At 41.1% G+C, this 72089-nt stretch overlaps 1 protein-coding gene across 4 annotated transcripts; it reads left to right on the forward strand.

The window, feature by feature from the left end:
• Positions 1–1449: 1449 nt before the first annotated feature.
• On the forward strand, positions 1450–30116 carry VGLL3 (vestigial like family member 3). Of its 4 annotated transcripts, none has more exons than XM_075909593.1 (4): positions 1450–1929; positions 12511–12766; positions 18032–18532; positions 25622–30116. In XM_075909593.1, exons 1-4 carry the CDS (start codon positions 1798–1800, stop codon positions 25663–25665), a joined length of 933 nt encoding a protein of 310 aa, XP_075765708.1. In that variant the 5' UTR covers positions 1450–1797; the 3' UTR covers positions 25666–30116. The 4 variants fall into 4 exon arrangements, with proteins under 4 accessions (XP_075765708.1, XP_075765716.1, XP_075765723.1 ...); XM_075909601.1 differs by having other exon boundaries at positions 12514–12766; XM_075909608.1 differs by having other exon boundaries at positions 12649–12766.
• Positions 30117–72089: the final 41973 nt, after the last annotated feature.

Raw genomic sequence — 72089 nt, forward strand, 5'->3', positions numbered from 1 at the left:
CCAAACGGGAGCAGCATAGTTTTTCTGGAAAAGCACTGATGATTTTACATGAGATTGTCAGTGCTTTTGCGGAAATTCAAGCGGCCAGTGTAGACAGCTGGCAAGTTTTTCCGGAAAAGCAGATGAATTTCTGAAAAAACTTGCCAGTCTAGACACAGCCAGGGTATGTCTACACTACATGGCTCTGTCGACGGAGCCATGTAGATTTGTTTATTGGGCAAAGGGAAATGAAGCAGAGATTTAAATAATCGCCCCTTCATTTAAATTTAAATGGCTGCTGTGCTGAGCCAACAAACAGCTGATCAGCTGTTTGTCGGCTCAGTGCGCTAGTCTGGATGCTCCGCTGTCAACATCAAAGCCCTTTGTCAACCACCCCGTTATTCCTCGTTGGATTAGGTTTACTGGGTGGTCGACAAAGGGCTTTGATGTCGACAGCGGAGCGTCCAGACTAGCGCGCTGAGCCGACAAACAGCTGATCAGCTGTTTGTTGGCTCAGCGTGGCAGCGGTTTAAATTTAAATGAAGCAGCGATTATTTAAGTCTCCGCTTCATTTCCCTTTGCCTACAACCCTAATCTAGATAGGTCTGTTGATGGAGCCATGTAGCCTAGACACAGCCTAGGAAGTCAATGTTCTTGAGGAAATTCAAGCGGCCAGTGTAGACAGCAGGCATGTTTTTCCGTAAAAGCAGCTGCTTTTGCGGAAAAACTTGCCTGTCTAGTCACACCAAAGTATAACAAGTGCAATTGGAACAAAGGGTCAGGTAAGAAGCTGTAAAATAAATTATTTACAGTGAAACTGCACTAAGGGACAAATTGATCTGGCTACCTTATAGCTTCACACTACATTAAAGTGTTCTAAAGGCTGCGAGTGCAATTTAGCTTCATGTATTTAAAGATCGCCTGTTTCATTTCTACTAGGCAACCAACTTTTGATGGCCCTGAGATTTATGAGGTTTCTCTTTACATGGAGGGGGGGGGGGGATGGGATGCTCTCAACTGAACTAATTGCCAGTGGAAACTGGGGGTAATGAGTCCACTCCAGGATCGGGCCCAAACTTCTGAGGTGAGTCACGGTAAAAGTATTTTACTAAAATATCCCTGTAAGAAGCCACACTCATGCGAAAGGCCGAAAGCACCCAGCCAACCCCCCGGCTAGCGTCTCTCTCCACCGTGTGAAGCACTGCTTTCTGTCCGCTCCAGCCCTCCTCCATATGCCACTGCCACCCTCTGGTGCTGCTCCAGCGGCTGCAAAAGTGCCCAACATCTAACAGGACCACAAGCTGAAGGCGGGAGGACCGTAACGCTCCCCGACCACCCGTCCCCTTGCTGGTCCACTCAGCTTCCAGCCCAGCTGCCCCGAAGCAAACTTGGATCCAATCCGGAGGCAGCGGGGCGGAGTTTCGGGACTTTGGTTCCATCTCCCCCTCCTGCTCTGGGCGCTGGCCATTGGCAGAGCCTGGGGCTGCTCATTGTGTGTATGGTAATAAGCGGCTGCGGCGCTGTACCCCACTCCGCCTCCCCGGCGCGGCGCTGCCACCGCCGCTATGCGCCCAGCTCCGCCGCTGCCCCGCCGCCGGGCTCCTATATAAGTGTCAGAGCGGGACCCGGGGCGCCTGAAGATGAGGGCTCCGCCGCCTCAGTCCTGCCTGCACAGCTCAGCCGCGCGTGTGGCCAGCCGCCTGCCCGTCGGGGAGAGCCCAGCCCAGCGCCCAGCGGCAGGGAGCCGCGCAGGGCAGCGGCGCAGGGAGTAGCTTGCAGGGCGGGCCGGCGGCTCCCCGGCCCCCCGCGGCCGCTGCCATGAGCTGCTCGGACGTGGTGATGCACCATTCCCATTCCCATTCCCAGGCGGCGTGTGGGGCGCCTCAGTATGTGCCAAGCCCGCTGGGGGCAGCAGCCTACTGCCCCCTTCCCGCGCAGAGCCAGCAGCAGGTGAGCAGCCGGGGCTGAGCTGCGGGCGGGCGGGCGGGCGGGGGTGCAGCGGCAGGAGGAGCAGGAGCCGAGGCGCTGAGGGGACCTGGGGGGGGGGGGAAGGGGACGCGGGGCAGCGTCAGCGCCTCTCTTGCTGGGGCTGCCCCACCTGCCTGGCGGCAGCGAGGCGAAGCGGTGCGGGTGTTAAGGGCTGGCTTCGCCCCGCGCCGCGTGCGCTTCGGTCCTGGCCGGGGCTGGGGACTTGGCGCCGCGTAGCTCCCAGCCTGTCTCGGCAGCCCCGTGCGGGCGACCCCCCAAGTCACTCCACTGAGGGATTTTCCCCAGCACGGGGCCCCAGGCCGGACAGGGAGCTGGGCTGGGTGCGGAGAGCTGAGCGTGCGGGGTCTGCCATCCCCGCAGCATGCGGCGCTCGGAGCACACGGGGGCGGGCCTGGGGGGGCGCTTCCCCACACTCTGCTGTCAGTTCAGCGAGGGGAGGTTGCCAGCCTGCGATGACAGCCGGGAGAGAGGAAGCGGCAGGGAGCAGGCTGGTGTGGTGAGTTTCCCTCTGATCCCAGGGCTTAGGCTTGGATTGAGTGCGGGGGAAGTGGGGGAAGGAGTTTGGGACAGGGTTTTGCGTGGCATGTCGGTGAGACCTTGTGCCCATAAAGCCGCACGTGGGAGAAATCTGGAAAGGAAAGGGGACGAGTCCGGTTGGTGAGAGAATCTCAGCAGGTTGCCCTGCCTTTGGGGGACGGAGTGAATTAGCTGGCAGCTTTTCACCAGTCCCAAGGAATGTAGTTGGCAGCAAGAGATACCAAAGTAAAATATGCATGACAACTAAAGGGAGACATGTATAGCTCTCTCCAGAATATCTGGCGTGTCATATTATGGAGAAGGTGCAGGGCTTAATTTGTAATTTGTAATGAGTCCTGCCTGGACTCTGACTTTGTTTTAACTTTCATCACTTATACACTGATAGAGGTATAGAGGCTATGAAGTGCCAAGTGTAGAGGTGCCTGTGCAGCCCTGGCAAATCCGGACACAAATTAACCACTGGGCAAGTGTGTTTGAAAGAAACATTTCTTAGGAGTTAGTGAGGTGGTTTTTAAACCTGGAAAGTTATGTCTCATTTTAAGGATGGAAGGAAGCCAACTCCTCTCTTCCCCCTTTTCTTTCCCAGGTACACGTTGATAACCTACACACTATTGCCTAATGCTTTAAATAAAAGTATTTTATGCATTATTGTTAATGGTTACTTGCATTTGGTAGTTATCAAATCTACACTGTGACCAAAAATCACATATATTATCTATACTCAGGCACATAAGTGCAAATACATAGCTGAAGATATCATAAGGATAGGACAGACTATTTCATAATAAACATCTTGTTTACTTGCAACTGGGGTAGCTGTTAAAGTCTATAAAATGTTAGAGGAGGTAAGAGTTCTTTTTGAACAAAACCTTGCTCTTTTGAAATATCAGCTAAAGCAATTTTGTACTTGAACTTGGTGATCTGAATCAGGAAATTCTTATCAGGCTGACAGCATTTTTAGACTATGCAGTGCGTGGGTGAAGTGGGACTAATATTGACTTGGCCCTAATGTAGTCATCTGAGAATACATTTTTTGGTTGTTGCTGCATTCCATAAGGTTTTATCATTATAATCCATGAAAATTGTTTTCTCCGTACATGGGAAGTGACTCCTAATATCAACTTGCCTGGGAGACACAAATATGGGCAAAAACATTAAAATTCCTACTGAATGTTATTGTTTACTTTTTATTTATTGCCATGCGTATGTATGAAAGAGAGTTTTTGCAGAAATTATATGAATCATGTTCACTGTCAATAGGAAAGTTTGGTGTTTTTATCCATTGCTACATGCTTTCAAATTGATTTTTCAAATCTATGTCTGAGCTTACCAAATGGAAGACTCTAACTTGCCTTGTAATTTTAGCTTTTACATTATTTCTGGTTTCTGTATTTATTAAGTCTAAAAATATACATGGAAAATAAAAATACTCCTTTTGACTGGAAGAACTAAAAGTATAAAATTAGGGTTGAAAATGGTGGTGCCTGATTTGGGTGTATTCTTCTTAGAGTTTTTTGGTGTAATGTACACAGTACTTTTATAAATAAATACATTACACTGTCATTATCTTTAAGTAAACTATAGTTTGATGTAACTATTCCTGCTATTTTATTCTTTAGATTGTGATTGTCTTCAAATGATGGAGAGAAAAATGGTTTTGCATTCTGCATGTAAAGATAGATAATCAGAGGTTTTAAACATCAGTGGTTTGCTCATCCATTAGAAGTTCCGCTAACTATAAAATGTCCTAGAAACACCACAGTGAAAGTTTAGTTCTAATATCATGTTTCATTGATAAAGAGAATTGTTGTGCCAAGTTATTTTAATGCTTTAACAGTAAAAAGGATGGTATTAAATACACAAGAAGAGTGAACATAGTTGAACCAATACAATTTATGGGTTACTGCAAATACAAAACATGCTCTTTCTAGGATAGTTACATCAATGATTTGTTTTGAATCTGTTCATCTCACTTGCACTAGCTTTCCATAAATAGTTTACACTACTTCTATTGGAATAAGAGGGTTCCTAATGAACTGTTGAAATTCAAGCAGTAGGACTAGAAAGTAGAACAGTTCTATAGCTAACCAAACTAGGAATTTTGGACATTCTAACAGCTGTGAAGTTTGGAGCAGCTTATACATTTACTTTGTTGTGTCCTAAGATCCAGTGCCTAAAAATAAAACATAAAAATTATATAATAGGCTTCTCTTCCATCTATACAATCACAGAGAAGTAAATTGTTGTTCAGATGGTATTAACACTGCAGAAAACACCCAGATTCTTTCAAAATCATATTCCCAGGGATATTCTCCCAATCAAGCAGTTTGACCGCTTAACACTCCTTAATGCTTTTTAAATGTATAATTATTGTTGGATTTTTATTCCTCCTTTTTCGTTTATTATTTAATGCTCTTCTAAGTGCTTGCTAAAGATGAGAACTATTTAAAAGAGATTTCTTCTTTGCCAGAATTTTTAAATCCATTAATGGGACATCTTAAAAAACAAAATTATATATTAGAGCATCCTTGACATTTTCAAGAACTCGACCTGCCATTTCTAATGACCCAACACAACTGTTGATGTCTTTGCTATTCAATTGGGAGTAAAAATATAATTTTTTGATAAAGACTAATCTGTACTGCATTCCTTTTGGCCTTGGAGTTTCATATTGCTTACAGGGTGTTGGTGGTATGTTCCTTTTGCTGAAGTTTAGGCATCTGGAAGGATTTGGGGGAGAAATAAAATCTGTGTGGCATACAAAAGCTTCTGTGCTTGCTTTTGCTGTGAGGGTTGCATCTTTTAATAGACTTAGCCAGTTCCTCAGCTAAAGATGCTAATCTGTTTTACACAAGATGAAGATCTAGCCAATAATAATTATATGGAAAGGTAACCCTCACTTTTTTTAGTGGTACTATATAGGTGTGTTAACAAGTGTGCTTTTGGCATACCACTAACTGTTATCACATCTGTGCTGTTAAGGGATTTTGAAGATACTTTTTTTAAAAAGTGGAATAAAAACGCAATGGAATCGTCTTTTAAAGTAATCCCATGATTTAAAATGTTGGAATATCATGTATTTGTTGCATGTAAACATGGAATCTTAGATTTATTTTTTAAGTTCTTTAAGGGTAATCCCTCTGCTTTTTTATATCTGTATTTCTGTGTGCCTTAAAATCAATGTAGAATTTCTGAACTTTCATAATTATATAGCCAAAAAATCCCTTGATATTAAATTAATGTGCCATGGGATTTTTAAAACTGCTTATGGGGATTAGAACCCAACACCCATTAACATTCAATGGAGTTTGGGTCTTAACATCCTTGGGTTATGGGGTTGTTGTTTTTTTTCATTTCACCTAGATCCAGGGCATCTGTCCAAGAAAATGGATGGGATTCACATATATGCATGTATACACATGCTAAGTATCAGGTTGAATAAGTGAAAATGAGGTATAACCCTGAATTATGCATCTGCCTGCATATTGAGTTTTTCATTTATCCACTTGCGAAAGTACCAAAAGAAGTTGAAAATGCACTGTATATGTGTGAGACTGATATTCTAGGGATATATTGATCTTAGTATTGTGTGGCCAGAATCCGTGCTTATAGATTCCACAATATTCAAGATATTAAATATGACTTCTTGTTTTTATCAAAAGTCTTCCTCAGGATCTGATGCAAGTCCAATGGGAGCCTTTCCACTAACATCAAATTTTTGAGCAAACTCATATGGCTTATCTTTAAAAGCATCCTCCAAGCATACATTATATAGTTGGCCAACTCCTGCCACAAATTGTGTATCATGCAGTTCCATCATCATTGGTATATGGGCTGGCATGCTATATTCCTGCTTTTGTTGCTAGAATGAATTTCTTGCCAAGTCTTTTCAATATAATAAGTAATATATGGCCCCTGTTATTCTAGTCCTCTGAATTAGTAGTTTCTTACTCCTTCAGCCACTTTCCTGATCAACACAGCATAGTGATAAAGGTAGTTAATCACGTCTTGACATTTTGACTGAGATTGCCAACCAGAGTTTTGGAGCCTCTCCATTTCTCATGGGCCACCAACGTATTGTCTGGTGATACCTACTTCCATTCACTCCATCTCAAATGAGATTTGAGATAGTGGCCCAAAAACAGAGGTGCAGCATCCTCTATCAGTATTTTTCCCACCCATTGTCCCTGTAGAAAATGTATTATCCCTAAGTATATATTGCTTAATTCGGATACCTACATCCTTCCACAAGAATAGTTTATTAATTTATTGTATATGGCCACTACTGCAACATATTTTTTAACAAAGGGTATTTTTAACTGTTTCATTCTCAGTTCTCTTTTTTTCTGCATTGTTGTTGATAATCCAAAGGTTCCGGTAAAAAAAGATTACACTAAATTTGCAATGAAGTGTTATTCTTCATATGTTCATCATCTCCTTGCTCACTCATTTGCAGTTATAATAATTAGAACTTCATATTTTGAGAATCTTTTTTTCTTGTTTTGTTAAATGCTTTCTTATTTATGTAGAGAAGACCTTTTTTTCCATAGAGTTGCACCCACGTTTTTTTGCTACAGTTCCTTTTGGTGGCTTCTGCTAGAATGATAGGCCTTTTACTTTTGAGGGGGTTATGTGCTGTTTCATCAGTCTTACTGCACAAGATATTTTCCATTTACACTAACAGAAAGTTTAGTTATTTCAGCTTACTTTCTTGATCATAGTGTGTTTATCCAAAACTCTGAATGCCCATCCAACCTGAACATTAACATTTAAGGCTCACTTGTTATTAATTATTTGCTATAGACTTTTTTTTTTAAACTAAACATAGTAAGATCTAAAAATCAAGAACCTCATTTCCTCCTCTCCATAGGAAGGGCCTGCTTGTGAATAGATGTAAAAAATAATGGAGGCTTTTGGTTTATTCAGCCTACTCTGTAAGGCTAAATTTGTCCAGAGATCCAAGGGCACATGAACATGGGTTGACCCACTACTTTAAATGTCATGTTGGATTCCTTGTCTATGACTTAATCTTAATAGCAGGTTACTGCAGAGACCAAATTTCTTTATTGACCACTCTTGTTCCTTGTGTGCTAAAGTGAACTTTAATTCAGCCTTCTGGCCCATACAGAGACATAGTTTCCAGAGATCATAAATCTCCAAAACAAATAGGAAGTCAAGGAAATGAAAAGGATGTTATGAGTGTTACATGAGCATATCAGAGACCTGGGCATAATTTGGAAGTATGTTGGGTGGGATTACTTAGAGTCAAAAGCATGACATTGCATCTAAAAGAGAAGACTACCTGTTTTAGACTTTACTAATGATTATTGTGTTATCTGCCTATACTTAAATACGTCAGAACAGATGGTATGACAAATGTGCAAGTGCAACTGAGTTAGTGCAGATTGTGAGTATCAGCAGCTTAACCAAAACAGGCAAATATATGGGCAGGCAAATTGAGCCAATGGTCAAGAATTTTGCATATGTTTGAAATACCCTCCGTGAGCACCAGTGCTATGTCTACACTTGCGCCCTCAGTCGATAGCGGGATGCAAATGAAGACATTCAAAATTGCAAATGAAGCTAGGATTTAAATATTCTGTGCTTCATTTGCATAATTGCATTATGGCACTATTTCGAAACACAAAACGCGGTATAGATGTGGTTATTTTGGGAGAATACCCTTCTTCTGAAATAACTATTAAATCTCATTTAATGAGGAATAAGGGTTATTTCGGAAGAAGGGTGTTCTCCCGAAGTAACCGCATCTACACTGCGTTTTGTATTTCGAAATAGTGCTATTTCAAAATAACGCCATAACATGATTATGCAAATGAAGCACAGGATATTTAAATCCCGGCTTCATTTGCAATTTTGAATGTCTTCATTTGCATCCCTCTATTGAAAGAGGGCGCAAGTTACCTGGAGGCACTAGTGCAAATATAAATGCTCACAAATGAGATCACTAGGAGATCACTACAGTACCAACTTCCAAAAAAGCAGCTCACCAGTTAGCTGCCATGTACAGAAGCTTGAATGAGAAGAGTACAATTTGATTTCTGTTTAAGGAAATATCCTCTAAAAAGGAAGATAATTTGTCACCATTAAGTGATCTCATTAGAGCTTCTTATTCAATACAGTGCTGTATTTAGTAAAGAAAAGATTGATCATAACTGGCATTATGATTGTCTGAAAGCTTTTCATGTGTGGTATAACATAAGCATATGATTTTTTAAAAAAACTCCAACTTGTTCAATAGTCTTTTCATAAAGGTAAATAGAATAATTAATGAATTCTTAACATTTTATATTAACATAGAACTCCTACTCTTAACTTTGCAAGACCCATCAATTGAGACTGTCAATGATTGTATGTTAATCTGTGCTCAAAAGCTTATACTTGTCAAATAATCAGCACTGCTGACTTAAAAAGATAGAGAAACACTAAAGATTCTGTGTTTTCGAAAACGAATGAAACAACTGCTTAGAATAACTTATGATCATTCCTCTTGTGGACTGGAGGGGGTTGGAGAGCGATGGGGGGGGGGGGGCGGGGATTTGAAATGGAAAATGAATCAGATTCTTAGACTGTGGAAAGTTGAACATTCCTGCACAGAGAAGCAGCTCTGGAGATAAATTTTAATTTCCTGAACTCCAGTCTCTTTATAGGAACACTGAAAGACTTCCTTCCTGAAAACTAAGTCAATCCAGGGGCTATATTAAACTGTGTGTCTACATAATTGCGTGTATCCATAGGCATTCGCACATTTGCAGTGTAAATAACCGTGATATATCCACAATATATATCACCTTCTACTGTGCTCTATAGTCACTTTATTAAGGTCTGGGGCAGGGATAGTCATTTTTTTTGTCAAGGTCCAGACTCTTGTGAAAATAAAAAAAATATTGATAAAATATTTCAGGGTCCACTCAAAAGTGTCTCGTAGTCTGGATTAGGCTTATTCATTACTCCTGGTCTGGGGTTGATATCAGCCCTATTTTATAAATATCTGTTAGACATCTATAAATCTTTCTCTGTTGGTTTAAAACAGACACAAAATAAAAATTCCTAAACTTCTAGCCTGGTTTATAATGAGAAATTAGATTAATCTGCACTTCTAGAGCATGTGTAATGGTATGTCGTTCTCACAAGTATGAAGTAGAAGATATGTATATTATATTGTAAATTCTATAACCCCATAAAAGGTAATAAGGCCTGATCATTCAGTGCTTGCTTACACAAAAATATTAACTTCCTTGAAAATCTTGCCCGAGTAGGAAAACATTTTATGAAATTTCTTGTTTAATATTTTTTAAAATATTAATGACATCTATTGCACAAACTCCACCATTTAAAAAATTGTCTGATATTATGTCATACACAGGTAGCTGTGTTTATAATTTTTAAAGTAAAGCTTTTAAAATGAAATCATTCCGAGTTGTGCTATTTTCCTCTGCACATTTCATTTGTCTTTTCTCCTCCAGTTTGTGTGTGTATGTGGACAGGGTTTGGTATAAAATGCGTTCCTCTATGTCTAAACGAACAAAATTCCAATAAGCAATCTCTTAGATTTGTCCTCTATTAATTTGAACTGAATTTCCAACAATCATTTAGTGTAACACCATCAGAATTTGATTGATTACTTCATTGATGCAGTGTTCAGTCAATTAAACCATAACCTTAATGATACAATCCAAGACTGGATTCTGCTGTATGTTGGCTCTCTTATAGGATTGTGGACTTCAAGTTTATAGATTTGTTAGTTCCATTTGCAGTATTTGGGTTATGAAGATTGTAGTGAATTGATTTACATAAGATATGTTTTCTAGCAATTGTTTGTGTTTCTACATTATTTCACAGTAATTTAATGCTGTCCTTTTAAAAATATCACAACTATAATTGCTGTTGTAGTTTGCCAGATGGAGCTTCTGTATATATAAAATATTAAATAAATCTAGCATGACTTATGATGTTAGATTTATGATGTAGAAGGAAGTTCATAAACTATCTAGGAATCAAATGTGTAGGAAAAGGTAAGAGCCATAACCTTGAGAAGATATTAATGGTGCTAAAATGTTGCCAACTAAATTATAATAGTCAAGCTCTACTTTAAAAAAGAAGCTGCTAAGAACAGATGCATGTGCACTTTAATCATGTCAGTGTTGCTGAATCTTGTCTTTGTTTAGAGTTGTTTTTTTGCTGCTACAGCGTATTGATTGTGGAAGGCTTGCTTTCTGTGAAAACTACTGTAAAGTGGAACATCTGAAAAATATGTTCCATGCAAAATGGATCTTCACACATATTTATTCTGACATTTTGGTTTCATCTGAGGGAGCAAAGAGTTGGGAATAGTTGTTCATAAGCTTTTGACTATTTTTTTGTTAAAGTTTCTGTATTTATTGTTTGGGGCTTGTTAAAGTTTCCCCCCCTCAAGTTATGTTTAATGATTTTTGACTTGACTATTGTCACTATCCCTATCTTTTATTTTAAACAAATTGTTATGTAAAAGGAAAAATGCAATAGAAGCTCAAATGGTGTGGAAAACAGGTTTTCTCTACTATCAGTGGTATCACTCTTTGCTATGAAATTTCTAAAAGGGGGAGGGGTTAGATTCTGACACTTTAACTCGTGTAGTAGTACTCATTCTATAGGTGGTCTGTGAATTAATGTCATGGGCCTGAAGAGTTATAAACCCTTTCACTGTCTAACATTAAAACAGTGGTAGGTTCAGGGTTCTCTTCCCCCCCGCACCTCTCATCCCGAGGTCCTGGTTTGCTTGGTTTCTTGGCAAACACCCAGAAGAATTGATTTTAAACATGAGAGTTTATTGATCAAACAACCCACCACAAAATAGTAAAACAAATATTTATACTGAAACTGAATTTGAGTGATCTACATGAAACAATCAAAACCTATTCAAGTCTCTCTGGTTTTGAAGGCAAAATATAAGTATCTCTCATTTTCATTAACACATTTCTTTGATGAAAGGGAAAGGTAAATTTTATTCTCAGTCCTGATGTGTGATGCTTTTAACAGTTAGACAGACACAAGGTAGAAGAGAGACAGATGGAGGAAATATAGGTTTCGTTGATATTTCTGGAACCTTGAGACGATAGTCTGTTAGGAATGGATGCTTTAGTCATTCAGGTTGGCTGGGACACCTGTTGCTTGGACTCAGGCTATCTGGTTGGGTCCTTTCTCCTCAAACAAGTCAGGGTAGAGCGGTCTCAGAGTGGTATTATATGCAGTGTAGATTAATAGGATAAAGTGGGTATGGCATGAGACCACAGCAGGACAGAAAGTAATACAATAGGCAAGGGAGAGAGAACAGGATCTTGTGTACCTCGGTAGTGCTGACAATTCAGTATCCTCAGTGATGGATTGAGGACCAGATATCATGATGATACGATGACTTTCAGGACTCAGAGGCAAAAAACAAGGTTCCCTGAACAAGAGCAAGGCCTAATCCTTCCACCTGTTCTAATTCCTCTGCCATATGGTGCAGGAAGGTTAGTTGAGTTGATTTTGGATGAGACGCTGGGAAGCTGAGTTGAGTCAAGGTGAACTGGGATGAGATGTACTGGGATGAAGGGATTTGTTTCCAACGTCTCTCCTGAACCCCAGAAAGGGAAAAAGTGGGTGGCATAATTAATCCCCTCATTATTTTGTCCAATTAGAACTGACCTCTGTCACACCAATATTGGTCCATTAATTTATGGATCCGTGTCTTCTGGTGTATTAAGTCCAACCTCAACATAATATGGAATCCTATCCATGGGGCCTTTTGTTTGTTTGGATTACTTTAGTTTCCCCATCTAGTCATCTTGCACTATTTTTATGAACATGTTCATTAAAATGTTACTATTTTTTTTACCAGCTTTACTGTTAAGACATTATGCAATGTATACATTAAAGATATGTAATGTCCCTTAAGGAAACTGGGTGTTGCACTTCTATGAACTGCCACTAGTGATACATCTTGTTTTGTTTTGTTTTTAATCCCAGAAGAAGTTAGCTGTTTACAACAAGATGCAAGAATCCCTGGAGGTGACACTTCCCAGCAAACAGGAGGAGGATGAGAAAGACCAGCCCGCTGAGATGGAATACCTTAACTCTCGCTGTGTCCTTTTCACTTACTTCCAGGGAGACATTGGGTCAGTAGTGGATGAACACTTCTCAAGAGCTTTGAGCCAAGCCAGCAGCTTCAACCCAGAAATTGCCCTTTCAAAAAGCAAGGCAGGGCTGAGTTCTCTGTGTAGAGGTAAGAAAAGCACTAGTTTTGCTATCTGATGTCTAGCTAGTTCAGTCAATCTGTTTCATTACCACATAGGCTGTTTTATGTCTGGAATCTTGCTGATTTAGTCTTGGCAGAAATATGCTTTCCCTCCAGAATATGTAGAAGTAACAAGGAATTTCATGATGGGTGAATAGACGGAAATGATAGGCAGGCAGCAAGAATCAAAGATGGGAAGGAATAACCTAGCATGAAAATACCTTGTTCATTACTGACTCTTGACCTTGAATACCCTACACAATCTGTCTCTGGCAAAGATTCTTCTGCTCTGAAAGTATTCCATGAAAGGGGGAGGGACAGAAGTGTAAGCATCCTTTCTGATCCCTTTGCACCAGTTTACCTAATGTAAAGGTGCCCTAGTGGAATGCTGAAAAGAGTATTTTTAATTCTGTAGTTTACAGTCAGAGAAATAAGTAGCATATTTGTTTTTCAAGGTAAATTAGAATGAAATGGATTTTTGTCATGCCCAAACTAATGTCTTAAGGTGCATCTACACAGCTCCTGAAACTCTAAACAAGCTATGCAATTTGTGCAAATTGTGTAGCTTATTTCAAGTCTCTTTCGAAATAACTTATTTCGTCATTTGGTGCTGTCTACGCAGTGCCAAATTCCAAAATAATGCGCTATTTCAAGCCTCATTCAAGTAGAATGAGGTTTACAGGGATGGCGAAATAGCACATCCTCTATATTTTGAAATAGTGGACATGTTCAAAAGATGTGGGGTAGCTATTTTGGGATACCTCTGGTATCCTGAAATAACTTTGCTATGTAGACAGACCCTTAGGCTACGTCTATGCTGGCAGCTTCTTGCGCAAGAACTGTTTTGTGGAAGAGTTCCTGTGCAAATCGTCTTCCACAGGAGCATGTCTACACTGGCATGTGCTTTTGCGCAAGAGATTTGCTTTTGTGCAAGAGCATGCATGGCAGTGTGGACGCTGTCTAGCGCAAGAAAGCTCTGATGGCCATTTTAACCATAGGAGCTTCTTGCACAAGAAATTCATGTTGCCTGTCTACACTGCCCTCTTGTGGAAGAGCTCTTGTGCAAGAGGGCTTATTCCTCGTGGGGAGAGGAATAACTCTTCCGGAAGAAGCCCTGTTTTACAACGCTATACTGTAAATTTGTTTGCACAAGAACGCACGTGCAGTGTAGACAGCAGGTAAGTTTTTGCGTAAGAAGCTGCCAGTGTAGACATAGCCTTAGAGTGTTAGTTTGAAAGAAGGAAAAATATTGTCACACTGATATTTCAGTCTACCATTTCATTCATTAAAGTTAATGTGCTCTAGTTCTGCTAATGTATATTCGTTTGTGTGGAGGAAGTTGATGCTTTGTTAGGCTGGATACATTAATAATAATAATCAAGGGTTGTTTGGAGTTTCATTTGATTTCTTAGTCAACAAACCTCTTAAAAGGTCAACAAATGGAATAAGCAGTGCATTTAAAAATTGCCTGGTGCAAAGATACAGAGAAGAATTTGGGAGTGGGTAGAGTGTATTGTACATGATTCCTCCTGCATTACTTCTCCTGAATCCTGAATGAGTTATAACAATTGGATTAAGTAATTCACTTTCAAGATGGGAGTGAGGTGCTAGTTGTTAAGCTTGAATTGAGTTTTGCACTTCAGGCAGGTATTCAAGCTTTTTCTTATTGATGCAAAATACTAAACATCCTCCCTGAAGCTGCAGCCCTGGTATAAGAATTTATTTTAAAAAATTATTAGTTTGAACTGTAATTAATTTAGCACTAGTGTCAAACATTTTTGTCCTTCAGAAACCTGGATAACATAGGTTCTTCAAAATCCCTGAAATTTTGGACATGGACTACATTGGAAGAAGTTTTTAGGATTAGTGGTATTTTTTCTTATTATTCTTCAAAACTGAAAATTTCTCTTGTTTAGCAGTAACTGAAGAGTAATGTTTTCAGTGCAATGCGTTGCATGATGACTATCATTAAAAAGTTAACAATTTCCATTAGTTTACCACTCTGGTATCTCAAATATTGTACTCCTCTTGTTACCTCCCGCTTCAAGTATAGAAAAGGAAATTATTGTGGTAACTGTGGTTTATCTGTTGGCAAATGGTTTGTGGGTTTTTTTTTTTTTTTTTAACGGAGGCCAATGTAAACTGAGTGGTAATTTTGTTGTTTTTTTCCCATAGGGACAGTGTCAGGTTAACAACAAGATGGTCACATTGACATCTCTCTTGGCCAAATGATTGTCTAGGATGTAGATTCTTTCATAGGTATCTGACACTGTAGTGTCTGTAAAATTAGGTTGTGCTCACTCATTCTCAAAAGTTAGGGGAAAGAACAACTTTAAACTACAATGGAAACTGACATTCCCGTGTGTGCTATTTTGGGCTGTGGCTCAATTGAAAGGCTCATAGAATGTATAATAGACATTTTTGTTGGTAGTGTCATTTGCTTACATAGTGCTCATAAAAATGCTGGCTTGATAGTCCTACTATTTATCCACTTAACAGTGAGAGCTCAGGCAGAAAGAGTGCAAACTTCTCACTGTCAGGTTTCTACCCTGAGTGGTAGAGACCATCTTGTCCACAAGAGACCTCCCTGCACCGTTCAGTTCCTGGGCCTTTAACAGAGGCTGTCAAGAAAAGCCGTGGTGTTCTTATTCAAAGGGAACTGGATTGCACAATCAAACATTTGATCTACCCTGTCCCTGTTGTAAATCAGTTATATTAACACTTTTTCTCCTATCATGTTTTCAGCCAGATTGGTAATGTAATGGTTGAAGGTCTTTATGCCATTGTTAGTAATCTGAATTATGCAAGGGATGCCTAGCAGTTAAACAGAAATATATTTGCTTGGTTGTGTGTATGTATGGTTTGTTTGTTCTATTTGTTTTTTATGGGGTGGTTCAGATTTGGATTCTAACAGCACTAATGAAAACTACAGTATTTTCAATACACACCCAAACCCAGGGATGTATTCCACAAAATACTGGCAATAAACTGAATAAAATAAGAATGTATTATCTAGTAATGAGAATGAAGGATTGGAAGTGAGTCAAGTGGGTCACAAGGGAGAATATACTGGTGGGGCAAATGTTCCCAGCTCAGTTGCAAACTCTCCAGGCAAATTATTTAAATTTTGTACCTCAGGGTGCCCATTTGTAAAATGGAGACAATACCTATGAAACAGTGGTGTTGTAGGGCTTATTACATCAGTCATATTTCAGAAGCACTTGATGTTTTTCTAATATCAAGTGGTTTAGAAGAAGATTACATTAAAAAATATTTTACTAAATAGCCCGGTAACATTCAAAGTAGTTTGGAATGAAGGTAACTTTTGCTTTGGTACATATAATGTTTGCCAAAGTAAATTACCAATGACAGAAGTTATTTCATACACAAGAAGCAAACATTATTAATACCGGCTAAGTTCAAAACCACTGAAGTCAACAGAAGTATTCTAATGGATCATGAATCAACCCATATCTATGTCTTTATGGGACAGACAGACAAAGTAATTTTACAGTTTTTATTTTTAATATTGATTTTGTTTAGAGTAAGCAGTTATTCATTCAGTTTAATGGTTTTTGAAGCAGCTATTCATTCTTCAAAAAGCCTTCACCTAAGTCTATTTGGAGATTCCTGTAAAAAATGGAGCATTTTCAATTTAATATTAGTATTGTTAGAAAATTTATGTGGAGCAAAGAAGATTCCTTGACTGTTGAAAAGTAAAACTTCACCAGTATCTTTTCCTCCATGGAGTATTTTTATGAATATGTTCCTTCGTAATAGGATGGACTCCTATATTTTGATCTGTTTCAGTCTTTGACCAAAAAAATCCCCGAGTTCAAACTGGATCTGTTCTTTTAAATAATACTTAACAACATGAATTTTCTACTAGAAAGCTATTAGATTAGACCTGTTAGTGACTGCATCAAGAACACTAACCACTCCTTAGAAAGAGGGAATTTTTAAATGTGATACAATGGTATTGAAATTCTCCTTAAGTGTAAATTGAACCCCAATTGTGAATGTATTTCAGACTTTTGAATAGATTTCCAATTAAATGGCTTGTCCTCTTAAAATTTGTTTATACCTGGAGTTCACTCAAAGGTGTGTAACAAATTAAAGTTCTTGTTGGTAACTTTACAGAGGGAGGATTCAAAACATGAACATGGATTTATTTTGCATGCAGCTTTTTGAGGGACATATCTTGTTTTTTAGTAAAATTGTAAGGTAACAACAATTGTATAAGGAAGTAACATAAGATGATTTATGCATAATCTACCCCAACAAATCAGGTAAACAATTTAACAAGATCTGTTAGCCTGCAATTTTCCATACACAGAACTAGTAGCAAATGTCTACTTTAGACTAGGGATATAATAGTATAGTCGATTAACTGATAAGCAAAAGCGTATAGATTAATGCTATAGACTACACACATTTTCCCTCCCCCCCACCCCACCCCTTGCCAGTCCATTTTTTAGCAGGCTGGCCAGCAGCCCGGCTCAGTCTTGTCTTGTGATGGGTCTAGGACCTACCCCTGCTGCAGCCCCAAACTTAGTGTATTTGGAGCTAGACAGACAGGCAGCCCGGCTCACTTCTGGCTCGTGCAGGGTCCATCTGTATCAGAGGCAGCAGCGCAGGATGGCAGCCAACCTGGTAGGGGAGCTAATTTTTAAACTGGTTCCCTTCATGGACTAGCTCCCGCCTGGCACCTCACACTGCTGCCTCTGATAGAGACGCAGCAGCGTGGGGTGTCAAGGGGCTCCTTGGGAGTGGGACCAGAGCGCACTGGCTGCCAGCCCCACTGCCGGGGACCATAGAATAGTCAACTATCCCATAAGAATTCATGAGGTTAATCGACTATTCAATTAACTGATATTTAACATCCCTACTTCAGATATCTCCTCCATTGACCTTGGTAAAAGTTTATTATATAGCAGTAGTGATGGAGTCTCACTTGGTCACATGAAGTCTCTAAATGAGGGCTGGCTTCCTTCTGAATGATTTGCTCTAGTTAGCCAGAAATAAGAAGCTTGACGCAAGAATCATTGGTTGAGATTCCATGGCTTGTGATGATCATAAAGAAGGATAGGTCAGAAAAAGTATTCAAGGAACATCATGTGGACTACTCTACAGGTCCTGACCCATTCCTGTGCAGCTCAAACTGGTGGCAAGCTACTTCACCTGCACTACTTTTGTTTGTAACTGGTAGTTCTAATCTATGAGTTATTTTCAGCATTTATATTTTTTTTCCAGAGAGCTCAACAATTTCAAGTCAACGGAGCAGTTTTCCAGCTTCATTTTGGACCAGCTCTTATCAACCTCCACCTCCGCCATGCTTGAGTGGAGTCCACCCTGACTTCCCAGTCACTGCACCAGGCACCTTCCCGACAGCAGATCCTAGCAGCTGGCCAGGACACAGCCTTCATCAGACTGCCCCACCTCCTCCCTCTACCGCATCAGAATCCTGGCATTATCCGTTAGCATCTCAGGTTAGCCCTTCATATGCGCACATGCATGATGTGTACATGCATCACCATCACCCCCATCCACATGTGCATCATCACCACCCCAGCTCTCACCTTGACCCCCGGTATGGATCCCTATTGATGCCTTCAGTACGTGCAGCCAGGATTCCTGCTCCACAGTGTGATATGACAAAGACAGACCCTACTACTGTCGCCAGTGCTACCTCAGCATGGGCTGGAGCCTTTCATGGAACAGTGGACATTGTGCCAAGCTTCGGGTTTGACACGGGTAAGATGATTTGCTCATTTCCATGGCTTGACAAATGGGAATTATTTGCAGTGACTAAATAGATTCCTTGCACTTAAATCAGAGCCTATAACCAAATCTTTCAAATACTTTTCTGGGTATGACTTCTGCCCACTAATACTGGGACTTTCAAAGGGCCACAAGGGAATTAGACATCCCATTTCCATTGATTTTCAGTAGGAATGGGACACCTAGCATATGGCCTGACCCAGCAAAATGATTTACAAGAAGCATTTTTTTGAAAAAAATCTTGCTGGAAATAATAATTGAATTCATAAGGAAGTGCCCCAAATTTTACATATTCACTGTACATAGGGGTGATTTCTGCACCTACCTTCTGTAAAACAGAACCAGTTTACAGCCCCCCTCCTCTGTAACATGTAAAGAGACCACATGTCCCAGCATGCAATGTTTTCTTTCTAAAGATCCTGATAGGCATCATGTAAATTGCAGACTGAAATCTCTGTATGAGACACAGTTTCATAATTACTGTACTGCACACTTCATTGGTGAGATGAGAGCACCTACTGGCCTCATTTAGAATAATTCAGACCCCACTTGACACACAGGCTTCTCTGTAGGGATGCCTTACTGTCGCAGAACTTCAGTTTCAGTATAGTCTAGCACTACTTGTAGCATCTTTATGTGAGCTTGTGGGCAGGGCTCTAATGAGTGATCACTATCATTGTGTCCAGGCATAGAACTTGTTTGTATTGTCCTGCTCTTCCTTCTTTGCTTGGTGTTTATCTGATCTGTTATCTACCAGCAGCAGTGCAGACAATATGTTACTTTTGGAGTCTCTTCCATGCAATTATGTCACCAAAGACATATTAGGGTCTTCCAGCTCCCTTTTCCTTGAGATGTTTGTTTGGATTTCAGCTGAGGGAGGGTTGTTCATATCTCTGGTTGACTGATCTATTTGCTGGAGTATGAGCCACTCCCTCACTTTGTCTAGTGTGTGTGAAGGGGAAAAAACAGGTGGAGAAGACATATGCCAGATGATCACTATGTCGGATCTTTTTTTCAGTAAAAATAACTTGAAACCAAAACCCAATTTTAACTAAGCTAAAAGTCATTTGCTAAAATTCTTTCTCTCAGTCTCCTATATTAACTGCTGCAATTCAGCAGACCTCTGCCAGAAACCCTCCTTTATGCAACATTTAGTCAAACTATGCTTCATCAAGACTATAACAGGGTTCAAAAAAAGAGCTAGATAAGTTCATGTAGGATAAGTCCATCAATGGCTATTAGCCAGGATGGGCAGGGATGGTATCCCTAGCCTCTGTTTGCCAGAAGCTGGGAATGGGCAACAGGAGATGGATTACTTGATGATTACCTGTTCACATCAATCCTTGGGGACACTCGGCATTGGCCACTGTCGGAGGACAGGATCCTGGGCTAGATGGATCTTTGGTCTGACTCAATATGGCTGTTCTTATCTCCTTGTTGCCTCAAGACATTAAGAAAAAGCATAAGAGGATTCTTAAAAGTATTGAACAATGTTATGTTCACTAATAACACTTGGAGCATTGCAGATGATCAAGAGTACTATAATTTTTCATGTTTGAGGTTATAAACTGATAATCTGCAAGGATTGGGAACAATAATTATGTATCCCATATTATTTGGTTTTAGGCATATAACATTAATGACAGGCGTTCACCTCCCTATGAAGCACCAGTAAATTGCCATTGCCAATGATAGACTAGTGGGCTGATCCAGTAAAATATCAATTCCAACAGTCCAAGTCTTGAAGTCAGGCAGTTGATTCTACTGCCTGAGGATGATAAAGGGAGTTATTTAAGAATTTACCAACTAATTGGTTTTTGTTTTAGGTTGGGTGAATTTTTTTTTTCATTTTAAACTGGTAGTTTTAACCTTCCAATTGCTTTCACTCTTTTCTTTTAAGACTAGATTGACAACTGTTCAAAGTTGGTCAGAGGGCTTGGCACATACTGGTTTAAGAGAACTTGAAACACACTGACTCGCACCTACATGTGCTCAGGTACAATTGGTATGAGAGGAGAATTCTGATTTGCTAGTCTTTAGATCCACTTTCCATAGGTGTGGGTGACTATACAAGATTAAAATCAGTGGAGAGAACCTCAACATTATTTCTAATCTACGTCCTGTTCCTGAAAAAGAGGGGAACCTATGAGAAAGCTGATCCATTTGTAGCAACACCAGGGTTCAAAATGACAGATGTTTTACTTACCTATTACTATTCAGAATGCCATGTGCTATAAACACAATCATGCAGACTTGCTAGAATGTCCCCAGTTTGATGTATAGCCAGGGTTTAATTTGTAATTAAAGAGGTTCTGGGGCTCAAGCAATTATTTTATTTTCATAACTGATACTCAAAGCCCAGAGGTACTGGAGCAGTGAATTCCTAAGCCTAGAGACTCATCCCTGCACAAATTAAGCATTGGGTGTAGCCTTTTATAGAGGGGGAGGGAGAAAGGAGTCAGGCAACACAGGTTGATGGCTAATGATACACAACAGTCTGACATTGTATTGCAATGTTTGCATCATCATGACTCAATATAATCATGTACTGATTCAGTGAAGGCATTGAAAAGCAATACTAGTATGTTGTATCATAATTACCTTGCTTGCTTGCTTGCTTTCTTGCTTGTTGCTGGAAAGGACATGACTTAGAACTGATTTCTTCAGCTTTGCCTGACTTGGGTGGAATGGGGGAGTGCTCTTATGACCAACATTCTGCATGAGATCAAGCAGAGCAAAAGGAGCTAGAGTCACATGTATGCACTTCCCCAGAGCCACATACAGAAACCCAAAGCAATAGAATTATGAGAGCATAGATTGACTATAATTATGTTACTTTTTATCCTGCATAGGAAGAGGAGTGGATTGCCCAGGAGCATGGTAAAGTCATATAGAGCCTTGCACTTCTAAATCAGTAGTTTCCATCTAGCTCAAGCTGGCAGCAACAAAGTTTATTCAATTGGCAACTGTTCAGGGCCCTACCTGAAAATTGATTCCTAGTGGATAAGTTCCATATGACTTTTAGCATTAATTGGCAGCCATGCTGGCAGTCTCAATAACTTCTCTCAGAAAGATAGTCCATCCAGAACAGGGCTAGAGGCATACAGGCAGGAAAACATGAACTCTACCTGTCACTGCTTGTACCTCTTTGGGGAAAAAGAAGAACATCAACCTCCATACTTGTCAAGCGTCACATTCCATGAGCTTTGAATTATTAATACAAGAAAAATCATTTGGCATACATTTTAAGTATCATTTTTACAGGCATGCACATACTTAAGCAACTCTCCTTTTACTAATAATTATTGTGGGCACACTTGTATTGTTTCTGTCACATGTGATTATAATTTTTTTTTTTTTTGCAAAATTCTTCATGCTGAATTATGTTGAATGAATGTTCTTTGATCACCAGAGGAGACCAGCCTGCAACTCTGTTGCAATTCTGCCATTCTGGGTCAGATCTCTGGTACTACAAATAGATGATACCCAAATACTTAGGTAACTAATGTCATGAAGAAGGGATTCATTTGTATATTATCAACACCCACGGAATTTGTGATTTGGAATATTGCTAGCTCCATGAGAATGGTTCAGTGAAGTACTAATTTCTGTTTTGCACATCATTTACTAGTATGGTGGGGAGGGAGTTAGCTGCCTCATGCCAATTAAAAGAAGTTTAATCCCTACATTCTGTGCTGAAAATTAACATGTCAACAAATGTCCACTTTAGAGTTGTTTTCTTTAAACACACTTTAAGCAAAATAAAAAATCTCTTAATACAGTATAAAGTGGTTGCCTGTTTGGTGAATAGTGCCCTACTGAAGTTTCAAGAGCCCAAGGGTTCGAAGTTTGGAGGAAACCAACTTGCTACTCTTATGGTATAATTATGCCCTGAATCTCTGCTCTGACCCTGTTGTAATTCCATTGTCTTCAATAAGCTTTAGATCAGGCTATAACAGAGTAGCCTTATGGCACTTACTGTACATCACTGACTATGTAAAGAGAGGCCTTTGAGTAAGCCATGACCCCAAGCAGGCATATTTGAACCTTTTGCTTGGACTAAATCCTTTTGTGCAGGTTCAGCAACTTGGCTGTGCACTTAGGTAGGATCCCAGGAGAAAGCAGAACCCTCTTCCTATCTTAAATTTGAAAACTACTCCCCAACTGTCACAACTTTGCTGTAAGGTATGACTGCCTTGCTTCCCAGTCCTGGGGAATAGCTTCTGGAATTTGTGGTCCATCAATTCCTCCCTTACAATGCACTCCTCTCCTCCTCCTCTGCATTGGGATACAGTATGTCTGTGGCAGAACAGTGCTGTACAGCACTCAGGGGAGCATAGGCATCCTTCATTTTGTTCATCCACCCACCTTTCCAGTAGGTCCATGCTTATTCTGTTGCCTCCAGAACCGTTGGTACTCCCAGAGTATGTCTAAACTACACCCCTCTGCCGACAGAGGGATGTAGATTAGGCACATTGATATTGCAATGAAGCGGGGATTTAAATATCCCGTGCTTCATTTGAATAGAAATGGCTGCTGCTTTTTTCCAACGCAGCACTTTGCTGGCAAAAAGCGGCAGTCTAGACGGGGATCAGTTGACAAAGAAAGCCTTTTCTGACCGATCTTGTAAACCTCGTTGCACGAGGCATAAGGGATCGATGGGAAAAGGCTTTCCTTGTCGACCGATCCCCATCTAGACTGCCGTTTTTTGCCAGCAAAGTGCCGCGGCGGCCATTTCTATTCAAATGAAGCATGGGATATTTAAATCCCCACTTGATTTGCAATAGTGCTGTGCCTAATCTACATCCCTCTGTCGGCAGTTTAGGCACACCCTCAGGGATTATTTATTCCTAGTGGAAATGGTGGAGCTGGTCAGTGAATTAGTCCCTTGCTAGTGAATTCTGTCAATAAACCTACATCTTCTGAAACAGATGTCTTTGTTTTTAAGGCTGTTGGAACCATATTAACTTCTTTCCCCATATTCTTTTTTACTGCCTCTTAGTAATCCTTAGTACTTGAAATATCATCTTGTAAATGAGTCCCTCAGTCTGAGGGTGAGGTTTAAAGACAGATTATTTAAATTGGGGATCCCCAAACTTTGTCTCACTGAAGGAAACTGAGAATTTGGTAGAAAATGTAAAATGGCTCAAACAACAAGCACCTTCCTCTTTAATATGGAATTGTGGCCAGCAGGGTCCACAGGTCCCAGCATGCTGTGTTCAGTCCAGATCTGGGCAGCTGGAAGTTGGCATGCTTGGGCCAGTAGTCTTCTTAATAAAGGTTGGGGGCAGACGTATGCTGCATTTGGCTCATCTGTAAGCTACATTTGTTCTATTCTTGGCCTAGTCACAGTTATGAAACCTTTCTGTGCTTCAGTTTCCTAAATTACAGCCCCCTCAAACTCCTTTGAAATCCTCAGATGGAGGGTGTACTATCTTGTTCCTCTGTTCTACTAGCAATAACTAGTAACTTTGTAGCTGGCTTCTGAGGTGCTCTATTGATCATCAGTAGTTTAGCTATGTACATTCATGGGAAAAAGAGGTGGGAGTCTGATCCAACACACATACAGTTAGGTTTAGGCAAATCAGGCCTAGGGTTTAAGAATGATGATTCTAAAAATAAGCTGTTTTTCTGACATTATTGCCATTGTGTGTTTAAAATTCTGAAAACAGCTACTCGTGGACATTCTTGGGATCATCTACCCCTCTCCCCCAAAAAGCAACAACCCAGAATCAAAACAGTATGGGACAGTATAACCCTAGGGAACCATCTCCATCCTCAGGCCTGAAATGTGAGGATGTGCAGAAGAGAGGTTCCATTTCTGTCCCATGTTAAAATTTTACAGACTAACAGCCAAAGAAAGCTTGAGCTTAAGTGAGTGTAATGCCATGAGAGACAAAAGGGAATGTGCACCTGTGTAGGCCAGTGATAAACGTGAATAGATCAGTTTGTGGCACTAAATAGGAAGACAATACTATTAATAGCTCAATACAGAGCAGAAATGCTGCTGAATATTTCTCATGGTCATAACTGTCAACTAATGGCTATAAAGGGAAACATCTTTCAATTTTCACCTTGTTTTGATCTGTGATGTTCTTCAGTACCATTCCCAGACCAGAAGAAGAGCTCTGGGAAGCTTGAAAACTTCCCTCTTTCACCAACAGCAGTTGGTCCAATCAAAAATATTACCTCACCCACTTTGTCTCTCTCACTGTACTTAAAGTAATAGGACATCCAAGTGCTCAGCTTATAGCTTTTGCTATAACTAAACTAGCAAGTAAGCTTTTTTGTATGTATTTTTCTATACTTTGTATTGTCTGTTTCTAAGTGTGAGCTCTCTGCTAGTGTAACTCTAGCAAAAAGTAAATCCCTCCAGACTAGATGAATTCCAAATTGCACCACAGATTCCATTGCTATAATGTGAAAGTCCCTGCACAGCTCATTTATTGGCTGGTCCTTGACGTTTATGAAGGGAAGTATCAGAGAAACTCATACCAAACTCAAGCTGAAAGTCATTTATTTTCCCTGTGGGAAAGCACAAGCCATTCTTGGCTAAAATATTGATATGCTGTAGATGAAATTGCTTGGTATTTTCTTCCCCGTCCCTCCCCCTCTCTCCCCACCCACTCCCACCTCTGTCACCCTATATTCTAGGTGAAAAACTGCAGATGTCTCTAGGGTCCTAAAATGTACCAGGCTTTCTAGAAAAGAAGTAAAGTTCTAGAACTAATTCTGTCAGAAAAATGGTTCTGCTCCATACAGGCCCATCTAAACTACAGATACAACACGTCAGAGGACCTAATTAGAACTACCACTGTAAGTTAAAACATGATATGCTTTTGCTCAGTGTAGACAGGACTTTACCAACATTACTGAAGAATGCAAATATGTCTACTTATTTGGGAGGTGGGCACAACAGTGGTCTCAAAAGTTCCCCCACACAGTTGTAGTGTAAATTGACTATTAATACAGGATTGCTATAAGTATATATGCCCCTGCTCACTTTCTTGGGTGCAGGGAATGTTTTATCAAGTTATAATTAGTTTTTTTCTCTAAAACTAGGTCTACAGCACCAGGATAAGAGCAAGGAATCTTCTTGGTTCTGAACATCGGATGCATCTTAGCACCAGCAAGTGTCCCCATAGCTGGGAGGATGATATTGAAACTCATGACTGTTCTGCAGGGGGGTAGAGGACACACTGCTGAGGAGAAGTTGAAGAGCCAGTCATTCTGGTTTTGCTATTGAGCCTTTCCTTTGGCAGGCCACTTCTGGATCCCAAAACATAGAAGAAAAACACTTCTTTTTCTCTTTCCTCATCTGAGCCTGCTGCAGCTGTGCAACGTAACTCCATTTTGCTTCTTTAACAGTGTTTTGTTTTGTTCATTTTTGGTGGGGTTTTATGCACAGCCTTGATTGTAGGGAAAAGACTGTGCCTTGACTACAGCGCTCGTCCTTTCAGGAACAGTGTTTTTATAGTTCTTTGTGTGTCTATTTTTGTAGAAATACAGAAAGTTTGGGTAAGGATTGGTGGGCTATTTTAGGATGACATATTTTTTTTAAAAAAATTGTAAAATTGTGAAGTTCTGTTTAAAGAACTTGCTCTCAGAGAAGCACTGGCAAAATGTATAAAATGCTTATTTTTAGATGTTTGTATTTGTGTGTTTGTTTTGTTACCTCAGTTGTCTTCATTTTTTAAAGAGCGAACCCTTTGCTAGTCCCATCCTTTGTTGCTTCTGTTTTGCAAGATTTTGCAGCTTTTTGCCTTTCATTTTAAGCTTAAACAGCTATAATTTACTCTTAACATTTCTGCTGAATATTTTTCCTCCCTGTGTCAGACTGTACAAATGACATCTGTATTTTCTTTTTCTTTTTTTGTGTGCTTCTGAAAATGGCTTTGTTTTGTGCGAACTATCAGAAAAAATGTGTAAAACCTTTAGCATGGGGGGCAAAGCCTGCCATTATTATAGGATCTCTATTTTCAGGTATATTCTCAGACCATTCTTTCAAACTGGACCAAATATTTATGTGGACTTAAAAGGAGAAAATAAGCCTGGGCCTGGCTCAGAGTCCATCAAAGTGAATGGAAAGACTCTCATTGATATCTATGGACTCTGGAACAGGCCCCCTTTCTGCAATAACCATCAATACCCAAACAGGTATCTTTTCAATTTCAAGAATTTTAGGAAGGAGGATTTCATGGAGGCCATTTGAAGAATGATATTTTTCACATGATCATTCAAAGATAAAATTCAGGTTTTACATAAAAGCTACAGGTCATGGAAACAAAGTGATTTCATAAGGTCAGATCTTGCAATATGCGGAATACGAATTACTTGAGTACCTTTAGCTTCCTATTGAAGTTTTCAAAAGTTGGCCTCTGATCTCAGGTCTCGCATTGTTTGGAGGCCCAACCTGAGACATATCAGGGTCTGAATCTGAAAAGAGCCAATTGTCTGTAGCTCCTATGGATTTCATGTTGTGTTTGAATTTTCAGTTTTGGGTTATTCATTTAAGAATCCACTCTGAGAACTTTTTGATAATTTTTGCCACAGTGGTTTACAAAAGGATTGCTGGATTAAGCCTTATCCAGAAGCCTTCCCACATATAAAAAGTCCCTTGGAAGCTAGTGTGGGTAAGGACTAATTCCGTGAATAAAGGCTGTAACATTGCACGTTTAAAAAAGAAAAATAAACAGTCCTGCAACTAGCCAGGTGTGAGTGGACTTATGCACAGAATTTTATTGACTCCAGTGAGGTTTTTATGGGGTCAGGAATCTGACTATGTAGTGCTCACTGCGGGATTAGGGCCAAAGCAGTAATTGTTTGAAGATGAGTTTTTAAAATATTTATTTAAGCTTTCTCACATTTTTCAAAATATTCCTATTATGTATTCTATTCTTGCTAATATATCCTTTCTAGCCAAAACAAGAATCTAAGTGGAATCCAGACTGAGATGGAGGCTGACTTGTTTTTAGTGCAGTGAATATTTTAAATGTGGGATTTAGAAGTGTAGAGGCCCCTCCATTCCATATGAAGTGAATGGGAGCGGTATGTGCACAACCTCCTGAAATTTAGGTCTGTGTCTTGATAAGACTACCTTCCCCTACAACCTGAGGACCTGGTACTATTCTGTGCTGAGAATAGCCTGCTCCCATAGAAGCTAATTGGAAATAGAAGCATTCAGCGTCTCTGGATTTAGCCCTTACTGCTATGTTGATTTGGGGCATTAGGCCCAGTTTTTTAAAGGTAGTTAGGCACTGCAGTGCCTAAAGATCTGGACCCCAAGTACAAGATCCTTACTCCTATCTGCCCTAATCACTAAATTTTTTCCTGATGCTGAATTTCATGTCCATTAAGTTCTCTTAGGAATGCTGCTTTCTGGGGGGAGCTGGTTTCTTGGTAGTTCCAAGGGCTGGTTAGCAATGAGAACACCTCAAGGGTAAGAAGCTAGCATAAGCCTCTAAAAGTCTTGCTACTTGTCAGAAAATTGCAAGTTAAGAAAGGCAGTAAAATCAGCCTCCCTTGTGCTAGAGTCCTGTGTTTGGCTTTGTTGGAAATGGTGAAAAACAGGTTTTTGTAGATTTGGCTAAGCCTGTAAAAGAAATGTTTTAACCAAAACTTTGGAACTAAAAATAACAAAAAGTCCTTTTTGAATATTGGAGGGTTCTTATTGTGTGTGAATTGGCTCACTTGTTCCTACTAATGGTGGCCAATTGCCCTCCACTTTGTAACAACAGAGCATGGAAGGATCTTCTCCTGTTCCCATTGGCGTCCATGGCAAAACTTCCAGTACTAAAAAGGCAGTAGAAAATTTCTGCTTGAATTTCTGCTTGAATCCCGATTAGAACTTTTTTATGGGTTAGCAGGCAAATGATATATGAAGGAGTGAAGATCCGATCATTTCCTGCTTTCACCATAATGGCTGTTTCCATTGGCTAACCTTGAGAAAGTACTCAAGTACTACTGCCACTCTGTGGGGACATGTAGACAGAGTGCCACTGGTGTAACAGTTACTGCAACCAATCAATTGACTTAAAAGTTTATTTCATTTTTCTCCCTGTTAAATTTGATTTAACTAGCAACTAAACAGACCTTTGTTAAGAAATCCTCTAAAAAAATAGAAAGAAACCAAAGCTGTAGGAATGTGCTTGCTCGTATATTCTAAAATCTGAAGGACAGGAACAAATCTTCCACATGATGAATCTTTAAAATTGAAGTCAGCTGATTTACATGCATGCACACACACGCACACGCACGCACGCACACTCGCAAATACTATAAAAAGGGGTTGTTTATGAGAAGCAGATGTTGGGTTAATATATCCATTCTTGAAGGAGCAAATACTGTACTCACAATATTTCAGAGCATTGATGGCAGTGACACTAAAAGGGAAAGGTTGAGACTGATTGCATTCAGAGGTTAAGAGAAAAGGTCTATAAAAACAGGTCTCAATCAGTCCACAAGTCTTAATATAGTGCAGAGGAGTCATCTCATTGCATATATGCTAAATTTTACTGCCCTTCCAGGAAAATGGGATATTTATTTTGTGAGGGCCTGTACTAATATAAGGTACTTTATTAGTAGTATTTCCATGGGGAGATGCAGAAATAATTTTTTGTGTCCATATAAATCAGGGGTGGGGAACCACCGGCCTGCTGGATGCACGTGGTTCATTAGAGTTAGCATTGGGTGGACTGCCAGAAGCTTTGCTTACCTGAGCGTCCACAGACATGGAGCTCCACCGTTCCCAGTGGCCACCATTTGCTGTTCTGAGCCACTGCTTCCTGCAGCTCCCATTGGCTAGGAACAATGCTCCATGGCCAGTGGGAGCTCGGGAGTCCATGCCTGTGAACGCTCAAGTAAAAAAACCATCCGGTGGATCACCAGCAGCTAACTCTCAGTCTGAATGTTCCCCATCCCTAATTAAACAGTCAAATATATATGACAAAGTACTTAACTCTGTAATGGTTTCTATCTTCTGAGTTGTCTGGGGCCTGATCCTACCTCCTATGAAGTAAACTGGACCTCTCTTGCAGATTATAAGTAGGTACAGGACATGTCAACTGGATTGAACCATTCTTGAGACTGTTTGCCCATTACTTTTTAAGCAGAACTCATCAAAATAGTTTCAATAGGCATGTTTCCAGTTTAAAAACTGATGGCACAGTATGGTCCTTAGTTACACAACATACACAGGTATTGGAGATTTTGAATACAAGAACAGACCTACTTTTCTTCTGATTCTTCAGATTTTCAGCACTAGAAATATACTTCTGCAAGGTAATGAGAGAGAGAGTTTTATAACAAGGAAATCTTGGATTTTTTCACTGCCTTTTAAAATACATTGTTTCTTCCTCAAAACATGATTTGTAAAGAATCCTATATTTTTCATATTTTTGGAGTTCATATACAAGTTTTTTTTCCTCTCCTAACTTCCTCTAGAAATTAATTGGAACTGTATGGCTAATTACCATCTGACTCTGAATAATTAGGCATTTGCATTTCATTGTTCTCTATGACCTCAGGGTTGTATGACATTTTCTTGCCTGCTGAAGGTTTTCAAATCTCTTGATAAGCCCTGATTGATTGTACCTACAAATGTGACCAAGCTGTCAACAGGTGTACATAAACAGAAGTGCAATGTATTTTCATGCAGTGGAGAAGTACATAACTGTTAACTATGGACCATTCTACTTCAGGCACAATTCTTTCTCCTTACCAATAGATCATGAATTTGTTTCTTTTAAACATGTTAGAAAATTTTTTTAAAAGATTTTTTTAAAAAAAATTCCAGCTGTTTGAAAGGTCTAAAGGGCATTGAACTAACAGAAGTTTTCTAGGGAAAAAAAAAAGTCCATGTGGCATATATGTCTTTTAAACTGAACTCCCAGGTCTGGCAAGAAAGGATTTTTTTTTCATTTATTTTTTGTTTGTTTTGTAAGGAAACATTGCCTATTAGTCCTGTGGTTACAGTCTTGCAGTTGTGACTCAGGCAAAGCTCCCATTGAAGTTAATAGGAAATGAGCAAAATCAAACTTTTTAATTGTGACTGGAATGCCAAAGGTAATTTTCTTAGAAAGCTTGATCCTATGTGCTCTTAGCTGAGAAGACTACCTCTTGCATTTCATGCAGATGATTTGACAGCCACTGTGCTATACTCTGTCCCCTTTCTACATGGACAAACGACCCAACAGAGGAAGTAGATATTCCTGAAATTTGATGTTTCTTATCCTTTAATCCACACTCTGAGGTTCTTGGCATCCCCGACTGTTCAGAGCACTGAGCTGAACAGTCTCCTGGGGGGCTGCATCTTGTAACGCTTAGCTTTCTATGATGTTCTGCGCATCCTCGGCTCCTACTGTAGTTAGTTGGAGATGAGGTGTGCTTAATATTATAGCAGTCAGCATTTTGCAGGATCTGACACCCACTGCCCATCACTATGCATGATCAAGCCCTGGAAAGAGAATTGCTAAATAAAGGCCCTCATTTTATTGTATTGACTTCAGTAGATCTACTCATGAGCAGAGATTCTAAAAAGCCATTAGTCTGAAAAACGTGGAATCTATGCTTTTACGGTGATCTTTAGTTTTTATATTTTGTGAGGAAAAATGTGTACAGTGGAATCTCCATTGTCTGATCTAACTGGTACCAAGGTCAGAATTGATAGCCAAAAATTCCGATAAGTAGTAGAATGGATGGGGCTTTGGTTGCCAGCCTCAGATGCTGGGGCTCATTCATCTGATATCTGTGTATATTGTGTGTAAGGAAAACTTAAGTTTAGTATTTCTTTTTAATCACAGGAAAACACAGATTTTTGTTTGTTATATCATACAAAACCAGAATCCCTGCTAATGAAAGACCTGATCCAGCTTTCCCTGATGTCAATAGAAAGGCTTCAGCAGTAGCTGTGTCAGCAGGATCAACCAATCTCTAACACCTGATCTTCATCCCACAGTGTTGGTGGGCACAAAATGTTGACTGTGTCTGACCCATAGCCTTCTGAAGTCAGTGGGAGACTTTTTACTGATTTCAGTGAGCTTTGGGTCAGACCATTAGTATTTATGCACCAGCAATTCTTATAGTGCCTGAAGATTACATGCTTCATTAGCAAATGTGCAGATTGTTGCGGCACTGAAAGAATCCCCTTTCCCTTCTAAGATTTGTAGCTGTTGTTTAAAACCATCAATCAAATCAGGGTGTCACTCTTCTCCTATCCACTTTCAAACCTTACTTCCTTGAAAACTCCATTTCTCTCTTCTGTGCCCCTCATCAAAATTGATGGGGGATGTGGTGTAAAGAAAAGCTTTGTGTTTGTTTTTTCATTGTTTAAAAATAATTTAATGTGAATTTTTATTGTTATATTTTTATGTAGCATTTTTTTATTTTATCTGTATTTCTTGACCATTAGCTAATGCTTTCATGTTTTATTCTTATGCGACTAAAGAATTCATAAATCTTTGTAAATTACAGAAGCTTGGGGGTTTAATTTTTTTTTCCTACAAGGTTAATTTTTAGAGCCAAGGAATGTGTTTCCGCTTGAAAAGCATGTTGTAAAACAAGGGCTGAGAATTGTAAATGAGACTCTTCCCTGAAGGTACTTACTCTTGAGTCCGTAAATTATCATCTGACTCAACTGGGATTATTTGTTTTCAATTGTTTAACTTTTGCCAACTTCATTCTTCCTTTCCAGAATGTAACTCTGTAATTAATTGGAGGGGCATCAGAAAAAAGGTTGTCATACAGTGTAATATTTTATTAAATGCTAGAGTCTATATCATAGGGGGAAGTGGTAGCACCATCTGTTGTGAAGATTGCTTGACATTCCCAATTGTAGGAGCCTCTTTTCAAATGCATATACATCTATTACCATTTCGTCTGAAATTTTGCAATCTTTTGGATTTGCCTCAGATTGAATTTTCCTAGAAAGTTTCAGTAAAAATGGTTGGACCATTTCTAAGAATGAGATTGAGGACAATGTGGGTTTGTCTATGTAAAAAATTGCTTAAAACCATTTTGATGAGAAAACCCGTGCCTCTGTTTTGGAATGTAGAGTTGACATTTGGCAGGAGGATTGTCCTGAGGGCATTATCACCTCTCTTTGAATTTTTTTACAGTTTCTGGAAATGAAAAAAGGTTGAAAACCACTGAAGAGTCTGTCTATCTTGAGTGTGCTACAGCCCAAGGCTACAAGAACTGGAAAATAATTTCCCTGAACTGTCTTCTGTGCTCTCAGTCTTTCTTCTGCTAGTGCCAGGCTGTGAAAAGGAGAAGGAGGGAGCAGCCTGACTGAAATGCAGGCAGCATGAGAGCTGGGCAGTAGATATGGGATATGGAGCCCATGAGAGAGGAATGAGAATGGGAGCCAGAATACTGAGACTGGCTGAACAAGAAGCCTGGGAATAGGAGCAGACACACTGAGAGGAGGGAGGATGGGACTGGGAGCCAATGTGCAAGGGAGCATGGCAGGAATGAGAATGGTGAAATATAATAAATATATAGGTATCAGTTGGCTAATGCATAAAAGGGGGAGGGAGATATATGACCACATCATTCATATATTTGTTGATGGTTAACACCAAAAAGCGAGGGAACTTATTCAGAGGATATATAAGCTAGGAGTAATCAGGGTCTAGTAAAATTCAGAATGAATCATAGGAAAACACTTCTCTAAAGATCTGTTAGACTGCTTAATAGTCCCTAATGGAAACCCCATTGCCCTGAGACAGCCAGAAAATATCAAAGGGAGGACTGACTGATCTCCTGCTTCTTCTTCAGATGTCTATTATTCTCTCCATAATAAAGCTTCAGTTACGATGTCCCAGGCCTCAGCACCCATACTTTAAAGAACCCATGCTGCAGGAGTCTCACGCTTGTCATATATGTGCCATTGTAACTAACAATAAAAGTAAAGTAATCTGCAGGAAATGACAGGATGTAGGTTGATTTTTTAATCCTAGTGGGCCAGATCCTCAGCTGATATCAATCCATGTAGCTCCATCGAGTGCAGTGTTATTTTGCACCACTTGAGAAGCTTAATGTATGCTCCAAATGTTTGGTTTAGACTTGTACCCATTTAAGGCTGAATTCTGAATCGTGAGGGCACAGAATTGTTCTTTTTTCCCTACAAAAAGCAAGGCAAGTTACTTTTATTATGCACAGTTTTGGGGCTGGCCACACATTCCTAAGAAAATGTTCGCACAAAGGAGCAACAACCAATACATAGTGCCAGTGTACCATGCCACAGCTCTCAGTGGCTGCCATGTTCACATTGACAGAAGATTCCCTGAGCTGTGACTTTGATGTTCATGTGCCCCTTATATCTGAAGTAGGGAATCATCTTCTTTGCGAAGCCTCTGAACTGAAAAGGTTATGTTATCTGTACGTGTCTAAAACAGACAGCATATAGGGTGGAGACTAAGCCATCTGGTGAGAATTCTTCACAGCTGAAGAATGTATGTTCTGTTGGGACACCAACTAGCACTGAAATGATTTTTTTTGGCATCCTGCAATCATTGAGTAAATTCCTATATTTTGAAACATCATTTTTGGCCTCATCAAGAGCAATTGATAACTAGTATAAAAACCTAAATCAGAGGGTCTATGTTTTGACAATAGCTCTACATCTGCAATTGGTTTATTACTCAGGGGAGAAAGAAATTGAGCAATAAAGTTTTGATGCCATAGCATGTAACAGAGGTATCTCTGGCTTTGAAAATTATTTGTCATGTCATATTTGCCTGTGGTAGAACCAAAGTTCAGAGAGCAGGGTTTTGGTTTTTTCATGCTCACCTCATTTACACTGAATGAAGGACACCAGTGGTAGCAGAGAGTTCTGCATTGGAAGCCAAATACAGCAAAAAAAAAAAGTTTCTGTATCTAGCCGTTTCCCTTTAAACATGACATGCTGTTTTTTTCATGTGTCTGGAAATAAAAGAGAAACATTCAGTCTTATGCTACGCAGCTCCTTCTGTTGGAAGTACCTAATTTCTTTCAAATGGGCAGTTTTGGATTGTATAGACTATTTTGTTGTTCATGTAAAAAGCCCACTTGAATAATTGCATATGGGATCCCCCACTCGCAAAGTATCTTTGAGCTCCAAAGCCAAGCAACTCTTTCATGTTTCTCTGGAGCGGGGAGGACAAAGGTTCATGTTATCATTGTACAGACATTTCACAGCAAGCTTGTACCACTCAGAGGAAAAAAAAAACCTGCCACTAACTAGAGACACACAGAGGCACAATGCTGCCTTTGCTTCCCCCCTTTACACCAGCTGTGTGCTATGGGAAATTACTGTACAATTTTTTGTTGAGCAGCTTACATCCTGCCTACTTCTTCATGGCCTGGTCAGCTACGTTTATAGGTTGGGAGTATGGACCAGGGCTCCTTCCAGTCCCCACTGTTTCTGTTCCTCCCTGCTCTTGTCCACTTATGCTCCTCAGGTGAGCAGTCCCTGTGCTCCTTCCCCTGGACAGAACAGCAACCTGAGCAGCGCCTCCCCCGAAAGGGTGGATAAAGGCTGTGGAAATGGAGGCCCAGTTAAAGGGCGTAAAACTAGAGTGGGACTCAGGGGTCTCTGAGTGCTATTATTAAAATACATTAGACTAGCTAAAGTCAGCAAGTTCAGTAGAAAGGTATTAGGTGAAATATGTGGCCTGGGCTATACAGGATTTCACACTGGGGAATCCAGTGGGGCCTTCTAGCCCTGTGTTTGCTGATGTGATGAAATTAAGCACACTGACAATCAGTGTACCTGCCCACCTTTTTACAAATGGGGATGACAAAATCTATCCTAACCCCGAGGGGGCTGGGGCGTTGGAGGAGGGGTAGTTAGTATGAGGGTGTATCTAGACTGCACCTTTGTGCTGACAGATAGATGTAGATTAGGCACGTAAAAATTGCTAATGAAGACGGGATTTAAATATCCTGTGTCTTATCAGCATAAACATGGCAGCCGCTTTTTTTCTAAATGGAGTTTTTTCGAAAAAAAAACCCCTGCAGTCTAGAGGTGGATCTGTCGAAAATAAAGCCTTTTTCAACTGATCCTGTAAACCTCAATCTTTGAGGAATACAGGATCTGTCAAAAAAGGCTTCATTTTTCACAGATCCGCATCTAGATTATTTTTTTTCGAAAAGACTACGTTTCCAAAAAAAGCGGCAACCATGTTTATGCTAATGAGGCACAGGATATTTAAATTCCTGCTTCATTAGCAATTTCAATGTGCTTGATTTGCATCCCTATGTCAACAGAGGGATGCAGTCTAGATGTAGCCTGAAGTTCTTTACCAATGGAAGTAAGGGGAAGCAAATTCAAAGGTCTTTCCCCTCCTGGATCTTAAGAAGCCTGCCTGCCTGCCTGCTCCATTTCCAGCTGGGAAAAGCTATTCAATTACTGGAGGGGTAATTTTGGATGATTTGATTCCACCCCACCCACACATCCATTTTGTGTGTGTGTGTGTTAGCATTTTGCTATGGAGAACAAAAATCCCTCCCTAGACTGCAGGGACTGTCCTTACTTTTTTAAACCTCTGCCTCATCTGTTTGAAGGCTGGTTGGCTGAAGGTCAATGCTGTAATATGGAAGTGGGGAAAATAAGGGGTCAGCTCCATCTCCTTTAGGAATCAGTGGGAGGTTTGTTACTGATTTTAGTGGGAGCAATGGGAGTATATTAAAAACAGTTGGAGCAAAAGTCGCCCAGTGACTATATTTCCACTGGGTCTCTTTTGCCAGACATTTCAGTGATGGATTTTAAAATAAACACAGGGATGTTTGGAAATATTTCGTATCTGTAAATATGTAAAATATGCAAAACAAAGCTAACAGCTGTGGAGTGTACTCTCTGGCCACGTGAGAAGGATTTGTGTAATGGTGGGTTTTTTCCATTGCCTCATCTTATTTTTCTTTTCATTTTTTTTAAGCTACCACAGGCTTCCCGCCCCACCCCCCCAGAGAATCACTTTACTTACCATTCCCAATGGAAAAGGTGGGCAACAGTTGGATGGACTCGTCCAATGGTGTGTGACACTCTACAGACTGCCTAAGCTTCAGTGAAGTGCCTTGTGAGTTGTAGGGACACTTCTTTCCCATGTAACGTGCATACACCTTGAAGACCAGGATCAATAAAAACCCACCTGCAAGTGGGTGGCGTGTGGTTCTAATTGAATCAGGCCTTTCAAGAGTAGTAACATAAGACAGAACATCACACAGACAATGTGTGGGGAACATGTTTTCTGCAACAAGTATACAATTCATTTTCTAAGGTGAATTCATTGCTTATGAAAGGGGATGGATTGTTGACTTTGCAGCCCGCAGACCATTATTTGTCCACACTGACATTTCCCATTGATGATGATGAATGATATGGGAGTTTTGATGTTGATTTCCATAGGTTCAGGATTTCACCCAATGTAGCCACTGGACTTGACCCAGACTAAGCACAGGCTGTCTACCACTCTTATGAGTGGTATTTCTTTAGTGAGCTTGTTCTTTTGGTATAGTGCAGCTCCAGAGCAAGAAAGGCCTTAGAAGCCCTAAGTAAGGAGCAATGTGCACCAGCCAGGAGGAGCCCAGGGAGACCTAGGAACTTGCTCAGCAAGCTCTCACCTGGTAGGGGATGTACATTACTACAATTGTGAAAAAGATGCAGCTGTCTTCCACCCCAGTTTGTTCCATAGGCCACAACATGGGTCCAGGAAGGGTAGCACAATGACTCTTCTTGTTCCCAGTTGTTTTCCAGCTCTTTCTCTCCCTACTTGTGGGCTAGGGAGAAGAGTGTTTTCCCACTTCCAGAACAGCTCTATATCTCCATTCCTCAGAGCAAGTAAAATTACCCTACTTCCACAATCTACATGTCAGGAAAAGTATTGGCCATGGTATAGAAGATTCACAGGCATTTTGCCTCCCAGGAACCAGCACAGTGAGTTCAGGGGAAATTCCTGAATTAATGACAACTCAGACTAAGTGTCTGCTGTCTCACATTGAAGGGCTTGCAACACATTATTTCCATAGTATTGCAGGATGTTGGGGTAACTCTGTTGAAGGTTATCTCCTTGGGTCCTTCCTGCAAAAAAAAAAATAAAAGTTTGTTTCATGAAGCTCTTGGAATCAGCAAAGCCTGTAATAAGTAAATATGTGATTCTTATGTCTAGGGCTCATGGCAGCCTAAAGTCTTTAAGACAGGACCTAAGTCACATAGCTGCATCATAGGGTATTCTGGCACCCTTAGGCCCAAATATTCAGGAATTTAGACATCTTATTCACATAGTAATTGGGCACCTAAATAGCCTGGATAATCTGGGTCTTAACTTCTAAGTATGGTGCTATACCATATTCTCAACATTTTAAAAAAGCAGGAGGTATAAAGTTCAACAAAGCCTAAGAATAGCCCCTCCCCCAACCTCCTTTGTCACAAATAATTCACCCTGGGGATGTCTCAGAAGGACATCTCACACCACTGCCAAATCTATGGAAGAATTTGGGCACATTTATGCCCCCATGCAGCCTGGTGAATTTTTTAAATTTATCTCTACAAGGAAAATTGTTTCTTTTTGTGTGTGAATTTAGTACTTATGAAAAGATGCATGGCCCAAGCACTAGGGCCCAGGCCTCAGTGATGTTTAGGCATTGGTATTAGGATCAATAGAAATTAGGTGCCTAAATACTTTTGAGGATTAGTCCTCGGTGACCAAGCTTCTCTATACCAGTGTTTCTCAACCTTTTTTTTAATAAAGTACCCCTTTAAAAAATTATAAGTACCCCCAGTACCTACAGTTTTCAGAAACAATTTTTTTTCTACCATTGCTACACATTTGTTAAATAACTTAATCATAGCTGGGTGGGCGATAAAATTTTTGGGTGTAAAAAGTACAAAAGTAATAAAGCCCTGTAAAACTTAAAACAAAAATTCAGTTTTCTCCAAATTTCAGTTGTGTTGACGTATCCCCCCCAGACTTCTCTGAAGTACCCCTAAGGGTATTCGTACCACTGGTTGAGAAATACTGCTCTGCACTGCTCTGCTAGTATTTTAATCTCAAACTCAATGACAAGATCAAGAAGTGAGAGGGTACTTCCATCTTCACTCCTGCCTGACCCTTGGCCTCTCCTCACAGACTGTCAGCAAAGGTGCCATTTACCTTAGGGCCAGATGCGCAAAGGAATATGAGTACCTAACTTCTCAATGTTATATGCTATGATAATCCAGGCCTTAGTGATTAGTGTTTTTGTTGAAAACTGAGATCACTGACTCTGTGGAGCTAAACCAGCCATTGATGACTTGTGGTCACTATTAACCAGTCATTTAGCTGTGATAGGCTTTCATTCTTACCAAATCCATAAGCCCTACGTGTCCTCCTGCAAACCAGCATGTGTAATATAAATGAATGATAACAAACAGGAGACATCACTAACTTTGTGAGGGATGCAACTATAGATAGGGCTAAACTGTGGGGAAAGTCTAAAGGAATGCTAATGTAGCTAATAACTAAACCCTTCCTTATGGCTGATAAATTGTTTTATTCTTATGGCTCGGGCTGTATTTCAGTGACTGTTAGAAAAGATGAAAGGAGAAGGTAGCTATAATCCATGACATTCCTACAGCAGGTCAAGACAAACACTTCTGATTACTTTGTAGATAGCTGATTGACAGATTGAAGATGGTGGAAAGGCAATATTGACAGCCCAGCCCAATGCAGTGTCAAAACCTCCAGCTCCCCCATGTTCAACTTAATCCACAATTACAAGTACTCCTCTGCAAATCACAAACCTGTCATTTTCTTTATATGAAATCAGCAATCACTATACTTTCCTCTCAGCTGGAATATCTTTTTTCATTCCTTCTCCCCTCCCCCACTTCTTTTGATGGGTCAGATTTAAACCATCTGTAGGCAGATGGAAAGGAAAAGTAGAATTATTGTTTTCACTGAAAACTTTTGCAGCTGTCAGGGTGTGTTTGAGACAGGCCTGATGGCTGAAAACAAAGACAGGACACGCTGTCCCGGCTGGGTGTAACAGGAGCAGAACTCCTTATAGCCAGCTCTTACTTGGAGAACTTGGGGCTAAATGAGGTGAACAAAATTATTACTGAGCAATTCTCCAAGGCTTTCCAAAGGGGATTCTTCACAGATCTGTTTTGTTTTTGCTAAGCCTAACTGAGAACCCTGTCATTTTGTGAGCCTTTCTAAGCATCCGATGTGAAAAAGAAGTGCATTGTTTTGTGACTTTCACCTCACATAGCAAGAAGTCCACAATAATTGACTCCATGTTATGCTCTCATGCACCCCAGTATTACAATCTAAAACCACCAAAAATAACCCATCGAGTAAGATATATAGGTGGATTAGCAATTAAATCTTGTAATAACTATCAATAGGCTAGGCCAGCAATAGTTTGAACAAAACAGGAGCACAAACTGGCCCCTGAATATCTGCGCTCACGAAGTGGTCTGCACATATGCATATACACTTCCCCACCCAGGGAGCAGAAATCACAAAGGCAATTTCCTTCCGTTAAGCCCCAAAGTAGGTGGTGGAGGCAGCCTGTGATCCTGGGGCCTTAAGATATACCTGTGTCACAATGAGCCACATAGCATCATCATATGTAGAAAAATTTGTCCTCTTCCCTCTCTGTTTCCCTTTCAGTAGACAGTATAGTTCACTGGTCGACAACCCATTCTGCTTATGGCAAACACACACACCATACTCCATATATTGCAGCCTACAAAATCATGTCACAAGTTTATAAAATGTTTCCTGATCCTCCCCTAAATACATTGCTTGTTCAAGTTAGAATACCTGGAAACTTGCATGGATACATTTGTGCATAGTTCCTAGTCAAAGCACTCAGCAAAATGGTTGAGAGAATGTTTTCTATCATTATAGATAACTTGGCCTATCAATCAGCTGAAGATCCTTGGTATGGACTTTTACCAATACTTTCATGAAATGTACTCTGAATATCACAGAAAGTATGACAAAGCAATAAGGAAGGGTATATCGGATGTTCCTCCATGCTTCTTCAGAGCCGTCCTCCCCACCATTCCCCCCGCTATCCCATATCCTTGGAAATGCTTAACAACAGATTTATATTGTACTTTGCCAATATATGTTGGAAAGCCTTCAAACTCTCTTGATATAAAATGTGTTCCAATATCTGAAACATGGCTCTCTGGCAGGACAAACAGCAAATAGCTAGGCAAAAAACGAACTTCTTTGCAAAGCCTTGTGACATTATGAATGCAAACAGGGTAAGGTAAGTATCAGTCTATAACTGTCAACAGTCATAACTATGCAGTGCAATTGAGGGCCAAATAATATCTAGTTAAATTTTCTGCCTGGTCTGTTAATGAATGTCTGTTTCAAAGGAACTGAAGGAACACTATGTCTAGACGTTGTGCAGACTAAACGTGCCTTCACATAACACTCAGGCTACGTCTAGACTGGCATGATTTTCCGCAAATGCTTTTAACGGAAAAGTTTTCCGTTAAAAGCATTTGCGGAAAACAGTGTCTAGATTGGCACGGATGCTTTTCCGCAAAAGCACTTTTTGTGGAAAATCGTCCATGCCAATCTAGACGCGCTTTTGCGCAAAAAAGCCCCAATCGCCATTTTCGCGATCGGGGATTTTTTGCGCAAAACAAATCTGAGCTGTCTACACTGGCCCTTTTGCGCAAAAGCTTTTGCACAAAAGGACTTTTGCCCGAATGGGAGCAGCATAGTATTTCCGCAAGAAGCACTGATTTCTTACATGAGATCGTCAGTGTTCTTGCGGAAATTCAAGCGGCCAGTGTAGACAGCTGGCAAGTTTTTCCACAAAAGCAGCTGCTTTTGCGGAAAAACTTGCCAGTCTAGACACAGCCTCAGAGTTTGTCTACACCTCAGAGTTTTGTTGGAAAAATGGCCTTTTTCTGAAAGAGCTCTTTCAGAAAAAAAAGGCGTGTGTGGATGGGGAGGAGGGTTTTCTTTTCTTTTTTTTCAGAAGAAGAGGCCTCCAGGAAATAACACAGGTGCCCTGGTGGCCACTCCATACAAAGTAATCACAACTCTATAATTCCTATCTCCTGGCCCTTCTTAAAGCTGCAGGCACCCTGGATAACCCTTGTGTCAGGAATCTGGCTTCAGAGCAGCACCCTGATGGTGTGGCTCTCCCTGCCCCACACCTGCATACAATGTCACAGCCTCAAGCCTCCTGTGACTCCCCTGGCCCTTGCAGGGAGCAGCCCCAGGGGTCCCAGGGCCCACTCAGGGGGACCAAGAGGTGCGCTCAGTTCTGGGATGGCCCAGAAATCCAGTCCCTCCTCGAACTGTAGGGCAAGGAGGAGACCTTACAGGATCCCTGGGCCAAGCACCACAACGCAGATATTTGTGACAGGATGGCTGAGACCGTGGCGGAGCGCAGACACCCACCCCAGACTTTGGAACAAGTCCTGAGTAAAGTCAAGGAGCTCTGCCAGGGATATGTCTGGGCCACAGAGCGAAGCTCGTGATCAGGGCAGGACCCCACACCTGCCCCAACTATAAGGAGCTCCACCAAATACTGGGGGGTGGGGAAATGTCTTCCCCACCCATCCTCATTATGTTATACCAATAAAAGCAAGCAGGATCTTATGAGGGGGATAAGGCAAAAAGCCACATTTATTGTAAAGATAATAATTAAAAAATTAAAAAAAGATAGAAGCAAACAACATTGTTTAACTACTTAACCCATATACATATAAACATTCATTCATCCATTCATTCAGGTTCTGTGTATTTGTTATAGTTACCAGCCTGGAAGTTGCTTGTGACAGAATACTGGCCAGGTACTCTGTACACAAGTGATGGTAGTGGGGAGCGAAGTCCTGATCAAATGCGCATCTGAAGCTTCTGGTAGGCTGGCAGCAGAACCTTGGACTCCGATTCCATAGTTTTTTAGTCCAGTTCTTATAGGAATTTTTTCCTATGCCAGTCTATGGAAATTGCTGCATCATGCTGATGTCTCCAGGGTGGCTGCCAGGTGTTCGTCAGTGATCTCATAGGGTGGACCTCCAGTACTTGGTTTTCTCCACTTGACACCTTTTGGTTGCACTGGCACCTGACACCTTCTTCAGCCCTTTGTTGCTGTATTCTCAGGCTGGCACCTCTCAGAACCATTCATTCATCATCCAAGCACTCTCTCTCTTACATACATTCCCTAATTAATGTTTCCCATACACTATTTCCTATAATAACAACTTTACATATTTAAGAGTTGTAGTTACAAAAAAGTCAAGTTTCTGGATGGCATTTCTTGAAACATTGTCTGAGTGCTGAGTTAGTTACAGTTGTTTTGAAGAGAACAGGCGTCAATTATGTAACAATGCCCTTAGTCAATTACAGGGCTTGGCTCCCATAGCAGAGTTAGTGGCTTGACAATGCATTGTTACAATGTATTTCTGCAATGTCAATTTCAAGCAGCCCCTTGCGCAAGCTTGAGCATGCCCTGGGACACAGAGGGGGGGCTGTTTCTGGCTACATAGGATTATATTCTTAACAGTTCTAAGATACATGACCTAATACATTATATTCTAAAGGGGCAATAATAATAATAATAATAAATCTAAACATTTAACAATCTTAACAAATAATAATAATAATAAGAAGAAGAATTAATAATAAATCTAAACACTTTAAGTTGTGGGGAACAAATTATGGGGAGTCACTTCCATTTGGGGGAATCATTTTCAATACATTAATATGTATCCCTACAATTGACTCTAGCCTCAAGACCCCCATGATCACCCAGCTAGAGGTCTCTGTGTAGGAGGAGCAGGAGGGCCAGTGTTAGCCAGCAGCAGAGGAGGAGGAGGGGCTAGGATGTCTCCCAGGCCTCCTTGGATGCCTGGGAGGGATCTTCAGGTGAGTGGTCTCACTTTGTCACACACACAGGGCGGGGGAGGCGAGCGTACAGGGCGTGGGGAGGGTCACGTGTCGCTTGGGCTGCTCGGGCTGGACATCATGCTGTGGTCTGTGCACCTGCAAATACGTGCAGCGTTATTATGTGGCATATGGATGCAGCAGGCAGCCCCTGAGTATATCTGACATCCTGCTGCCAGGCTCAGGGGAGGCCACACAAGTCCTGCCACAGGATGTGGGGTGGCCAGGGACAAAGCAGACTAGCCACAAGGGCACAGGCATGACCCCACACAGACAGAGGAGTACTGTACACAGCACGTGGGCATGCCTGCACGTGCGAGACAGCAGCCGCTCCCACAGACAGCACTGCAAGCCGCACCTATGTGTGCTGACCCCAGGGAGGCCCCCAGCTCCTCTGCTGCCCATGAGGGGATCCCATTGTGGCTGGACACTTCCCTTGCTTGTTCATGGGCCGGGGGGGTGGAGGTGAGGCTTGCAGTGCTGTCTGTGGGAGCAGCTGCTGTCTCGCATGTGCAGGCATGCCCGCGTGCTGTGCGCAGGACTCCTCAGTCTGTGTGGGGTCGTGCCTGCTCCCTTTTGGTTAGCCTGCTTCCACCCTGGCTGCCCCACCCCTAATAGCAGAATGTGTGTAGCCTCCTCTGAGCCTGGCAGCAGGATCTCACCCATGATCTGGGGCTGCCTGCTGCATCCACAATCACACAATAATGCTGGTTCAGGTGAGCATTGAATTGGTCCCTGCTGGGATCCAGGTGGATGGTGCACAGCTTCATTAGCCATGGCATTGGGGGTAAGCCAACGTCCCTCATGATGCACAGTGGCATCTACACATCCCCAATGGCAAGTTTATGGCAGGGGAAAAATGTCCCAGAGGTCCTAGATTGAACCTGCCAGAGATTATATATGCAATATCAAAAACCTCCTCTCAGAGCTCTAGCAGTATCTGAGAACACTTTGCTTCCGCTGGGGGGGAGTATACAAGATGTAAATGTCACCAACTGACCCTCCTGGAGCACCATTGTGTCAAGACCTTGATTGCATGCATCAGTCTGAATTGCTATCACTATTAATAGATCAAAATAAGGATTATGCTGCCTCTGTCAGTTTCAACTAAGGACACAAGAACGGCCAGACAGGGTCAGACCAATGGTCCATCTAGCCCAGTATCCTGTCTTCCAACAATGGCTAATGCCAGATGTCCCAGAGGCAGAGTACAGAACAGGGAATCATCAAGCAGTCCCTCTCCTATCACCCATTCCCAGCCCCTGACAGTGGTTAGGATCACCATTCCTATCCATTCTAACTATTTTTGAACCTCAACAGCTCTCTGGTCATACCAATACTTCATGTCCTGTTTGGTTGGAGGTGCAGATCTATCTATGGGAGCCTGTCTTAGCTGTGTCAGGTGGGAGAGACTGTTGGCAAAGTCTGGATGGATGGATGTTACTTCTGCCTGCAGCATTATGGAAGTCTTCTAGGGTATGTCTACACTACCCCCCTAGTTCGAACTAGGGGGGTAATGTATGCATACCGAACTTGCTAATGAAGCCCGGGATTTGAATTTCCCGGGCTTCATTAGCATAAAGTCGGCTCCGCCATTTTTAAAAGCCGGCTTGTTCGAACCCCGTGCCGCGCGGCTACACGCAGCACGGGCTAGATAGTTCGAACTACGTAGTTATTCCGAACTATCTGTACGCCTCGTAGAACGAGGCGTACAGATAGATCGGAATGGCTACATAGTTCGAACTATCTAGCCCGTGCTGCGTGTAGCCGCGCGGCACGGGGTTCGAACAAGCCGGCTTTTAAAAATGGCGGAGCCGACTTTATGCTAATGAAGCCCGGGAAATTCAAATCCCGGGCTTCATTAGCAAGTTCGGTATGCATACATTACCCCCCTAGTTCGAACTAGGGGGGTAGTGTAGACATACCCCAAGAAACACAGAACCAGCATCCAGGTGGAGGATCTTCTCCTCTTCCATTGTCCTCAGTTTCTTAGGTCAGACTGATACTCAGGTGTCATTATAGCACATGATCTCAGGCATATTAATCTAGCAGGTGGTCTGCCTCTTTCAGTTTGGAAACAGAACTCTTTAATGTTCTCTTTTAATTGCAGTGTGGGGATTCTTGTAATGACATCGTTTCTTTTTTCATTGCTTCTTTTTTCTTTTTCTTTTAATTATTGTAATAATTCAGGATAAGTGTGTGCTGCTCATGAAACTTGCACAGCTGGCACTAAAGTTTTTATCCTTCGGCTCACGAGTGTCTGTATTGATAATCCTAAGAAAACATGGCAATAGGGCTGGCTTTAGGAAGTGCAAGGCCCAATTCGAACCAAATTTTGGTTGAGAAAAACAAACAAACAAAAAAGACCCAGCACACAAAGAAACAACTCACAGCCCCTTTAAGTCCCCAGCTGCAGGGCAGAGTCCCACCTTCCAGCCAAACCCATGGGCTAACCCCTCCTGCGGCGCACAAAAGCTGCCGCGCTCCTCCTCCGGGGCCGACGCCCTCTCCCGCAGGGGCCCTCTGGCTTTAGGTCACTGGGCCCTTTTAGGCATGGGGCCCAATTCAGGGGAATGCGGCAAATCGGCCTAAAGCCGGCTCTGCATGGCAAACTGTGTTGTGTAAGTTGTAAATAGGATCCTGTTAGTCTGTGAGAGCCGTTGTTATCAAATTTATTGCTACTCATTTTGTGCTTTTCTTGCTAATCCATTTGACTCTGCATAGTGAGAGCACGGTGTTCTTGAACTCATCTACCAGAGAGAATGGGCAGAATATAGCACTCATGAATTGTGTGTTATCTGTTATGAAGTCATCTGGGCCCCAGCAATGAACACTTTGTGCATGCCAGGGTGTTGTTATACTGTTATTTAAAACCTCAACTTAAAAACAATTTTTGAGACATAGCCTACTGGTGACAGGGCGTTTGCCCTGCTCTGGCCCTTTAAGGGCAAAACCCCAGCCCTGAGTAAGGGCTGCAAGCAAAGCCCCAGCTGAGGCAGTTTTTGCTAATGAGGACCCAGCTGGGGGCTATATAAAGAAGGCCTTCTCAAAGGAGGGAGAACTGACTGCTGTTTTAGAGAGAGAGGAGGAGGAATCTGACTGCCAAGGAAGCAGGCGTCTTCTTGGAGCTAGCGCAGTACTGGGGAAGGAAGGCGGGATGGGGAAGTTCTGGCCAAACAAGCTCCCAGGCCGCAGAGCCTGAAGCAGCCAGGTTAGGCAAAGGCAGCAGGTCCACACCCCTTTGCCAGTGATGAGTGGCCATTACAGACTTCGGTTTGCTCCTGAGGCAGGGGCTAGATGAAAACTGGCAGTGGGTCACTGAGACAAGGTGGGTACAGGGGAACTGGGTGTTCCCTGGGAAGAGAACTGGGTGCCCTGGGGAAGGGAGGACCCTGGAGTGCAAGCAGGATAAACACCAACCCCTGGAAGGGGGCTGAGATGCTGGAGTGGGCATTGCTGGAGGGCAGTGTCTTGAAGAGGACACTGTGATCAAAGAGAAACACTGGGAGACACAAGCTAGAGGGAGGTGTCCAGTGAGGCAAACAAGCTAATTCTCAGAGCAACCAGCTAGAGGTGCCATGGTGGTGAAACAGCCCCGTGACACTGCTAATAAAAAGTACTAGTTCTCATTTCAGTCAAACAAGTAGCATGAGCTTGAACAAAAGAAATCAGGAATCCTATTGCTGTGGTTTCAGTGCGATTTTCTCCATTCAGTTGGAAGCTTGCATCTTGAATATAAACAGGAAAGATTATGACAAAAAGGCAGGGAAGGTTGAACCAAACAGAAAGATGCTGATAAGGAGCTGCCTCGATGAGACCGAACAAAGCAAATCATTACCTACTAGAGCCCAAATCCTGTTCACTTTAGTCACATGAGGCTTTTGTGGGTTTACCTACATAAATAAGAACAGGATTTAGCTCTTTAATCTGGTAGGCCGAACTCTCCACTGCCTGACTCCTTGAGTATGCATTTATCTATGAACAAAATAAGTGATCTATTTTAGCAAATCCAAATGGCAATATTTTACACCCTCCTTGTAACTGATATACAGTGGGGAATCAGTCTCACTACACACAATTTTAGCTAGAGATTGTAGAAGGCCTGATTCTTTATTGCCTTGCAACTGATTGTAGTCATTTACCCCTGCACAAAGAGGGTACAAAATACTACTATTCTGATTCAATTTGGCTAATTTACAACTATTTGAGACAGCGGAGAACCAGACCCAACATCCACCATGTGCTCAGGGCCAACTCAGGTCAGGCTTCCTGAACTGACAGGCCTAGCTCATAAGAATGACCGGTTCTATTATTGTGTGTCAAAATTTCATCACCTTCTACCGTGAGCAGAATTAATGGAAAGAGTGGGAATTAGATCAGGCTGACCCAGCTCTGCTCCTTTGACAGCTGTATGTATGTAGGAGTATTGTTTTCTGCCTTGCTTTTTTTGGAGGGCTGAAAAAAATAAACATCTGCTTACCATATTTGCTCCTGTTAGTGCCTTTTAACAATGTTTGTAAATTAGAGAGATATAGGTTATAAATGTAGAAGATAATGCTGTTCTGTTGACTCAAAGCTATTTATGTGCATGTATCTATATTCCACTTTTACTGTTTCTAAGCTTAACAGAACAGCTTCATTTTCAGACATGGGATCCAATTTTACATTCTGTGCTCACTTGTGTCCTCTGGGTAGGTGGAGTTGACAGAAATCTTAGCCACAAAGGGGAGCTGGGAAATGGGCACCACCTACAACAGCCATGTCTTGCTCTGGTTGATTGAAAGGTGAGGTAAGCCTAGTCAGGGGCTTTTGAGAAGTAAGGGTCGAAACCCAGCAGACATTCCTGCACTAAAAGGAGACACAAGTGGTGTGGACAGGCAGAAGAAGCATGATGGTAATTATTCGTAAGGCTTTCAGGTCAAAAACAAGAGCACAAGAAATGAAACTAAGAAAGCCATGGTCGCTAATGTAATTCAGGAGATGCTATATTACATAGCTGGGAAGTAATCTTGTGGCTGGCAATACTTTGCTCTCCTCTAGCACCTCATACATAAGGGTCTCAAAGAGGCCATTAGAGGTCACAGATTAAGAAGGGAAAGAAAGGTAGAAAACCCAAGGCTCTTAGTAAGTAGATAATGATGAAAATATTTTCATTACAAATACATTACATTACAAATACAACTTCTCGGTGATGTGACTACTCTGGAAGAACACACAATTATATTGATAGAAATGTAGCCGTGTTAGTCTGGTGTAGCTGAAACAAAAAACAGGACTATGTAGCACTTTAAAGACTAACAAGATGGTTTATTAGATGATGAGCTTTCTTGGGCCAGACCCACTTCCTCAGATCAAATAATGGAAGAAAATTGTCACAACAATATAAAGTACACAATTACATGTACTTCTCCAGTTAGTGGTACAGAGGGAGTGCTGACTCATCATATGTCACCATCTTGCTGCCTGTACACTGTGCATTAGGCTGGCACAGGTAACCAGGGTTTTTTATACCCCAGGGTACTGTAACTATGTTGATCTAAATTTTAAGTTTAGACCAGGCCCAAAAAATGTTAGCTGCCTCAACAGTTAACTTCCATTGGCATAGCTGTGTGTTTCTTTCACAGTCTAATGGATGTTACATTTAGGTGTAGGATAGAGAATCAGAAAGCTTCTGCCCCATTTCTAGCTTGCTGTATGATATTGTATACACTACTTAAGGACTGAGCAAAACCCTACTGAAATCAGTGAAGAGAATCTGATCTATTCCATTGACCTTACCTCCACCATGCCTCAGGGTCTCCTCCTGTAAAATGGGAATACTATTATTTACTTTCTTCATAGATGTTTTGCAATGATTAATCCATTAAAATTTGTAAAACATTGTGAGCTCCTTGAGATGGAGGTGGCCTAGAAGTGCAAAGAATTATCATTATCAACTTATTACATCAATGTTTGGGGGTATAAATTAATATTGCTCACATCTTTGGCAGTCAAACTTTCAATTTCTATTCGTCACGTTTTCATCCCCCCCCCCCCCCCCCCGAAATCTTCAGATCTTTCTACATTGGAAACAAAACTGCTCTATTCACAGTCTGCTAGCATTATGTCCATTAAAAATAAATAAAAATGAGGCATAATCTATTCCCTTCTGAAGATTCAGATAGCAGGACAAAACTTGCGAATGAGGTGTCAGACTCTTGGACCCTCCTGAAGCACAAGGCGTTTTGATATTGACTTCTGTTGGGTCAAGCTTTCACCCGCTCTATTACTGGCATACTTCTTGGCTCTTTGGAATACCTGGTGAGCTGCTTGCAGAATACATCCACATGGTGTTGATAAGCATGCACGTACTGATATTGTAAACCAGTTTAATTGTTTTTAAATTACTTATCACAAAACTGATGACCTAGCCTATGATTAAGATTTTGGGCTCAATACAAGTGAAATTCTGCTGCCAAAGAAAGCTATGATACCATCAGCAGATGGAGTACAATCTTCTGACAACCAGAATAAAAAACAATTATCTGGTGCTTGTACAATGTTGAGTACATTGTTCTTTATGCTTTAAACAATGTTGTAAATCAAGGTTAAATGTATTAGTTTGCTAGTAATGAGTCTTATATTATATTATATTATATTATATTTATATGATTAAAAGTTCAGGATCTGGGCCCCATTGTTCTAGGCACCACATGCACACACATAAACATGTTTATATATACACATGATCAAATACCTCCTTCCTAATTGTAGTGAATTACTACATGATGCTCCCAGAGAAAATATTCATGTCTTATGCTGTCAGGAAGCAGAAGTCAGCACTTGGAGCAGCAAATGAATGAAGGCTGATCATCTTTGCGAAGGGCTGCATGTTGCATGAATCCACTGGGAGCACTGGATGATAATGGTCACCCTAAAGACGACAACGTTTGCAACTTTTCCTTAAGAAGAATATTTTGTATGTCAGTTGCTGGTGAAAGAGTTGCTTTTATTGAGAAAGAACTATGGTGAGAAAAATACCATTAATCTTAAAAATGTATTTAAAAAAAGTCTACCCATTGAACAAGGACTACTTACAATTCACCTCTGCTAATTGTTGTGTAGCCAGACAATGCATGATTTTTAACCTAACTCTGTCTAGGGCCTATAATCCCAACAATTAAACCCAATGGTTCTTAACAGCTTATCTTAATTACAACCTACTTTTTATTACAGTATCCTATGCACCAGACTTCAATGAGGGATCACTGTATGAGAAGTTTGAAATCTTTTTGGTGTTCCTTGATTTTCTTGATTTTAACTCAAACTAATTAACAGACAAAACTCAACTCAACCTTAACTACAGACACCTGACTACCTCTCTATAATTAATAACAGAGGCAATAACAGTTGTAATGACAATGACCATTTAATATAAAAATAGCGCTTAGAGGGATTTGGAAAATCTAGTTTCATGGCTGTAAAGGATTTAGCTGTATTTTCTGAAGAGTTAGCAAAAATGTAACATTTAAAACTACTTTACAAAATATGTACCGGCCTGAACATGTGTCAGTAAGCTTTGCAGAGCCATGTATATGGAATTTAGCTTATGTGATGCTCTGGCACAGCAAATAGCTCATCTGTCTTTAATATAGTTGTTAAATATTGAGTTAATTTCCCCCCTTTTGCAAACAAAAAGTATCATTCCCACTAGGGTGAAATCCTTCAGATGTCTGTGGATTGGCTATGAACAGAAGGAGGTCAACTGATCTGTACAAAAAATTCAAACTAGGAAACCAGGAAAATAAAGCAAAGGGGTGTAACTTACAGCCAAATAAACACTGCTGAGAGGACAGGACTGGTCTCATGTTTTCCCTGCATTCGCTTTTGACAGTACATTTTCCCCATACACTAACTGGTTAAAATTGACTTCTGTGACAGACTATATTGATCATGTAACAAGCATGCTGCATATATAAGTAGAGGCATGTGACCTGGGTCCCAGGTATGACTGTAGAGAGTGATATGAATCAAAACCTTGGCTCAGAGCATCCATGAACCTTTTGGGAGAGAAGAAATTGAGAACTGGAACTCTTCTCCTTTAATGGTCTAAACTAGTGGTTCTCATTAATAGTTATAATTGTGGGCCACATATGTAAGCTCTTTATGTGTTATGGCCTTGTGGATGTAACATGAGTCACACCTGTGTGCTGACTAGGCTGTAAATGGCCCACAGGCCACATATTGAGAACCACTGATCTAAACCAAAACCTCAGATCCAGCCTCCATCCCGTAATGCTTTGTGTTTGAAATATAGATCTAGACGTGGATTTTCCAGCGATGGTCCTATCATGGAAAGATGAAGGAAAGAGTTTGCTAACAACAGAATCAGTCATATCCAGTGAATCCGACTCTTGTGTAACTCCAAAGAGGGAGGTGGGTTTTAATCTCCTGAACACAGGGCTAAGAGACCTAAATTCCCCTCCTGATTCTGCCATGGAGTATACAGTCTATGGATGAAAGATGCTATCTAGGGATTTAGTGTTTTTAATACTACCGTCAATAGGTTTTGTCCTGACACATTTAATCAGGCATTTACTTCAATAGAAGTTTTGCATTTAGGCTCCAGGGTCCAGATATTTAAAAATATTTAGGTGCCTAACTGATCCAATGGAAATCAATGAGAATTAGGCATCTAAATACCTTTTAAAACCTGGCTCTACACTCCTAAACAAATGAGTTTCATGGTCAGGATAATTTTGCACCTGTAAATAGAAAATAAAGCATAGGTATATTATGCAAATGTACTTCTTCACTATTTTTTCTTGTATTTTCATACCAAGCAGAACTACAGGTTATTGTCAGCAGGGCAACACAACATGCATTGCTTTGCTTGCAACAGAAACACTATGATCATGGTGACAAAGCAGGTTACTTCCTGACACTCCAGCTGCAAAGTGGGGAGTTTGGGTGATGCACTGCCAAACTCCCCACAGGCAAACTTAACCTTAGACACAGGCTAGTGGCAAAGTTTTACCTACTTATTATAATATATCGTTCAAATTTCCCAGCTTTTGCAAAACAAATTGCAATCAGGCATGGCCACATTGAGGAGACAGTGCATGAGCTGATTTATCATTCTTTCTGAATGATATACTGATTTTTATAAAATCTTTGTAGCCAGGAAATTACCAGAACATTTCCTGGGTTATACTGTGTGGGGGAGAGGATGGCCAGCCAGCAATTCTGCAAAGCAATTGGGAAAGATGGGGGTAGATAGCCAGGTCTGTGCCTATTTCCCACTCTACTTTGCTCCCTGTTAACCAACTTGCTCTATCAAAGAATATATTTGGTAGGAGCCTTCATTCACTTGAGTACAGGTCTGATTTGCCTTGTACACAGCATGCGAACAGGAGGCATGAGGGTCCCTCCACCCAGCGCACATGGGATAAAGATGGGCACAGTGTATCTCTGTATATGTTATATGCAAACACAGTCATTGCTTTCACAAATAAATAAGCAAATCTGGAATATTTGTATAAACATGCTGGATTATATTTTTTCAAATGACACTAAGCTAGGGGGAGAGGTAGACACGCTGGAGGGAAGATGTGTGTGTCCAGAATGACTTAGAAAAATTGGAGGACTGGGCCACAAGAAATCTGATGAGGTTCAACAAGGACAAGTGCAGAGTCCTGCACTTGGGACAGAAGAATCCCAAGCATGCTTACAGGCTGGGGACCAACTGGCTAAGTAGGAGTTCTGTAGGAAAGGACCTTGGGATTATAGTGGATGAGAAGCTGGACATGAGTCAACAGTGTGCCCTTGTAGCCAAAAAGGCTAGTGGCATATTAGGTTGCATTAAGAGGAGCATTGCCAGTCGATCCAGAGATGTAATTATTCCTCTTTACTCAGCTCTGGTGAGGTCACATCTGGAGTATTGTGTCCAGTTCTGGGCCCCCAGTTACAGGAAGGATGTGAATGCATTGGAGAGGGTCCAGCGGTGGGCAAACAAAATGATTAGAGGGCTGGAGCATATGACCTATGAGTAGAGGGTGAGGAAGTTGGGTCTATTTAGTCTGCAGAAGAGAGGAATGAGGGTGGATTTGATAGCAGCCTTCAATTTCCTGAAGGGAGGTTCCAAAGAGGCTGGAGAGAGGCTGTTCACAGTATTGATGGATGGCAGAACTAGGAACAATGGTCTCAAGTTGCGGTGGGAGAGGTCCATGTTGGATCTTAGGAAAAAGTATTTCACTAGGAAGGTGGTGAAGCACTGGAATGGGTTACTTAGGGAAGTAGTGGAGTCTCCATCCCTAGAGGTGTTTAGGTCTCGGCTTGACAAAGCTCTGCCTGGGATGATTTAGTTGGGATTGGTCCTGCTTTGGGCAGGGGGATGGACTTGATGGCCTTCTAAGGTCTCTTCCAGCTCTATGATTCTATGAACAGTTTAACACTAGGGGATTGAAAGTGGCAGACTACAATATGGGAGAGACTCTCTAAGCTAGTTCCATAATGTAGATGGGGATAAGTCTGTCTTCACTGAGCTGTGTGGTGATCACTGTGTAGAGACTGGCCACTCCACACTGTTACTGCTCAGCTGTGACTCTGTTTGGAATGGGGAAGTCCACTCTGAGAGTTGCAGTGATGCAGCTGTTCAGGACCATTAATCCCCTCCTGCTATGAAGCATTATGTCTGTGGGCAATGTGTAGGAAATAGTGGATGGCTTTGTGGAAATGGAATTCCCTAAATACAGCTGGGTGATAGATATGGTGATAGCATATCCCCATTTTTTACTCCAAACCTCCTTATGACAGAGTCCCAATCAAGAGAAAGGGCTACTTTTTCATGGTATTGTAAGTGGTGGTGAAGCAACAGAGACTTTTGTTTCAGACCAGAAGATTCCAAATGGGAAAGTGAACATGCCTATCGTGATCCTGGGAGACCCAGCCTACCCTTTGCTCCCATGGCTTATGAAGCCTTGCACCAAAAACCTTGACTGCAGTAAGTAGTGTTTTGACACCAGGATCAGCAGATGCAGAATGGTTGTTGAATGGGCCTTTGGCAGATTGTCAGTCGAAATGGTCAGGGCAATGTGTGCGTGTGTGTTACACCCAAGTCTTCAACTGCTGAGACGCAAAGTCTCGTTGCAGTGGGCAGCCTAGGAGGCTGGAGGGCGCCCCGAAAAATAGTTTAACGTCTGTGACTTTAGTGCTAGGACCGGGGTCCCGTCGCAGAGGGCAGCTAACAGGCTCTTAGACGCCCCGAGTTTATAGGAAGAGCTTATTACACCTCAGATTTTAGCTGCTAGGATACAGAAATCCCTTTGCAGCGGGCAGGCTGGGGAGGCTGAGAGGTGCCCCAACGGATCTGTCTCCCGGAAGCGACACGATCCAAAATGCCCAAGTTCTTCCTATACCTGTCCCTTTTGACTGGCTGAAGTTCTTTTGTTTGTGTTCGGTTCAGGTACAGCAGCACGGGTTCAAGTCAGAAGCTTGACATGCACTGGCTTATTTATAGGAGAAAGAAAGAGAAAAGAAATAAAGAAACTTGGTTCAGTATATATATATATTTATAAGTGAATGAGGGCACCCCACTTATTCCCAAAGTTTATAGCTAAATCACCTTACCATAGGCAGTTTACAATAAAAATGAAGCAGCTTGACTTAAAACTATAATAAAGTAACTAAACTTACAACAGAGTGACAATTAAAGTGTACACATAAAGAAAACACATTGCAGGTACAATTCTCACCCCTGTGTTCCAGACTTGGCGTGGCCAGCGTCTTTCTCTCAATCCCTCAGGAAGAAGTAGAGCGAGGTTGGGCATCCCACGGACCTCGGGAGACAATCAATACCTGCCAGCAGGTGTAGGTGATTGGAGCTCAAATGGGGTGGGCAACTAAACCCCTCTTTATACCCCTTGGGTCACATGGGCTTCTTCCTGGTCTCAAGTGGCCAATTAGGAAAAATGGCTTTGAACGCCAAGTTTCCCACGAAGGGTGCAAAGCATAATTCACACCTGGGAAGATGCAGACAATGTGCACCTCTGGTATGTGATGAGCGAAGATTCCTCTCCTGAGACAGTGCAGGCATGTCAATTACTGATACTAGCCATCACGGCGACGGGAGGCCTCCCAGTCGTCAGCTAGCCCATTTACTATCTGGTTTCTGTTTATGGTAGAATCAGAGACAGGCACCACACCTGCGTTCCCAGGGCATCAAAGGCTGACTGCCTTTCTCTTGCTCTCTGGAGGGGGGGGAAACAAGATGGGGTTCGTGTCTGGCTACACAGATGAAAAGACTGCTGGTGCTTTTTGACAGGCTAGAGCTTAAGGAGGAAAATATTCTCATGGTCATAGGAACCTGCTGTGTTCTGCATAACATTTGGGAAGCTAAGGGGAAGAAGTTTTTGTGGGGGTGGAGTAATGAGGTTGATTGGCTGGAGGCTGCCTTTGAGCAGATGCCTGGGCTGTTAAAGGACTCAAGAGGGGCCTATCAAAACAGGAAGGCTTTGAAAGAGCATTTGGACAATGACCCTGAGTAATATATCTTTCTATAATGCATTGAGACTGGCATTGCTTTCTTGCATGGTAGTATGATCCTTATAAAGAATGTTGTCTATATATTAATTGTACTCTGAAATACCCCAACTGCCACTGTGTATGAATTTTGGCTTGAATTGGTATTTGTATATTTTTATTTCTTTCTATAGGCATTGGATACAGTGCTCTTGTCAGCCAATTTCTAAGTTATCTGTATTAACCCCTGCCCCCAACACTCCAGTTTCAAGTGCCTAAGTTGCCCTTGGAGTCACAGTTAAAGTTGGACCCTCCTAACAAAATCTGAAATGGCCCCCAGTCCTCCCCAGCTAATTTAGATCCCCTTCTGCCATGTGGTTGCAGCAGTAGCACATGCTCCACCCAGGCTGGCAACACTTAGGTTTGTAAACTGTCTCAGGCTCAGGAGCCACATAAACCCAGCATCCATTCCCCTTCCTGCCCACTGCCTCCTTCAGCTGCTGCTTAGTACTGAGGACAGAGCAGACGGTGTCTAAGTAAAATCCTCTCTGAGCATATGCTCAGTTAACACTCACAGGCACTGAGGTGCCTTGCAATATGAGTTCTATTCTGGCTCTAAGTCTCCAATTTTACAAATTATTCTACTTCGTTGTATGCAAATGGATAATTTTAAAATGTAATACAATGCATTCTTTGATTCTAAGCAATTAATTATTAGTATTATTTAACCAGTATTTTTTCCCCAGAAGTTAGTATTTGTTTATTGTTTTTAATTAATTAATTACTCAGTTAATTAATTAACTGATTAGCTTATGGTTTTTTCTGTTATTGATTTCCTGTGAATAAATATTACACCAGTGAGCTGCCATAGATGAACTTAAAACTGGTCTGTCTGCACATATTTGTATACCCTTTTGGGCAATAACATAGAACACATGTTTACATGGGTATTGCTAGAAAAATAAATATTTATGTGTGTCCACAAGATGCATAGCACAGCCCTCCCCCAATTTTCTGTCTAGCCCACCTTTAACTTCCTCTCTCCACCTGGGAAGTGTGGGAGCCACCTGTGCTTGCAGTATATATTTGTTATACTTCTATCTCCCCACCATTCATATTTTCCCTCATCATCTTAGATTGTGAACTGTCTTCTTGTGTGTTTGTACAATGTCTAGCAAAATGATCATTGCCATTATTTCAGGATGGTCACATATCATTAGGTTTTATTGGCATGGGAAAGTTGCAACGGTTTAACTTAAAATTGCTTTTTAAAAACAGATCTAGCTAAACTAACTGCCCCCACCATGAATATTTATTTGGGTTTCAGAGAGGCTTATTTTGGTTTAGCTTAAAAACTCTTTCGCATCAACGTACACTGAAAAGAAAAAAGATGATTTTTAAATTAAATGAGAGTTCACACAGCAGCAATATTTCAGCACTGTTGGTTTACAGTGTAGGTTACATCAGTGCAACTTCCCCATGTAAACGATCCTTTCAAATGATCAAACTCTCTTCCCCCTGAATACAAAAGAGCATTTTGGCCCCTGCATGCTGAAAAATCATGAAATGTAGTGCACTAATACACTTATAGCAAGAAAATGGGCTGGCAGCTCAGGAGCTAAAATACTATACTAGCCTCTGTGAACACTGCATGTCTTCCTCCATGGTGAGAATACCAGATGAAAATGGTGATTAAATATTTTCACAGTTGTGACTTGCAAAAAGCAGGTGCGCAGTTTACATAAAAAAGCTAGAAAAGATAAAATGCTCCTAAATAGAAAGACTCCTGGCCTGATATTAGAAAACTGATGCAAGAGTTATTTCAGGAATACATTCTCCAAATTCCTGTTACTATGGTGTTAGGAAAATATTCTGATTTGCTGAAATTAAACAAAGACACATACCTATTTAGAATTCTTGCGCCTCCAGCCAGTAAATTTCATCACTATGGTTGCAAACAACAAATATCAGGTATAAAAATTTGTATTCGATATCTACTTGGACCTATTTTTTAGGCCTGGCCAAGATCTGAATTGGACCAAAGCTCACCTGATTTAAGCCCAAGAAGATCAAATAATTTTCCAGTCCAACTATGAGCCTTTCCCCCAAACACAAGTCGGTGTCATTGCTGTAGTTTTCTGCTTGTGGGGTCAGCTTGGCAGCAGCGGGTTGCCTCTCTCCTGCAATCCGCAGCCCCTAGCTGTGCTGTGTATGCTTTGGAGTAAAAGGAGCTCTGGCTTTTTGGCACAAACATATAGTGCAGTGAACTGGTAGTGTCTGGAAAGAACAGGGAATCTAGCCACCACTACACCAACCCTATGGGCAGGGAAGCTGAGCCAATCCAAGCCCAGGAAGGTTCAGTTGTAATCCCACTTGACATAACCTGGACACAACACTTCTAGCTGGGTTCTGAGAGGTTCAGTTCAAGTTTCAGGGCTCTAATGTATATGTCCAGAATAAAATGGTTAAGAGAAATGGGACACTTTTAATGTCTGTGTGGGTATGTCTACACTAGTCCCCTAGTTCGAACTAGGAAGGCTAATGTAGGCATTCAAAGTTACAAATCAAGCCTGGGATTTAAATATCCCGGGTTTATTTGCATGTTCCCGTCCAGTCGCCATTTTGAAATTCCACTAGCCCGAAGTAACTGCCCGCGGCTACACGCGGCAGTGAAACGGCAATTTGAACTAAGTCCTTAGTTCGAATTAACTGTTACACCTCATTCCAGGAGGAGTAATAGTTAATTTGAACTAAGGCCTTAGTTCGAATTGCTGTTTCACTGCCATATGTAGCCGTGGGCAGTTACTTCAGGCTAGTGGAATTTCACAATGGTGACCGGACGGGAACATGCAAATAAAGCCCGGGATATTTAAATCCCGGGCTTGATTTGCAACTTCGAATGCCTACATTAGCCTCCCTAGTTTGAACTAGGGGGCTTATGTAGACATACCCTGTGAGATTAACAATTGATGGGCCACCTAGAATGATGTGATGTAATTTTTATAAAGTTGTTTTGCACGCCTGCTGGAACTCATAGTCCTATGCTGCCTCAACTATGCTCTGTCCTCTTACTGTCTGTGTTTATCCTCTTTGTCATACTTTTGTTAAAATTTGGGACCCATTTTGTTGCTCTTTAATGAGGAGTTAATAGGTACATTTGCATCACATGAGTGAATGATCATATGAGTGAATCATATGAGTGAATGATCACATGGGTGAATGAGGAAGGGAATCTGGAGGAATGTGAAGAAGCCAATGGACAGGTTATGTAAGCAGATAAAATTATCCCTAATGCAGTCCAAAAGATCAGTGCAATTATTTCTTTAGGCTCTGTCTCAGCAAAGTACTTAAACTTGGTTCTTAAAATTAAGCAGGTATTTAAGACCATCTTGTTAAGGTGGGGGTCCCATATATACTTAAAATTAAGCATGCGATGACATGTTTGTCTGAATCACAGCCTTTCCTTTGAGCTAGATATTGGAGTTAAATGATTAAATACCAGTGCTAGTGAAGTGTTCCTGAGGGCAGCATTTGGCCCAGAATATCAAGAACATGTTCTCTAAATAGTGAGACTCACCAGTGTGAGTAGTGTGGCCAGATCCGCAGCTGGTGTAAATCAGTGTAGCTCTAGAGAGTTTAATAAAACTATGCCAATTGACATCAGTTGGGGATCTGGCTGAAGAGTCTCTCAACTTGACTGTTATGCCAGTATTTCATATTTATGAGGTCTTTGCGTGTATTTAGAAACCAGGGAATACAACTGAAACTCCTTATGGGGAAATGTGCCAACTGAAAAAAGAATAATTGATTTACGTGTACAGAATATGTTCTAAAACAAAATTTTTTACTGTGTCTTAGAAATCTAAGAAAGGAATTAATAACAGAAACCAGTCCATATCCCTCCACTGAGCACACCATTAATTTTTACAAGTTACTTCCTTTTTCCAGGGTCTAATTGGTTGTCTGTTGGGAATCTTGACTGTTGAGCTGTCAAAACAAAACTTTTTTTGCCACATTCCGATATAATTAGCTGGATGATTATACTAACAAACACAATCCCAGCTGTTTGAAGCCTAATTCCACTTAAGCACTACCATCCCCTTTTTTAAAAGATACCAAGACATATGGTAATCATAAGCCATTTTCCTCTCTCCTTGCTCTTTTAAGATAGACTTTCATATTCACGTGCCAACTCCATGTTTAAAAGAAGAAAAGAAACAACAAAAGAAACAACCCCCTCAGCTAACAATGTGGACATATTTGTCTCACTCATGCAACTTTAACTGATTTTCCACCTCTTTCATACTGGTGTTAATTTTCTGGGTACAGAACTGTGACTGTAAACACAGAACAGGTTGGTGCAGCCCTACCAGATGGAGGATCAATTAGTGGCAATAATAATAATAATAATAATTAATAGTAATAAATCTCGCTGTAATCCTCTCTCCATTATAAAATTAATTAGAACACCTTGCATTGCTACAACAGATGTATCCTTTCCAGGAGGCAATAAACCGCCATTTGAAGTAATTAGTTCTTTTTCTCCCATCATAGCAGATTCTTTTGATGAAAGCAGCAGCAACCTATTTCACATGATGCTATGTAGGTATTTACTCTGTGTGTTTAGAAGAATCTTAAAAAATATGCAGAAAATATTAAGACCATTTGAAACCGAGACAGAAGAAACTGTCAAGGGAGTGCATCAGAGAGATGGTCCTGATTCAGTTTACACTGTATCAGGGACCAGATGCAAATAATCAGATCTGTGTATACCTTTATTTTATGTAACCATGGAGATACATGACTATATTTGTCTCCTTCCATGACCATAATAAAACTTGGCCTTGCCCTGTATCTAGGTGAGGTATTTCAGGCGATCATGCTTAGATTTCCAACTGCTGATGTAAGCTGTTTTCATCAATTTCTTAATAAATGCATCAATAAAGTTATTTACCGTAGTGCAACCCAGCTCCCATGCTCCATATTTTGAACTAACCTGTCCAAGTTTGTGTTATTCCTGTTGTTCTCTGGTCAATTTGTTTATCACAAAATAATTCCTAAACTATCATAAAATACACATAGTTAAATGATATAACTTTTGGTCAAGCACGTACCATTCCATAATCTTTGGTCAAATATATAACACGCTTTTTACCCCTAAACCTTAATGCATGAAACCTGTAGCCAAGCCTATTTTCATTCAGACCTTTTGATTGTTCTACTTACTGCTACAAAGTCAGTAATGTCCATTATTATTTCCATAAGCATGCTTATCAGATAGAGTATATTTTACCTCAAACTATGTATAGATCATAAAAGATCAGATGAGAGATTAGCAATCAGCACCCCCTTACACTTCTAGAGCAGGGCTTAATGTAGCAAGAACCAGGCATTATGTCTTTAGCAACCTCCATAAGGACCTTTACCTTCAATATACCAAGTATTTTTGTGCTAATCATTTTTGGGGGATGGGAAATTTGTTACCTGAATTATAATCACTTGAAAGAACATGAGCCAAAGCAAAATAATGGTTTGTAGTGTTCTATACTGGCTGGGTTCTTCTGGCCAGGTTCTTCACCACAGCTCCTTCCAATAGTTTAATAAACAATGTAACTAATATTTGTCATGTGTTGTTCTTACTGTGTCTCTCACTTAGCCTCTTTCCTGAGGAAAATTGCATATGGGTTTTATTTATTTTTATGTATGATCTGCTACGTGTTTTATGTAGTTAGGACAAGTTAAAGAAATTTTCCTTGCAATTTGAATGGAAAACAGTGAAGTTCATGCTAGATGTAAATTTTTGTGGGGGTTTGTTCTTTAGTTTTGGACTGTCCCCTGAGAAACCTTTGCCTTCCAAACAACAGAGCTTTTTCCTTGCTGTGGACATTCTGTTGTTTTGCTCCACTGTGAGCTCTTACAACAGGTGCAGTTCCTTTATGTCACCAATGCCTCTTGTGCAGTCTTCAAAATAATTTATGGTTTGCTTGCACCAGGGTTTAAAAAGCTGTAGTACAAGCGCTAAACTTTATTGCGCTCACTTTAAAAAGCTTGCTGCTCCTCATTAGAATTTGGAGGAAAAGGAAGCATGCGATACAGTACTCGTCACCTATTTACAGTACTGTTAAAAGAACCACACTATTGTTTTAAGAGCGACCTGAATCATGATTATGCATTGAGGTATTTTTTCCTTAAAGGTTTAGCCACAGACTTTTTAATAAATGATAAACAATAAATACATCAACAAATGTTTTATAGAGTTTAATAATACAGTTGCAAAGTTTTTAAAAATGTGAGATAGATCTGTAACTAAGCAAGTCAGAAAAAAATGTATTCCCTGCTGAAGTTTCTCCTTCAGGGGAACAAATATTGCACTAATGAAAGTATCATAAAAACAGATAATACAGGAATGGAAAATATGTCCCCGATCCTGTGCCCCTAAGCCACCTTCATGATCTTTCTTTCCCGGGGTCAGTCTATCGCTGGCATATATTAGAGGAGCAAGAGGTTTCTGACAGGCTGTTCTGGCAGCTGGTGATCAGCATGGTATAAGAGAGCATCGTGCTCCCTTTCCTCTGGTCATTCCTCCTATATCAGCCACCAGAAGAGGATTGGATGTAGTCACTAAGGTGACTTTACTCAGGAATGCTTCTTGTATTAGGGCATCCTTTTGTGACCAGATCAGAATAGTACAATGAACCAAAAGACTGAGGCCTGTGAGTTAAAGACAATATGTAGTATTGGGCTGTGTGTGTGTATGTTTGTGTCTGCCTGTGTGTGTGTGTGTATAATGTCTTTCCCCTACAGCTAATCCCAAAGAACTACACACTACTGATACTGTACTAAGAGCATCTGGGCAGACAAAGCAGCCATTGTGTGCTTAGCACTAACTCTCACACAGCCTTAAACAATGAAAAATATTCTCCTTGAGAGAATGTTGGAAAGGACACAGAGGTTATCCCTTTACAGAGTCCCTGACTCCATCAGGTCAGCATCCAGAGATGGATAGATAGGACGGGCTTCAGTTTAACATCTTAGCTGAATAATGGCATCTCTGCCCATGCTGTGCTTCCTCTCTCACCCCCATACTATACTACAGAATCAACACCAGGCACAAGATCACACCATAATGTGGTGACTTATATCAATTGGCTCACTGAGAAATGAGTACATTACGAGTGCTAAGGACAACAACAGAGCTAAAGAAGCTTTTCCCATCTCTTTGCTACCTAAGATCTTATTTAAAAATCAGAAATAAAAAAGAAGCAAAAAAACCCCCACAAAACAAAAAAATCTTCCATCTGATTATGTTTATCCTGAGAAAGCCAGAAATGGCTTCAAAAGTCAAAGCACTCCAGTTATTTCAACATGGCTCTAAAGCTGAGTTATAGTAATTTCAGCTTATCTTATTTTACATTAGATACTCCATTGTCTCTGGGCCTTTGTGATTACAAAGGTAGGGTTGGGGGGAGGAAGGAAAGCACAGGAACTAGTACTCCCGGGTGATTTTTAACTCCCAACCCATTTCTGGAGAGATGAATACAGCAAAGCACAAGTCCATGAGGAAAAAATGTTTCACATGGGTAATATTAATATTCAGAAATAAGCAAGCCTATTCGCTCTTCCTGCTATCCACCCTCATGGGTCTGCATTCCAGCCCCTTGGAGTCTGAAATGCGGCGAAAAAATCAACTGTATTCTTTGGATGTTAAAAGTGAATGTGGGAAATTGAGAAGCCAATGCAGAAATTCCAGCCAATGTGATTTTTGAAACCGTTTTAATTAAGAAACTCAAACGACTCTCTGTGATGGGGCCTATGGGATAGCATAATAAGCACGGCACTGAATATGTGGGTAAATTATTGCATGCTAATCCTCATGGAAAAATGCATTTTGCCAAAATGATTTAGTATTGCACGGAAGCTATTTTTATACCTGTCTGAAATCTATTTATATGTAGATAACAGAGATAGTCTCTTGGAAAATGCCTGGATATTTGGAAGCATCCATGTTACACTCAGGAGGGAAATTCCTGATAGTGGAGGGATTAATTTTTTTCTATCTTATGTCATATTGAAAAAGATCAATTCCTTGTGTAAATAATACATGTTATTAAATGAAAAATACTGGGTCAGATGTGTACATTGTGTAGCTGAACACAGATGTAATCATAGACCAGGGCCACCATTGTGTGAGATACTGACATCAACTAAAGATTTGGCCACTGGATCAATGTTATCTTAATTTATTTTTAAATGTACTATATGGGGGTATGTCTACACTACAGCGCTAATTTGAACTAAGCTAATTCGAATTAGCGCATCTAGACCTAAAAACTAGTTCGAATTAGCGTTTTGCTAATTCGAACTAGCATGTCCACATTGAGTGACCGTAACAGAGGTTAAGGATGGCCGGAAGCAGTGCCGGCAGAGCATCAGATGAAGACTTAAGAGCATGGAGCTGCTGTCTCAGGCTAGCCGAGGGCTGTGCTTAAAGGGACCCGACCCCCACCCCGAACAGACAGTTGTCAGGGGTGCCCCACTTGCAGAGCAGTCCTGGTTTGGAGTGCCCTGAGTGCCCACACTCGGAACATCATAGCACTTGGCCATCAGACCGGCTGCACTTGCCGCAGGCTGCCATCCGGGGGGGAGGGGACAATCGGGGGGCTGCAGGAGAACTTCCACCCCGAGCAGCTCGCAGAACCAGCCCAGTCCTCCCCATCGGGGGCTCATACCCCATTCCTCCCTCACCTCCTTCCACTTACCCCACCGTAGCCCCCCTTCCTGATGTACAAAATAAAGGACACGTGTGTTCAAAAATAGAATCTCTCTTTATTGAACAAAACTCGGGGAGACTGGGAAAAGGAGGTGGGAGAGAGGAAGAGAGAGGCTGGGAGAGGGGAGGGCAACTAAAATGATCAGGGTTTGGAACAGGTCCCATATGAAGAGAGTCTAAAGAGACTGGGATTTTTCAGCTTAGAGAAGAGGAGACAGAGGGGGGATATGATAGAGGTCTCTAAAAGTGTGAGTGGTGTGGAGAGGGTGCATAAAGAAAAGTTCTTCATTAGTTCCCATAATAGAAGGACTAGAGGAAACCAAAGGAAAGGAATGGGTAGCAGACTTCAAACTAGTAACAGAAAGTTCTTCTTCACAAAGCAAATAGTCAACCTGTGGAACTCCTTGCTGCAGGAGGCTGTGAAGGCTAGAACTAGAACAGGGTTTAAAGAGAAGTTAGATCAATTCATGGAGGTTGGGTCCATGGAGTGCTATTAGCCAGGGGGTAGCAATGGTGTCCCTGCCCAAAGTTTGTGGAAGGCTGGAGAGGGATGGCACGAGACAAATGGCTTGGTCACTGTCATTGGTCCATCCCCTCCAGGGTACCTAGGGTTGGCTGCTGTTGGCAGACAGGCTACTGGAGTAGATGGACCTTTGGTCTGACCCAGTACGGCCATTCTAAGCTCAGGGTTCAGGGTCGGGGGTCTCAGTGGACCACCTTGATTTTCATGCAAACCTGCTCCTGGGTGGCCAGGCTGGCAGCTCTCCTGCCCTAGACGGCCACTTTCCTGTGCCTAGTGCAGAGGTCGTGGACAAGGTCCATGATGTCTGCACTAGACCAGGCGGGTGCCCGCCTCTTGCGGTCTTGGGCAGGCTCCCGAGAGCCACCAGCCTGGTCCCGGGAAGAGGCGGAGGGCTGGGGGGCATTGGGTGGCTGGCTCGAGCCGTGCTAGGTGCAGGGTCTGCTGGCTGGGTGCTGGCAGGCTTGCACCTGGCACGGGCACCGTAGCCAGCCTGTGCCCCTTTAAGGGGTCCGGGGCCGGGAGGGGGGCAGACGAGTTTCCCTGGTGGTGCCCAGAGTGGCCACCAGGGAAAGCTGGGGAGGGCTAGCCTCCCACTAGTTCAAATTAAGGGGCTACACAGCCCTTAATTCGATCTAGTAAGTTCGAACTAGGCTTAGTCCTCGTGGAATGAGGTTTATCTAGTTCGAACTAAGCGCTCTGCTAGTTCGAATTAAGTTTGAACTAGCGGAGCGCTAGTGTAGCGCCTATGAAAGTTAGTTCGAACTAACGTCCGTTAGTTCGAATTAACTTTGTAGCGTAGACATACCCTGGGGTATTCTGCTAAACTATTTCCAATCTTTGAAAACATCCAGAGTTTAGCTACTCATTTCTTTTACCCTTTCATGGGCACTGCTTTATTTTGGGAAGCCTGATCCTGCTCCCATTGGGGTCAATGGCAAAATTCGCAATGACTTCAGTGATGGAAAATGGGAACCTAGGCTTTTAAGTGTCAGACTGCTTATGGGGTGTATTCTATAGTTGATATGCAGCCAAATGGAATGTGGATGGAATCTTTCACCATTACTTTCAATGAGAGCAGAAACAGGACTATTTCACGTAGGAAACGTGTGTTGACCCATGTTGCAAAATGGAAAGGTTTTAAAAATTTGGATTTTCCCACAGTGCAATTTGTTAAGTGTAAAATATGCTCTCATCTGGGACAATGAAAATAGACTCCTTAGTTCCACATTTGCTGCTACTCAGTTTCCACTTTATTCCACAGTGTGGATCTCAAGTTTGAACAGTTCTTAGACTGCAAAATTTGGGCTAAATGTGACGATGTTGTTCCTTCACCATATGATGCATGGATTATTAGCTCATTTGTTGTATACAGAATATATGAAACCCCAGAAACACAGTTTGTGAAGGCTGAATTTTTTTTTAAAAACCTCCAAATAGTTTGGGTTTAAGATTACACTTAACAGGAGGACAGAAAATTGCAGGAATATCTACACAGGAAAAAAGATAAAACAATGAAAAAATGAAGTAAAAGAGGAAGTTCCCTAAAGAGGAAGGAGTGGAGAAGACATTCTTCATGTAAACAAGGGATTAGGATACAGTTAGCACTGTGATTATGAGCAATGAACTATACCTATGCAGCAGTTTATATAACTCTTCAGTCCAATGAGGCTCTATAAGGACAGGGCAATTGCAAAATCAATGTTCAGATGTTGCTAGGAATAATATTACTTTGGCTATGCACTCCTGCTCCCCCTTATCCCATCAGATCAAATAAAATAAAAGGAAAGAGAGGCAGAGGAGGAGAATTCCTACAAGCCATGCTTAGGGACTCATTAAGACTTTAGTGGAGTCACTCCAGGTTTACATTGGTATACCTAAATAGACTCAGGCCCTTAGTATTTACTAAGTGCTTACTAGCAATATCATCATTTTTGAACAATGAACTAGAAATGCCTTGTATTCTTTACATTATAATGTCAATCTTTCTCAATGAATCCAGCCATCCTAGGCAATTTTGGTACAGCTGTTTGATATCAATGGGGATTTTGCCTGAATGAGGATGAAGTAAAAACTGAGTTAGAACCACAAGCTTTGAACTATGGTTAATATAAAAAACCTTACGTGCTTATTTTAAATATTGTATTTTATTAATTTAAACATCATTGTAGAGATGCTTAGGGAGAATAACAATGCTAGTGTGTTTATAGAATTTTCTGTGGAATAACCAGTATGGTTTGCCTTCTCTGTGCCTGTTAGCATGAGTCCAACTCATAAAACAACAAGGGGAAAAGATGATTTATGCTGAACCACTAATATTTCGTAGAGTGCAAAGTCAGGACTTGACTCAACGTGTCTTGCACACTCCAAACTCCCACTGGCTTTTGTAGGATTATGCACAAAAAATGCACATTTATTGAGTGCTTCTTCAAAAGAGTCTATGCCAAAATTTATATCAGGCAACTTTTAATTTTAGGGAAATGATTGTTACTGACACATATGAACTTCCTTATCTAGCAGTGATGTTGAGACTGAAACAATCACAGTACACAGGTACAGAAAACTTTCTATTAAAATTGCATAAAATACCTGGATTAATCAATAAAAATGATAGTATCACAAGGGCTTCAAAGCCTTTCTATTACATCTGATTCCTCGGCACATCACTAAAAATTTCTATTGACTTTAGTGACATCTGCTGGATGGAAAGCTGGGGGTTATGGCATCCACATAGCTGCTGCCAAATAGCTAATTTTAATGCTTTATAAAGGTGAACACTGAACACTGTGAATTGCTTATTGTACCTCTTAAATGGTACCACAGATTAAGATTCAGGAGCACCCTTTGTGATGGTGAAGCGTTCCCATACTATTTTTCTGTTCAGTTATGAATAGGTGTAGTACCACTGCTATTTCCATGCAGAGATTTCAGTAAATATTTAAGCAAATCATCCCACATTTGTCATGATCACCAATCCTACCAAAAACATAGTCACATCTGAAAATAACTCTATTTAAAATCCAAAGGGATCTGGGGGGCTGGAACAATTGTACAGCAAAGGTGTTGAGAGCTGTTGAATTCAACGGTGAGCCTGATGTAGGACAAAAACCATTTCAAATCAGAAAGGAGCAGCAGCACCCCAAGCATCTATGAATGGAACAATGTAGATTGGGGAAGATATGCCTGTGCAGGTTGTGGGAATCTTGGTGGAAGTTAATAGGGCCACTGATGTATGGAATGTGGGAAAGCTCTCCCTAAAGTCTCCTTTGCTCTGCAGTCTTAGTAGCCATTGATATCTTTGCAATATAAAAGTGATTTACATTTGTTTTGCAGAGGCTTATACAGCTACCCAATCTACTTATGTTCCTTGTGCATTGCCAGAGAAGTGTACAGCAATCTAATGCTATGTGAAAATCCGTCTGGAGGCATAAGGTAGTACTGCAGAAGGCGTCAATTTACCTTAACTTGAATAAAATATGATTACTGTATCCTTAATCACACACACACACACACACACACACACACACACACACACACACACACACACACACACACACACACACTTTCAAGTAATCTGTATTTTTAATCAATATAGTTATACCAGTAGGCCTTCTGGTGTGGATGCAGCTCTACTAGTAAAAAGGTGCCTTATTCACCTTCCCATCCATAGTCCACCCCAGCAGGCTAGTACTGTTATAACTATGCTGATAGAGTAGAAGTGTTACAATTTATGTGTCTAGGTAAGGTCAAAACCATTTTTTATAGAGCAATAGGGCATTGTCCGAAGCTGATTGAAATATATAGAATGATTCCTGGGATCTGATTTTCATTTGTATGGAGACCACCTTGCACGGTAAAGAGACCTTAAAGTAGGCATAAATTAAATTGACTCCAAACTTATTTACTCTCACAGAGTGGTGAGTAGTTGTCTTGTCTCCACAGTGGGGTTAGCCTACATTATGAAGTGGTGTGATTTCTAAAGCATACATAATTGGTAGGCACAGACCCTGCTAGTGTGCACTATATGTTCTCTATATGTGGACAATTTCTCAGTGTAAATGAGAACCAGGCCTCTATTGACTCAACTGGGATTTGGCTAAGGCTGGTGTATTGAATGTGAATTTTTTATATTAATATAATTAAGAAGTATATTGCTTTGATGTTTTATGGTAAACATTCAACATGTTGGTACAGAATTGTGGTAAAATAATTCAATACCTGTGATACTGATAACATGGAATGACTCATTTTTTTTAAGGAGTAAGGTGGAGGCAACTTTTATATTTTTTTCCTTTAAAATAATGAAAAATATGCATATTAATATCAAAAGCCTGTTTGGCATTAAACATAAGACTGAGGAGGCAAGTGTGTGACTGACAGGTGTGGGATGTACAGTATACAAACATATTGGTGATTTTGGGTGACTGATTAATGAACTCTGGAGAAACTACTGGCTGCTCCAGGGAAGCAGTGCTTTCCTATTTCTTGCTAGCTACGTGGATTTTTTAAGACCTCTGTGCAGCTCAATGCTCTGCAGTGTTCAGTGGTGCTGTGGGGGATATGAACTGGAGATGTCTTTCCTCATTATGGTGCTCCCGGGAAAATGAAATACATCAAATGCTGCAGCTGTCATACTATTCCCCAGCCCGCCTGCCTGCACAAAGCTATTCTGAGCCCCAGCTGCACAGTGGACCCAGGAAGGTTGATAATGACTCGATTACAGTGGCATTTTGCAAAGCATACACTAAGTTTCACCCACACAGGTCCTGATATAGCATTCAGGTTCAGAACTTAAAATATATGGATGATTTTAACTGGCCAAAGCCAGGGAGGCTATCTTAAATGTTTTAATTAGTGCATCTGCAGCAGTTTTATTGTTTTATAATTGTCCAAAGCTGAGTTAATTATGGGACATATTGATTGACTGGGATAAGGGACGATGTGAGATCCTAAACAAAACTCTCATAATTAATTTAACACCATTTTGAGGTTTGCAATCTGAATACAATCTTTATCAGAATACAATATTCAAATGGACTTGTCTTACATATGTTCCTATCAGACCTGCCAGTTCAGTTGGTGCATTTTCTTATGTCTCCATTTTTTAATGAAGTAGTATAATAATTTCTCAGTGAATGTGGAGTTAAAAGCGGGGGGGGGGGGGGGGGGGGGACGGGACGGGGGACGAGGGGGGGGGGGAGATTCCCTACTAGGGAGGAGATGAAAACTCTATTATCATTCTGTTACCAAAAACTCAGCATGGTACTGCTTCCATAGTATATGATTCTACAGAGAGATGGGGGGTACTGTTTTGTACACTTAGTTCTTTGTTCTGCTATCTCTATTCCATGTTTACATTACAAGCAGGATGGTAAGAAAAAGAGAGTGACTGAGAAATGCAGAAAGCAGATTTTTAAGTTCTGGTGTAAGATACAGAGGCACAAATTATTTGTACTGTTTACACTCTCTCAATACTTTAAAATTTAATTGAACAGCACAAGAAGCTAAATGTTTTATCAAGCCCTCTTCTTTATTAGTGCTAACCACCTCACATCACCGCTTACCCAGAGGACCAAGTCCTGGGTCCATTTGACAAAGAGACAATTTCTGTCACTCTTCCTCATACTGAATCATAACTTAATCCTTGCACAGACCTAGTCTAAGAAGAAGATACAAATAAGTGTGAGTAAATGAGGCAGGATCTGGCCTGAAGTCAGATCCCCCAGTGTCCACATAGGCCAATTCTGTGCCAGGGTTAATAATGCTCATGACGGGTGCACAAGGGTGCCAGAGCTGGTTAGGACATGTGCCCCAGGGGGTAGAAGCTTAAACAGGCTCTGATTCAAGGTCTACACAGCACCCTAAACTCAAATTAAGATTTGCAATTTAATCTATTTTGAAATAGCTTATTTTGAAATTTGATGTGTCTACACAGCACCTCATTTTGAAATAACACTATTTTGAGACATCCCTTAACTCTTGTGGAATTAGGGTTACCAGGATGCCAAAATAGTGTGCCTGTTATTTTGAAAAATATTTAGAAATAACGGGCGGCTTATTACGATGTGGGGTAGCTATTTCGGGATACCTCTGGTATCCCGAAATAGCTGTGCAATGTAGATGTATCGTTAAGCACATACTTAATGTTAACCAAAAGGGGGTTTAAGCACTTGCTGAATAATAATGTCTTACTCACTCAGGGTCACAATAACCTTTCTGCTCCACTTGCACCAAGAAACCTTTGGTGACTCCTGCCTCTTCTCTTTTTAGATTATAAAGCCATTGTGATCATCCAGTTTCACCTCCTACACAAATCAGACCATAAGACTTCCCTGAAATCATTCCTATTTGAATTAGTTCTTATCTTGTAGAGAAAGTTTCAAAGGGGTAGCTGTGTTAGGCTGTAACCTTAAATAGCAAGCTGTCCTGTGGCACCTTGGAAACTAACAAATATGTATAGTATCATGAGCTTTTGCAGGTAAAACCCATTTTATCAGATAAGTTGGAGTGCAAAAACTTTTGTGTTAGTCTTGAACGGTGTGTCTACACAGCAGGGCTTACCTCGAAATAAGCTACACAAATTGAGCTACATCAGTTGCGTAGCTTATTTCAAAATAGCTTATTTCGAAATTGGGAGCGTCTACACAGCACTTACTTTGAAATAGAGCACTCTTCCTCTGACTTCCCTTACTCCTTGTACAATGAGGGTTGCAGGTGTCAGAATAAGAAGTCCTCCAGCTCGACAGTATTTCAACATTATTTCAAAATAATTGCCTGCTGTGTAGACGCAGACTAAATTATTTTGAAATAACGCTAATTATTTTGAAATAATGTTGCTGTGTAGATGTACCCTAAGGA

This window comes from Pelodiscus sinensis, chromosome 1 (genome assembly GCF_049634645.1).
Source record: "Pelodiscus sinensis isolate JC-2024 chromosome 1, ASM4963464v1, whole genome shotgun sequence".
Classification (NCBI taxonomy): domain Eukaryota; kingdom Metazoa; phylum Chordata; order Testudines; family Trionychidae; genus Pelodiscus; species Pelodiscus sinensis.

Coding starts and splice junctions, on each gene's coding strand:
- VGLL3 (XM_014570359.2), top strand. CDS start 2,330: ATGCGGCGCTCGGAGCACACGGGGGCGGGCCTGGGGGGGCGCTTCCCC. Junction 2,465..12,510: donor GCAGGGAGCAGGCTGGTGTG/GTGAGTTTCCCT, acceptor TTTTAATCCCAG/AAGAAGTTAGCTGTTTACAA. Junction 18,533..25,621: donor AAGCTTCGGGTTTGACACGG/GTAAGATGATTT, acceptor CTCTAAAACTAG/GTCTACAGCACCAGGATAAG.